Source organism: Atractosteus spatula, chromosome 3 (genome assembly GCF_055471065.1).
Source record: "Atractosteus spatula isolate fAtrSpa1 chromosome 3, fAtrSpa1.hap1, whole genome shotgun sequence".
Taxonomy (NCBI): domain Eukaryota; kingdom Metazoa; phylum Chordata; class Actinopteri; order Semionotiformes; family Lepisosteidae; genus Atractosteus; species Atractosteus spatula.
This window is the reverse complement of record NC_142708.1, coordinates 54,669,066-54,741,154: the sequence shown is the minus strand read 5'-3', so window position 1 is coordinate 54,741,154 and position 72,089 is coordinate 54,669,066. Positions and strand designations below refer to the sequence as shown.

The following is a 72,089-nucleotide window of genomic DNA, read 5'->3' as shown; positions in this document are numbered from 1 at the left end:
GACATTTTCAACTTTCTTTTTAATCGGAGGATTTATCTGGCTTGACAAGCAGGCAGACTGGGTTTTTTATTTGACTAAATTTCACTTTTGTCTTTCCATCCTACTTAACTTTTTGTATAATTCCTTAAATGGTGGCATTCTTTGAAGCAGGTGAGCAAAAAGAACAGAAAAACTGGAATACAATCAGCCTTCTGTAACAGATTTCATTTCACCTGGTATGCTACACATGAGTACAATTAATATACATCTAATGTAAATCAACTTAGCAATGCTAGGCCAAGCATTATGAGTATCTTCAAAAGACATACGAAGTCAAATTATTATTATTATTATTATTATTATTATTATTATTATTATAGGTTGGAAACATTACCAAGATGCTTTTTTAAATGGTATTGGTGGAGCAGTAAAAGGGAATCTTTCCTCTTGTCTAGAATATAGAAATCAATGCTCCTGCATGGGACCTACCTGGTATACAATACTATTGGAGGTCTTGACCTTTGGATACGATGTTATGCCATTTTCTAACCCTGGGCACAGGGGAGCCATTTTTTCCCCAGAAGCCAGTTAACCTACCCATATACCTGAATACCTGGCAATGAAAGAGAATGAGTGTTCACACCTGTGCCCTGGCAAAATTTCCTTTCTTCAGGAACAAGTTAGACTACCTCGAATTTCCATATTAATTCAGCTGGTGAAATCATGTTTAGTTTCTCCAATAGATCTACTGTGTGAAGAATCTGCTGTGCATTACCATGGTTTATTTAGCCCTTTGGGATAAGAAAGATTTATTCCCATTCTTTATTAATACCATTATTTAATTTCAATTTACTTCTCTGTGCTTTATGAATATTTTCTATGACTTTGCCCAGTCTTTAGCTGGACTCAAGAACAAGGATATTTCAAAATAAACAAGAAGTTTCATTAAACAATGGGGCTGACCCAGCAGTTTGTCCTCATTAGAAAGCAATAAATAATGTCCAAGAAAAGAAATCCAAGAGAGAAAAAGTTCTAGAGGAATAAATATCATTAGTAATAGTAATTTGAAACCATTAAATTTAATGGCTTTGTGACTCTGTTATGCATAGCAGATGAAGATCTAGTTTTTTTGTCTCTTTTTAATTGCACTTTTGACAGTTAAGTGTGATAAAGCATCTATTCTGAGATAACAGACCTCCCTGCCCTTATGGATAATGAATGACAGTAGTCATGCATTGCTGAGTGTGAGAAATGGCAAACTTTCCACTAAAAAGCATTTGAACAATTCACTTTCTTCTAGCTTGGGGCTGGATCAGATATCATAGGCTAAAGGTTGACATTTTATCACTCACTTTAAATAAATTGAATCACAATTTATAGGTTTCCTTTCTTCATGGGGTATGCCACATTTGTTTACTGTTAGTTAACTAGAAGAAATAAACTCAGCAGTCACATTATTTAACACATCATGTTTTGTTAATACTAATTTACTCGAATGTGCAAAAGCCCTGTAGATCTTGCTAACATACAGTACTGTATGTTGCAATGTTTTACTCCTCAGTGTTTTTTAATCTTTAGACAGAAAAAAAGGCAATTTGTTGTTAAATTTAGCCACTTCATTTGAAGATAACAGTTGATTCTGATCAACCTGTACTATGCATTACAAAAAGAACATGTTTAGCTCTATGGATAATGACACTTTATTGCATTTATTTAGCACTTTGTAGACCAAAATGTTTTACTGTAAACATAGGAGGTGCCCCACTTCACTGAAGTGCAGCATCTACTGTACATAGTTGATGCAAGGTAGCCATTGTCCACCAGCAGCCCCATTGCACAGCAGAGTAGATAGAGAAGTGAAAATTTGAATTAAGGGTGAACTAAACAGGCAACATAGGCCGGACTGTGCAAAAGCATAGTCATATTTAGTCAAGGAACCTTGGTTTACACCTTACTCTTACTAATCTCATTTCACCTCCTACAACACCGTCCTGCCACAATACATAAACATTGGTCCAGAGGGTAGAGTGCCACCTACTGGTCCATCAAAACCACTTACAACAGCAGCCTCTCATCATCTTCATCTGGTTTCCAATTTCAGTGCTTTCTCGGCCCAACCCTGTTTAGCTTTGGAATTCTGAGACCAGGCTACAATTTGATAACGCCTGTGGGTGTATAGTGAAAAACATCATATTAATGGTAAAAAACAGCTTATAATGCATCAACTAGATTGGATTGGTAAATGTAATGGAAAAGCTACTTTTTTCTGACTGCTCATCTGTAGTGTACTTTAAGAGTCTGGGGTGAGATTTTGCAAGATCAAAGTAAATGAAAGATTGTTCAGTGACATTCTTGGTTCTTTTTTCACCTTGCTTAGCTCTATTAATAATAAACAAAGCTATTATTATACTAGAAAACACTAACTGGGCCTTGGAAGAAATTATTGATGCCCATTACGCATATATGTTGTAACTCCTGTCTAAGATGTCTAGGTGCAAAAGAAAATTGATATTTTTCTATGTGCTTCTCTTGGCATAAGAAAAAGCAATGGGAAGATTTATGAACTTTCATTTAACCTTCAATTTCAATATTGCCATTGCAACTCCAAAACACTACTGCCATTGGTGGATATACTGGAACATGCACAAAGGAGCTCACAAATGATGACTTTTAATGATTCATTTTGCTGCTGATGTCAATAGCTGTGGTCTTCATTTCCGCTGTTTGTAGGATAAAGATTAAAGTGGGTTAAGTTACACAGTATAACTTAGACAGTAGTTTTATTGTTTGTCTCTTATACATCATCCGAGTGTTATAATCTACAGCCACTTCAATGTTGTAACAGGCGCAGTGTCTCTGTGAAACTCTATATATACTATATGATTTCAATGAAACAAGTGGATACAAAGTAAAATGTTATATGTAAACAGATTGGAGAATTATGAAGCTGACCTTTTGGTAGAGGCACAAGTTCAGCCCCATGTATTTTATATAGGCTAAGGCATCTTATTTTATGTGAAATGATTACAAAGGGCATTTAATACCACTTTGTGAACCAGAATTGCTAATTATTCAACCATTTTTGCAGCTATAATATATATTCATATCGAAATGATTACATTTCATCCACCAAAAGTAATATGAATAATAATAATTTATTGAATTTGGAGTGAATGTTTACTGTTTAAGCATCCTTTACTCACTACTGATTTGTATAGCATTCAGCTGTGAGCACATTCCATACAAGATACCATGTTAATAATAATAATAACAACAATAATAATAATAAGAAGAAGAAGTATAGTAGTAGAATGCATTATTTATTATAAAAAATAAATACTGTATTAAATTTAATACATGGTTCAGTGTCCAAAACACTGTTTATTTTTCATGCTGCACTTTCTGCTAGAAGTCTGGAAATGAATCATTTCTACTAGTAAGTATGTAAAGGAAGCTCAACAGCCAGAATATTGTTTTTAATCTTTCTACTTTCAGCATGGAATTAGAGTCTACTTGTACATGTTCATGCTGGCATTATTATAGTTTTTAATTAAATACATTTAATTAATTGCTTTTAAACCTTATATGTTCTTAATCATTCTTTGACCTGATTAAGAGGATTTGAGGATTTTGCAAACTTAAATGTTGCCTCTATACATAAATTTGTTTCTTCCACAACACTTAAAAAATTCTAAGGAGCAAATAGCCTTTTGAGGCGAAGAATTTCCAACACTGACGTCAGGTAAAGCATTAGATCATACAAAATTGCTAGGTGTGGGATCTATCCAGCTCTTTAAATCCACGAATTTCTTACAAAGGGACAAATAGGGTGTTCTATAAAACTGTAGGAAACAATGCACTTTGTTTTCTAACAAGTGTCTACATGAAAATATAGAACACTCATTTTCTGAATTATTTTACTTTCACTAGAAGTAATTTCCCAACTGCTCTGCTTCATCTATTCTCTTTTTGACAAATGAGAGAAGCAAACCTATAACCTAAGTAATTACAGGGAAGGAATATAATGTAGGTCCACATGAGTTGAAAGGGCTTATTACAATTGCTTAACTATGACCCTCCCTGGGAAACGTGAAGCAAAATAATGAAGGATTTGTCAAGACTTTGCTGGAAGGGTCAATCTGACATTTCTTTGAAAAAACCCATCGGTCATTTTATCACCAGACAACCCAACATAATCCAGTATCTTGAATGACATCATCTTGTTTTGACATGAGCATAGGTTAATGTTAGGCTATTCATCAGCAGAGATGAGAGCAGCCTTTCAAAAAACAATTGATACCTCTGTTCATATTTGATATATTCTGTAATGTTGAGAACAAGCCTGTTCAGAGTACACTGTAGACAAGATGACGTTTTTCTGAAGTGCCATTTTATCTGCACAAAACCTGTCACAGGGTGCATTATTCTTCTTTAATGGGAGACTCCTGATAAGATTAAAATCTGGCAGGTTCATATCATTTTCCAGGAAAACAATCATTCTGTATGCATGTTGCAGCCATTTGCCATTAATTAAAACTGCCTGGCAAAAAATACTTCAGCTGTTGAATTAGTATGTTTACTGTGCTCCTTTTCACTTGCAATTGACATCAGGTTTTTGAGCAGTCATTCCACAATGTAGAGACAGGAATAAATATAGATAATAAATATAGAAATAAATTGTTCTCTAGCAGGCATTTTTCAGGGGTAACAGGCAAATCAGAATTACAGATTTCATTGAACTAGAAATGTAAAAGTTCTACTTTATGTGTTATTGTGCATTACAATATAAACTCTGGCAAAATAATTTCAGAAATAATTTAATGTTATACATCAGAAAAATATGTTATAGGCCGGTGGTAGTGTTTGTTTTAGTTCTGTTCTGGAGAGATTAGATGACAGTTTTTTGTCTTTTGTCAGTCTTTTGAAAAATAGGGATTCTGAGAGAGAACAAGTTGCTGAGTTCTAAACCTAGGCTGATGACTAGTGTAACGAGTACAAAGAATTCAAAGTCTTTATTTAAATTAATACTGAAACTCATCTGGTATGTTTTAAAATCGAACAAAGACACATTTCTCACATATGGCTTCTTTCCGTCTAATGTTGACCTTTTCACATAGAACTGGAATTTTCCACCTTTAGATATTTCCCTGTAAACTAAAAAGATTAACTCAGAACCTGCTAAATATGTTGAGACAAAACGTATTGCTAAGAGTATTCTTAACAGTAGTTTTCCAAAGGATAACATAAAATATACAGTACTGTATTCTGTGAAGGTTTGCAATTATAATACAGTACGTTTAAACCAAAAAAGTAACACCTATATTTTCTTATGTACTGATGTTCCTTTTCAGTTAATGCATGTAAAATAATGCATTTAATTTTTATCATTGAACATAAAAAATAAAGACATGTTAATGGCAGCCCAAAACCTTCTTTTCCTAGAAACAGTTCTTCTACAGAAATGGCCAAGACTGATGTTCTTTGATTTAAACAAGAAGCAGATGTATGCAATGTTGTCTTCCTGTTGTAAGAGATGCGGGGAGGTGTTCAGAATAAAAATAAGATACAAGATATAAGTGTAATCCCCAAGATAGCCACAGGCTTTTGGTGAGATTTTCTCTGAACCCTGGTTTAGAAATTATTTCTTAAAATAAGAGGTTACAGCAAATATCTTTCGTCAATAACAGTGCCCTAGTCTTATTGATTTTGGTGGTAATTGCTTTCAGCATAGAGCTGTCTTGTGCTGCTGTAACGCAGAATCAGTATTTCTGTCTGCTTGTTAATTAAGGTTAATACATCGCTTGCAAATGTTGCTGTTTCCAATTAGTAATTTAGCTCCTACCCTCGTTAATAACTCTTTTGGCCTGCAGACATATCTTATTGCTGACTGAAGCACAGCAGATTAATGGTGCCTGGACCATGTTAAATTATGAGAAGTGAGTTTGTGAAGCAAACTCCCTGTGACTCTAATCTCTGGAATGCTGACTCCCTCTGAGGTCAGTAATTGGGCCCTTTTTTTGGAATCTGCAACAACAGCAGGCCTAAGCCTGCATCAGATTCTTTGAAATACATCCCCTCAGGTCAGTCAAAGAAGAAAATTGCTTTGCAACCCTTTTTTCAGAAACTTTTGAAATGTTTTTAATGGCATAAAATTGGGGAAATCAGCATTTTTTACATTTTCCTGCTTTGATAATGTTCTGGGGAAACCTAACATTTCACAGCTAGCACTGAACTTTGTGCCCATTTTTTTAATCTACAGTATCTGAATAATGTAACCATAATCAATTAATAGGAGCTGCTAAATTCATATATGTATGTGATCTTGAGTATATCAGAGCACTTATTGGTATTTGTTCAAAATCTGTATAAATGTGAATTTTCAATAATATAATACTAAGGTTCCTTCAGTTTTAAGATCTAAAAGAACAAAGAGGACTTCCTATGATTAAACTTTTTTGTGTCTATGTCTGCTTGAAGGATCTGAGATTGTGGAAGATTATTCAAATGCCACCCATAACAAAGATTCAAGAATCTTTCACGTCAGACTCACAGTCACTTGACATGCTAACTTCAGTAAACAATTATGATTTTCTTTGAGCCTGACTTCACAGGTGTTTCTTTGTATAACTACAACTTTACTCCTCTGCCCAGAGTTGTCGGCAGAACTTACAATTTATGTGGCACTATACATTTATAATAACTTTTTTTCTAAAATGATCATATGTCTAAAACAAATCAAATATAAACAGCTGAATTGTTTCTAGAGATTTTTGTCAATTCTATCTGCGCTACTATGAGACAAAATGGAAAAGAGGTGTTTGCATGCATATAATAAAATTATATATATATTATATACATAACTAATGCTGGGAATTATTAGAATTTAGAAAAGCTTGTTGAAATTGGTTTGTTTGCCATTGCCCCTTCAAAACTTCAGTGAAGAACTTGCATTTTGGTTACTTGATGATATCTTGGAAATAATTCTGTGGAAGAGCAGACATAAATATTGCCACCCTGGCTCAGCTCAGTCAGTTTCCTGGATTTTGTACTACTTCTGTTAGAATGAATCAGGAACAGCTATCATTGGTAAGCAACTTCAGTTCAACAAAAAAATAAATTAATGAATAGTATTGCTTCCAATGAAGAGCACGAATACTTCTATCTATGACTGTATATACAGTATGTAAAGGATCACCGTTTACACCCACATATTGAAATATATACAGTACTGTAAATACCACAACATGACTTGACAAGTGAAGTGAGAAAATGGAGAATGCAGTTTTGCTAAAGGGCGTACATAAGAAAATATAGGTGTTAGTAAATATAATGTTTTAGTGTACTATTGTTTCCCAATTATTTTGATCAGCCTCGCCATAACAGAATTCTGTCCCTCAGAATTAGTTATTGTGTAATGAGAGGGATTAAAATGCTACAAATGCTATTGGTTCGAATACTCAGATATTCAGTATTATATTACAAAGTTCTTATATAGAACCACTAGGTTGCAGTTTTTTTACTAAACCAAAATGTCCAAATACATACAGATGACACCATACTGTAGGAGATACAGAGGTTTCGTCTGCTTGACCTTAAAGATCCCATGGTACTGTTTATAAGAGTAAAGGTGTTAACCTTAGTGTTCTTGATAGATTCCACTTCAGATGTACACAAACTGACTTGCCTAAACTTCCTTTTTCAGTCAATTGGTAAAGTTTTTTTCACTTCTCCACCAAAAGACCTGTACTGGTCTGCTGTTATTCTCTTATGTATGGGGATACTAAATCTCTGAGTTGAAATGCAAAGATGTAACACCTTGGTTCATGGTATTTATTAAGCAAAAGCAACGGCCATGAATTATGGGACTGTGAATATGAATTTGCTTTTGTTTCACAAGTATAGAAAGTAGAAACTTCCTAAATGATATCTAATTCCTTATCTCATATTAATCCTCATCAGTGTGACATAACAAATTTTGACCAGGGAACCAGACATCCAGTACTGCATATGTAACTTATATAAGATACTCTTACAGGGTTATGGTGTCTTTCAAGAGCAATAAATGTATACAGACAATTATGGAACTGTATTTAATGTGGGAAAAACACACACACTAAGAAGATGCATTTATGAATGTTTAAAGAGAAGTTAGGCATAACAGCCGCCTGGCTGTAGCTTTTTAGGAAGTGTTGTAATGGAGGATTACAAGTTAGAGGATCTGAGGTGAAAGACACCTTTGTTGGTGTTTTGCCTCCCAAACTTTCATTAAGAATGCAATCCAACATGCAATATTCTGTATTAGTAGCAGAGTGTGGCAGAATGAAAAAAAATGTTCTAATCTTACCATTCTGAAATGGTTTGAACATTTTTGAATTTATCACTGCATGTTTCAAGAAAACAAAAGAGAAAAAAAAATAAAATGTACAGGGTGTCATTTAATTGATTGTTAATTCATGACTAACCATCATACTTGAGTGCCTTTGTTGCATAAGTACTAAATCACCTCATTAGTGAACTCAAAGAGTTGATTGGCCTCAAGTGACGAGGTGATTTAACCTTTTGAATGTCAAGCCTGATGAAAATCAGGAAAGAAAAACACAGAAAGGAACCAAAATGCCTCCCTTAAAAGACACCCCTGTAAGGGGTCCTATGTAAGATACTTTTCAAGAGAATAATGCCTTTTTGCCATTGGTGTGTAGGAGACTTTACTAAGCAAGTGCCCAATTGCTTGCTGTCTGCTGTGATCACAGCCAGACAATTTCTAAAGATGTTACAGCCAGTTTTTTCAGGAGACCACGAGTCACAACACCTTGTGAAAATCAGTGTATCATCAATCTCCATTATTATGATCACTTTTAAATTGCCAGTTTAGAAAAAAGAAAATCTAAATCACAGGTAATTAATAGTAATGTTTAGCTTTGCCCTGATCAAGTCCTGGGATCTGACTTGTTGTCCTTTATGTGGACTTATGGACTCATTATGGAATGACAACATTTTATTTGGACAGCACACATCCCTGTGCTGTTTGTGCAACAACGGCTGTGTTGTGAAACAAATGTTTCCCTGATGTTTCCAAATCAGACACCCAACATTTTAATAAAATCAATGTTAATAAATGTATTTATAAAAATGCATATACATTTCTCAAGATGACAAGTTGATTGAGTATTGATTAAGTGTTTAATTGCATGCAGCTCATTCTCATGATGGTGCAAATGATTAACTTTGCTCTGTACGTAATATTAAGGTGTCCTCCTGACAATAAAATAGCATGTTAAAGAAGTAAAGTGATATGGACACTAATTAATCTCTGACACTGAGAACAAAATGAGTTTTAGACTTGCACAGCAACTCTCTGTTGTCGATTTAGGTGGCCAAATGTACTTGGTGACAGATGCACCTTTTTCTTTACAGGCTTGCCAAAAACCAGGATGTTACACAAAAAAAGCTTTTCTAGCGTTTCTATCTTAGCAGAAGTCTTACTGTGCGGGATTGTTTTGAGAGATCTTCCAACAACACTCCCCTTCAACCACCCCCACCTACATCTTTAATCCTTTTACATTTCCCAGCTTAAAAAAAGCTGCCGTGTTAAACAGCTTACAGCAATTAAAATTTATTTAGTCTTACAAGGAATCCATTCACCACAAAATAAATCAGAGATTTAAATGACATGCTTCAGGTGGAAATGGTATTTTCAATACAACCCCAGTGTGCTGTGATCCCCTCCCCTTAATTACAGGCTCTCTGCCTTTACCCATCCCATGAATGCGAAGTTGAGGAATGCCTTACAGGAGGAGAGAAGCTTTATTCTACAGCTCCCTTATTCTACAGCATTGTGTTATTTGAGTTAGGCCCTTTAAATAACGGGTTTAATTAAATATGTGAGTGATGTAATATTTCTGTATTTTTCTGCAATTACATAACATTTAAAATATGTGCTGATGTCTGTATTTAAATATCTTAAATCTAATTTTCTAAATTTAAAATTCTAAATTTTAAGTAAGCAGAAAATTAGCATTTCAAGATTTGTATCAAATTAATTAATTGGAGTTGCTTGTTTTCCTGGAACACACCCAAAATCAATACTTCATCAGCGAACCACCACATACCCAAACCACGCTGATTAGTGGTTCACGTTTATGCACAGAGGTCTGGCTTCGTTTCAAGCGCACAAAGTTTAGAGAGGCACTTCATTTTCTTGCTTCTTAATTAAAATCAGGTTCTGGGAGTCATAACATCATAGATTCTTGTACAATGAATAGGAGCATAAGTCAGCTGGCTTGTGAGTTTCAATACTGCAGCGCTTGAGGAATTAAGAGACGGCTTTGTTTTGTCTTTTTTTCAGATCAGGTCAACCATGTTCTCCGGCTAAAACATTACATGCACTGAACAAGGGCTGGGGGAACCTTTCAAAGTTGAACGAAAAGCTGTATTGTGCTTCTTGAAGTCTATTCAATGTGAGACTCTTAATCTGAATAAGAGGGTAGAGCTCAAAGAAGAAACAGAGTTACATGAAAAACCCATCTTAAAGTAAAATATGTATTTTACAAGCCTTGAATTTGTATCTAAAATAACCGCTTTAACTTATTATGTTTTCCTCAACAAATATTATTAGTGTGAGAAAGTTTAACAGGTTTATCATGAATTGTAAGCATGCATAATGTGGATTAAAGACTCTTAAAACAATGCTTAAACCTAATTAGACATCACAGGTTGCTCAGATCACCTCATACCTGCTTACTGTTGAATGTTTGACATGTTGAATGAAACTCAGTGCTTAATAAACATCTCTTTATTGGCATACTGTCACTCCTTGGTTCAGTTTTCAATTATCTGCAAAATCAAAATGTCCACATATTTAAGCTAAACATTTCCACTTTCCACAGTGACATTAATATGATCAGCTTTTGAAAAATTGAGAATGTATTTATATTTAATAAAGAGATAGAGAATAAAGAGATATCAATACACATATCAAAAAATAATAGAGTCCAAGAGTCTTGTAAATCACAGGACTTGCTAAGACACTAGTTTAGAGTTAGGGTGGAAAACGTGTCTTAAAAAATCAAGCCAGTGTAAAATTTATTGCCAGTTATTATATGACAGCTTAAAAATGCACTTTTGGCTAAGGGTGGTTGATTTAAAATAACACAGAGAACAATAAGCTCTTTTCTCTTCCGTCCACATCTGTCAAGCTCACCTCCATAATTGTAAAGGTTACTTTTCTTAATTGGCAACATAAATATTAATGTGTCAAAACTTAGAATCAAGGGGAGCCCTTTGACATGACCTACAGAAAAAGAAAGTAAAGAAAAAAAGACTCACATATTCCTTGGAGTATTTTAATAGGAGTTTAAATAGTATAGAAAAACTTGCTTGTTATTTATTTCTTATTTACCTGTCCCAAACTGAAGTGCTTCAAAGCCCTCAAGATTACATTTCTGCTTTCAATTAATTGCTCTTGTAAATATCTTGTTTTCATAAGGCGGAGGAATTAAACTTCCTAACAATCAATATCTCATTAGGCTTTTCATTTAATAATCTAATAAAATTTGCTGACAATAAATCACAGATCATGATTTACAATACTGTATGTCAGAAAAAAAGCAAAATGCTGTGGCTTTAAGAAGGGTTTAAATAGTTTGTATCAATTTGATTTATCAACGAAGGAAAGTGAATAACAATTCTTTATACTTACTGTATATAGCACTTTTCTGGACACTCCACTCAAAGCACCTTACAGGTAATGGGAACTCCCCTCCACCACCCCTAATGTGCAGCATCCACCTGTGAAAGTGTAGAGATACTATATATGAGTCTTGTGTTTCTGCAATAAATTCTGATTCAAGGATTGTAATTTCTAAACAGTGAATATTTTTATAGTTTGATTAATGCAGAAGGATTTTCTCAATCTTCTTCATTAATGTTAGTAAGCCCAAACTAACCTTAAAGTATTGAAGACATTGATTTTGTGAAGATTTAGTGAAGATTTATTTATGTTTGACTAGAAGTGTGAAGTAATAGAGAATGAACTGTAACGGATTTTCATTTTCTTTCCTTTCAGTAAGTCTTTTATTGCTTAAGCCATGTGTTGAAACAAGAGGGCATTTGGAGCTTTTCTGTTCAACATTAATATTTTCTTTGCTATCATTCAGGAACAAAAAAAAATCCTGCCCTTAATCATTTCCACAAAACAAATAGGACCCTAGTTAGAATGTTGAACTTGCAAATCTCTCATCAATGAGATTTAAAAAGTCACAATGCCTCCCACTGAAGGAATTGTACAGTAAAGATTTGTAAAGAAGCTAAATAAGCTAGTCTGACAAGGCTGAGAGCTACACAAACAAAGGATTATGTGGAAAATGAAAAGAAGAGGAAACTGATAAAGTTGTTCACCGGTAAAGCTAGAAAAAAAAAGAAGTTTGCTGTGCTACAGTTTAACAAAAACTTCTACACTGTGGGATAGTGAGCAGAATAAGTTGTGGGTCACTTGAATGTATTTCCCAGGGAAATTTAACACAACGATTTGATTTAAGCAAGGAAAGCTTATTTGATGCAGTGGTAAAAATGAACTAGAAAACACTCCACTGGGTAGTAAAAAAAATACAAAATAATGATAGGAAAAGCTAAACAAAATGTCTTCCTTATGGCTTCCCCTGTGCTGACTCTCAGAACTGTATCTAAAGAATGTTTTTTTCTTTCATATTTGTCTTATTGGTAACTTCTCATCTACCATCATTGTGTTACAGTATAGCAGTTTAGGACGCAAACGTTTCACAGGGTAGGCTGCTAGTCAGGGGAAGCTGGCATTTTCAGGGTTTAGCCTGTTTTAGCCCCGTGGGTGTACAGTGCCCAAGGGCGCCCAGTCTCCTGTGTGCTGTGACAGTGGCTTCTGACAGCTCTGGAGACTGTGCCTAATGGTCCTAAATGAGGTCTACTGCTGTGCTGGTCATCAACACAGTTCAGCTCCCAATTGAGGGATCAGAAAGATCCACATAACAAAAAGAAAATAACAAAAGACTGTGTTAAACTGGGATTTAACAGGTGGAGGCACGCATTACAATATAGTATATATACAGTGCCTTGAAAAAGTATTTATGTCCTTTCGATATTGTCCCTTTTTGTTGAATTACTATTCAAGTAATATACTGAATATCCATTTACAGTACAATGAATATTTCTATTCTAAATTCAAACGCTCAAAACTGAAAATGAGTGAAAGACATTGAATATCCACAAAACTGCAAGAAAAAAAAATATTTGCAAATGTTTATGCTTCATTTAAAATTCAATAAAAAGGGACATCGAGGGAAGGGGTGAATATTTTTGCAAGGCACTGTGTGTGGGATTATGTAGCAAATTTACTCCCTTACTTTAACCAAAGATTAAGTCTGTTCAGTTAACAGCATGGAAGTACTAACACTAACATGTTCAAAGTTTAAATAATTTAAACAATTATTATGTATCAGCCTCAAATTACCAAGGACAAAAGTAAATCTCACTATCTGTAAGTTAAAGCTCTACAGTACACACTCTCTATACATTTTAAGATGGTTAATTGCTAATCAGAAAAACAGGATGGAGATCCATCTTTTTTCAGTCTGCTTATACAGATAAAGGTTGCAGCTGAATAAATGGGATAAATGGGAAAGGTTTGCAATAATTTAATTTTAATTCATTTTGTACATGGAATAACTTGTTTTGTTTGCTTATAGTAAACTTCTTTGGTAAATTCAAATATATATATATATTGGTTTTATTTTCCTGCTGTATGGATTTGTCTACCTCGTTTTACCAGAACAAAATAACACACGTAAACACTTGGGAAATAAATGTTAAAAAGTCACTAAGAATCTCTATGATTCACTCTGTCAGATTTTGCTTTGTCTTTGTCTGTAACTCCAGTGAAAAATAAACTTGGAATGAAACTAAAGTCCAAAACAGAATCTCCTTTTGTAATGGTTTTAACAAATTCCTCCCTGTTTTAAATTATATCTGGCAGTTTAAAATATAAGCAGGCAATCCAGACCTCTCTTGTGTAGAATGTTAAGAATTCATACTGTAGCATTCAACTTTAGTTTGTATGGGACAGCAACAAACAATAACAACAGTATTGTATGATTTATTCTGCCCTTTGATATTCTAATTTGTAAGCACGTCAGTTGTTAAGTAATAAAAAAATGATTGTACTTTAGAAAACTGAAAATTGATCTACCTGCTAATAAAAATCAGGTGTAGAAAGATAAATACCCAGCACTGTCAGTATTTTTCTGTTTGCTCATCCGTGCTCTTCCAGGTAAAACACTTGCTTACCTTCAGAAAACCCATGTACAGTATGTATTTTAATGTTCCTTTAAACTCTAGGTATCGAGAAAATAAAAAAAATCAAAGATAAGGCAATGCTGTTCGCCAGATGTATCGAACATTTGTTCTGTGAATAAAATATCATCATTAAAATAATTATGAAAAGTAATGTATGGCATACACAGTAACAGTAAAAAGAACAAAATTTAGAATGAGAAAACTGACTTCAGTCCTTGAGGGTTATTCATGTCTTTTAGCAACAGGAAAATTCTTGCAGTTACCAAAACAGTACATTAGGTAATGCTTTCCATCTTTGTTTTTATTATTAAACAATTGTCTCTCAAAGAAGGCATCTTTTGTAGCACTGCTCTGTTGCTCTTACAGTTTTGTTCAGAAGTTAATTATAAAATTAAGATAAGGTGCCTAACAGGAGTGTGATCATTACGGACTCATTTTTCTGTTGGTGTACAGTATATCACTGCATCTAGATTGCCTATTTTTCTCACCCAAACGTCCTGTTTTTCCAGAGCTGAAAGACGTTTGTAAAGCGATACATTGCCTACTTCTTGAGTGCATCTAGCACATTATGATTTTAAATTTGGAGTTTCGAAACTTAAGGAACCAATAAAGGACTTCCTAATCTATGCAACTTCCAATAAATTAATTTGCAGAATGTTAATACTAAATATGTCATTTCTTAATTAAATAAAACATGGTTTAACTACATTTCAAAGGAAGTGGTTATACACCTTAAACAACTGCATTGGAATAGATTTAAAGGTTTATTACTTACATGATGAACTAAGTCATCAGGAAATCTACAGATTGATATTGCCTGTCTAATAAATATACTGTGTGTAGAACACAGAATGTTTGTTTAAATTATTTAGTGAGGATAGGTTAAACACAGTAGCTCTGATAACACAGATTAATCTGTTAGAGGGCAAGTTTTTTTTATCATCTAACCATCTAACTCTTGAAATACAGTTTTAGCACTAATGAAAATGAACAGTATGGCCAAGTAAGTATAAAATAACTATGACTGCAATCAATAAAAACTGTTTATTTATGGAGTGGCTGCTTTCAAATTTAATAAACTCTGAAGGCAAAAATCTGGCAAACAATTGAGTCTTAAAAATAATCACTGCTCATCAAAATGCATGGGTACAAATTACTGTGATTCTCTGTAGAATTGCATAATTCCTTATTATCATGTAATCGGTTGCCAATGTGATTCACTGCATAAATATAGTTTAAATATTTATCTGTTGTAATTAAGTTAAGGATCTAACTGCAAGATGTGGATTGGAAAACAAGAAAAATCTGTATTTAATTAGAAATACAATTCATTTCAACAACCAACACTGAAAGGTTTAAACGAAAACAATGTTAAATTTACCATCAACAGAGACTTTGGACTCAAAATTAAATCCTACCAGCACTGCACACTTGGCTGTGATTCATGTAAGTTAATAGTAGCAGGAACATGACAAAAATAATAGAAAATGCCTAATATTATTTGCCAACAATAATTACTAGTACGATGGGTTTTGAGCGCTAGTAACTAACTTTTATTTTGGATTGGACCAAAGCAAAGATGAGTACAGTACAGTATATCACAAGTGATAAGGGAAACATGTTTTAAAACATGTAACTGAAAATTCTAGTAGCACATGTTGAGGTCTGGGGCATCTAGACTACTGATGGTTTTGGTAGATTGCAGTTATCTAGGAAACAAAGAAAACTAATTGCAATCATACTGTATCCAGTTACTCACCAGTTCCCCCCTGCATTCAAAAACCATGTAGGCTAGGTTACCTGATGTCTCTATATTGACCTTATACTGTACAGTATGTCTGTATTCCTGTGTATACAGTGGGTGTTGTCCCTCCTTGTGTTCTACTATATGCTCTGAGATAGGGTACACGTTTTCTTGTGATAACAGATTGAAAGAAACAGTACAAAGTCAAATCATCCTGCCGATCAAAACCCAATGCTAAATGATGCCAAAATGACCGATAAAAATATTGTCTTACTACTCCAGAATTATGTTCAGAGCAGTTAAGTCATTGCATCTTAGGTTCACCTTAATTTGGATGAGCTGAATTGTTTTCATAAACACCATATTTTATCAGTGTTGTGTGCAGCCAAAAACGTATTTCATTGTGCTTAGACATTAATGAGATATGTTCTGAAACAATTTTTAGGCCGTAAAGAAAACACTACACTTTTTGTTTTCCAAGCACCGGAGATCATGTTCAAAATGACTAAAAAAGATCTGTTATTAAAAGCCAATTGTTTTTCCCTAAAAGTAACATACCGTATACACCAGACAGAAGGGGAAGATACTTGCTTCTTTAATTTGAATAGGTATTTCAAATTAATGTCCTTTGAGACACAAATCTTCTGCTAGCAAACTGTTATATTAGTTCTGCATTCTGTGAAATATGTGCCTACTGATATATTATTATATATTACGATTGTATGTGTCAAATAATAACATAAAATGAAAAACATCTTAGAGTAATACACTGTACTGTCTTACAGAAGAAAAAGACAAAAAAAACAGCATTTTATCAGAAGATTCAAAATCCAGCACATTCCTTAAATACAACACTTATTAGATGCCATAAAAAACACAGGTGTGACAGACACAGGACTGCTGTTGAAACTCACATCTTGCAGTTATTGCAGATAGAGGACCTACCTACAGTATACAGTATATACTAATTTGAATGGTTTACCTCATACACCAAAGAATCCCAGTACAGAAAGCAGTTTTAGCCACACAAATCAATGTACAGTTTATGCACTATACATGAATTGTTCAATGTATATTCAGTTTATAATTTAATAAACACATATTATTCAGATTCAAATGTCATTTTAGACTGCTAAATTCTGGGGTGAAAAAATCCAAACATAGATCAAAGCACATCAGGTTAAAAAATATTCCACAATCGTTTGTTCTTATACAGTAGAGAGTAACCAATATTTCAGTGCTAGGAAGTGTTTACATTTTGGAATATTTTATGACACAGAGGGAGAAGTACCAGATAAGTCTGTGTCTAACCAGCTTTTAGAACTAGCTGTGCAGTCACTTAAATTCAGGGTTGTGCAGATAAACTTGAAAGGCACATTTATTTCACTGCAGTTAGATGCCTGGTACGATGAACTGTGGGAACTTGGGAAAATGAAATTAGGCTCACTACAACAACACATTACCCTAAATAAACTAATTTTTATTAAGAACATAATTATGGTTACAAATGAAAGGTGGCCATTCAGCCCATACAGTCAGTTGGTAGTTAGGAGCTAATAAATTCAAGGACTAGCCATTTCATAAAAAACAGCTTCTGCATCTACATGCCTTGTTCCATACTTCTGCAACACACATATAGATACTGTATAGACAATAACAGTGTTATCCTCAAAATATTCTGAACGTATATCAAAACCTATAAAAACTTGTACTATTGTAACCCTGCACTGTCTTGGATATTACAATCAGCTTAGCTTCATATTTCAAAGCTCCTGTCATCCACTACAGACAGATCCCCACACACAGGGTAAGCAGGTACAAATCATTTTATAATGACAATGTACTGTACACACTGACAATGCAAAAGGAATTGCCTGCAAGGTAATTAACTTTCTGTGTGTGCATAAAACACCGAGGCAGGCAAGACTGCCAAAACATTTGTCTGCTGAGCAGAGCTTTCCCAGATGTTCATGTTTATGGAAGAATAACCCACAGCATTATCATGCTTTTACCTTTGTACAGCTTCTTGAACATATACCCAGACTCACTGTCTGTACAATTAGAAACAAAAAGGATAGTAAGTACAAATCTGTACATATACATTTGCTGACAGACACATTTATGGACTACAGTGCAAATAGTGAAGGCTGAAAACATTTCACAGTTCTGTAAGCCAGGGTTAAAACAGCAGTTTGATAGTAACACAGCATATCAGTACATAGATCTCATTCTCTGTAAATAATATTTTCAAAAGATTTTTTCATTATAGTTAAAGAGATCAAACAATGCTCAATATATGTCTAGATAAAGGAGTAATAAACAAATTAGATTAGCAAGAAAAGACTAAGGAATTTGAAGTGACAAATGATTGGCATTCTGCAACTCAGTAAAACGCTTTTTTAAAATAAAATTAACCTGCACTCAAGCTGGCTCCCCTGATTGAACCTGCAGATACGCTAAATCAATGTCATTGGATGAACAAAGTGGGTTTGTTAACCAGGTCTTTAGGAGGTGAAGCTGTCGGTGTTGATCTAACTTGACGAGACCTCAGATTCACCCCTAATCAAGTATGCAGCTCCAACTGCAGGCTGTGCAATCCCAGAATGAGAAGGCCTGGGGCAGATGGTGCAGGGGTTTTTAGGTACTTCAAGGAAAGAATTTGTGCCTGTTTTGCTTGGTTTTATCTCCTACTCCACCCACTCGTTTTTAAGGTGTTTTCTGAACAAAGCATCACGAAGGAAGTAAATAACATTTTGTGGCTAGTTGCACCTGCACTCTACTGAGAGTGTTGAAAAGTACTGCTGTCTTTTTATTTCATAAACATATTCTGGTTGTAGTTTCCTTACTTTTGTAAAGGTTAATTGTTTTTTTTTCAGCATGTACCTTAGCATCAGTGTTTTGACCTTAAACTGTGTACACCATAACAGCCATACGTTACACCAAGGTAAAGAACACTTGGCAATGCATCTTGAAATCTAAAAAATGAACAGCATACATTGTGTGTAAGACATCCTGTCATACACCTGAAGCGAATGTGTGGCTAACTGTCACTAAACAATACACAGACGAATCAGAATTTAGGTGCAACATTTACGCTCAAAACTGTAAGATATTCATTTTCCATTGGAGCCTACACATTATTTCAGATTGAGAGCATACAGCCCCTGCTTTGGTCTTTCAGATTATATATTTAGAGGTTTTCTAAGCACTGAACAAATGAATTCTCACAAATGAACCAAATCCTGAAAGTTTTACACCTTACAAGGTGCCAAATATGAATCACTGCAGTTGAAATGCCAGACAGACTTTTCCTGTGTTGCTGGGAGAGCCTATTGGATTGAAACAGTCCAAGAGGCAGGGGGTTAAGTGTTTCAGATTGCTGTACAATTTTACACATAAGATATGACTCGATGGTCTTTTCTTTCAACTCCACTTGGGTGGTCCTATGCTGAATTTTATACAGCCACCTATTAGCGCCATTGCTCATTGATTTATGCAGCTGCCACCTTGACTTCATCAGCATCATAAGTATAAATGAATTGTGGGCACATTGGTTAAGGGCTATGCCTTCCACATTGTGGCTTAAATAAACTGCCCTTAGAGTGAAAAGGAAGGGGGGCAGTCAAGGGTAGTCAGTGGTAGTCTGACATACAGTACCAACCATCCATCTTCTTTGCTTTCTGTAACAAATTGCTTTCACAACCTCCTAAGTAAAAAAAAATACAGGGAAATCAGGATTTATGTTTACTCAATTTAATCTTTGTCTTCTCACTCAACGTAAAGTTTTTCTTCTCACTCAATAAAGATGTTACAGAGACAATTAGCTTAGTTTTCAAATCATTTAAAAAATCCACCAAAAAAATGGACCTATTTTGCAAAACATCAGACCCACCTCCAAAACACATAAATGTCAAATGTGTTTGCTACACGTCCTAATCATTAACATTTACATAGTTTTTCAAAAAATATGCATTGCTGCTTTAACTTTTAAATCAATGTTCAACTGAAAGGTATGCAGTCTTTTACAAAACTAAAAGGGGACAGAGAATCAACATATGCTGGACTTCTAACATTGACTTACTTATACCTTGCCCTTAAAGTAATTAAATCCATTTCTACACTATCTCTGTCATTGCAATCCATAGGCAAATCTGGAGACATAGGGATTAAGGATGGATTTAATGAGGGGATACTAGTCCATTGCATGTCAAACATACAATCACTATTTAGAGATTCTTACTAAAGAAGTGTTTTTGAAAGGTGAGAAGAAACCAGAGTACCCAGAGAAAGTTCTCACATATGGTACATGGCAAGATGAAAACTTTACACAGTTAACAGTTAAGTCAAATATCAAACCCAGAACCTAAGAGCTGTGAGACAACGGGTCCAACTACCACACCACCATGCACCATCATGCTTGTAACTACAGTAATTTGTCATGATATTTTGTCATGAGTATTTTATATTGTTAGAAGGGTATGTGTGCTTATACTATATCCTTTATTTCTTTTACTTCACCTATAATACGTTATATTTTCTGCCTTTTTTTGAATTTGCAGGATGCTTTTCAATTTTTGGGGGGGTTCATACTGGGTTTCTGCATTTGCAAACTGTTAACAAGATGAGTAAGCTTCAGAATGTGGATTTCAACATGTGGGATGTTTATGTGAAGACATCAGCCTAACTATAACTGGGCAGCATGGTGGTGCAGTAGTCATCACTGCTGCCTTGCAGCTCTGTGACCTTGGGTTCAAATCTGGACCTGGGGTGCCATCTGGGTAGAGTTTGTATGTTCTCCCCATTTTTGCCTGGTTCTCCAGCTTCCTCCCACAGTCCAAAGACATAGTGGTAAGTTAATTGGCTTCTGAGAAAATTGGCCCCTGGTGTGAGTCTGTGTGTGTCAGTGTCTTTGCGTGCCCTGTGATAGACTGGCATTGAGGAAGTATCTGTGCCCATTGCTTGGCAAGATAGGCCTGGCTCCCCCACAGCCCTGAACTGGATGACGCAGTTAGAGAATAGATTAGAATCCAAGGGCCTTAATTGTTCAGCTGACCTAACACTTTTTCTTAAAAACGGATTGTTTAGATTTTTCTTCTGGTTTTGAGAATTTTAATTCCAGTTTCAACAACTTTGCTTTAGAAGCTGAAACAAACTGTAGAACCTTAAGTCATTTGATTGCATTATATTTTTAGAACAATTATTTAATATCAGAATTATTTTTATTAGAATATCAACATTTGGGTCATGCAAGGTGCTATGATTTTTAAATGCCTTCCTTCTTAAGCTTCTTAAGGATTTTACTGGATCTATTTAAATTTGTATTTTCATATTCTGCTATACATCTGAGTTAAAATCATCTGAGAAAAAAACACAATGCACAATTTTTAGAAATATTTTAGACATACTGTATTTCAATTTTGTGTCAAAATTTCTATTAACTAATTGTACATCCTTAAGCTAACACCATTTTGGCTGACTTAAGTGAATCGAATAAATCTTTACATAATACTGGACATGTCAAAAAAGTCCTGTCTATAAGCATTTGAGGATCAGCACTGTTGTATTTACTGTCTACACACATGCAAACCAAAATATTAGAGAATGGAAGGTTCCATAGTAGCAATCCATCCTATTCCATTATCATGAATGGACCAATACTCAGTGGATCGCAAAGGAGTAGCAATCTGGCATTTTCTGCAATGTGCTGTGCTGTAGGAAAGAAGATCACTACAGGTGACCTTACAACCCTCATGATTGTTGGTGCATGTGCATTTTAAGCATTGCTGAAGGCAAAAGCAGACTTAGCTAACATACACTTAGACAACCTTAATGAAGTATTAACTTGATGTGACTGTCAGCTAAAATGATTCTTTTATATAAAGAACTGTGACAACTAACGCTTTTACAGTAAATCTAGTTTTAGAATGTTCCTACAGTTTTGTGGTTATACTAGATTTTACTGCTTCACTTGCTCACTGGATTTCATTTGCAGTTTTTAAATAAAGTTTAAAGTGGAATAACAGCAACCAAGGTCTCTGTCACCTCTGCTACTTATACTTTAAATTCTCCATGATGTGACTTCCAAAAATTGATAAATATCATAATACGTCTGTGTCTCTTTTCCTATCATTCGCCTTTCAGCATTCTTCTTCCACCCCATCTTCATCTTTGCAGCTGCACCTAGGTTATAGTACCTTCTCTCTCTGTAGGGGTATCCTAACTTCAGTGTTCTACGGCGTGGAGTTTGGCCCTCAGCCAAGAACATTAAGTCAATGTTCCTTATGCCTAACTCCTCCATAAACATTCCTTAATGCATTTTCCTACTGGGTGATGTTATTCCTTGTGAACTGCAATTCTCTGTTGTGTCTTTGTATGCACTGTCCTTTGAGCTGTTTTGACACACTTCATAAAACAAATAATTCTTAATAAAAAAACCACCAACAGGAAGCACAATTTCAGCTGCAGGAAGTTACTGACCCCAAGGGACAGACAGCTGAGTATGTTTATGAGATGACCACTGAGCAGGTCCACACCTCCACATCCATCTGAGTGGAATTGATGCTGCAAGTGTTAAATGTATTAAAAATGTGCTATATATAAGAATATTAAAGATAAAAAGTGTTGAACAATGTTAAAATAACAAACTGAAAGAGTGGTGATTCTATTTTAATTTACAGCAGCCTCATAAAGAAACTAGCAGTCAAAACGTTAATCCACTGAAGACCAGTTTTGCCCTGATTATGGCTTCTTGGGTCCATGTTACTTCAACTGTCAGAGCCAGTAACTGGTAAGAATGTAGACCCTCCCAAAAGACTGTTAAATGGGCATTTAAGGAAGAGTGTATTTCAAAGTTGTGCAAATCAGAAATACCACAACAAATCATTTAATAGTCTCATCATTATCAATAAATTATAAACTAAAAAGCTGATGTGATTGTTGAGGCACTATATTAAGTAAAATCAAGAAATTAAATAAAAACGGCTGAAATAAACAATAAAATAACACAGCTCAAATCAGAAAAAAACATTAATGAATAATTTGTTGAGTGGTTGTTTCTTCTTGAGGCACTCAAGTTTCTTTAATTACTGTATATAAATGGAGTTTACATACTGTATATATGAAGTTTGTTTGACTGAATGCACTGTATACTGTATATTTGCATTGGACAGAGTTTACAGATAAGATCTTTCTAGATAAATCCTATGCACAATAACGATTTAAGGAACAATATATATAGAATAAGAACATGGGAAGTGAATTGCATAGTCTCTGTATTTGAAAATCTGCTGTGACTTTATGTTTTCTTGATTTCTCTGAAAACGAGATTGAGCCTCGCGGGACAGAAGAACAGAGCAAATACTCTATAACAGAGCATTGTTCTGTGTCAGAATGAAGCAGTAGAACACAAGCAAGCACAAGACAAGAAAAGGTCATTCATTTCACTTCCCCAGTCCTTGTCCTGTTATTAATCTGTTTCTCTCATCAGTCTGAAGAAGAATCAAAACTAACAGGTAGAAAGGGAAAAGAAACCACAATCCATCAATTATGTTTACCTTACACTCACATTTTCATAACTTTGGGATTTCTAATTGGTATGTCCCTACATGCTAGTATACAGAATGAACAATCGAAGAAGAAAATATGTTGAATAAAGCATGAGAGACAACATTTAATTAATTTTGTATGACCCTCAGTTCAAATAAGACAAAATTATAAATAATCTTAAACTTTGAGGATAAATATTTTTTATTAACTAGCTTTTGACTAGATGGGCAAATGTCTAGCCCATGCCTAAAAATATTTTAACAGAAATCAGTTAAAGACTTTGAAGAAGATTAAATATATGATTGACTGTGACATTGGGACAAAAAAAAACATATTTGAAATTTGAAACTGTTTAAAAATAAAATATACACATATATATGCAAAAACTGTATGTAAGTGAAAGGACACAACTGTGCAACATTTTTGTGGCTTTTGTGGATCCAAAAGAATTGTGAGAGGGAAGGATTTTCAGCAGCAGACCAATGTCCTAGTATGCGTATTGCCTTTACTAAACATGTACACTGTTTCTAACGGTCTTTTGTAAACTATGCCTTGACAAATGTTTGAACCTGTAACCTTTGGTCTGCAAGTGGCTGTCTTTAACCCTTATCCGTATATTTTACTGCCATTAGTGGAGATTTATACACATTAAAAAGACAACTTCTTGTGAAGCACAGAACATACTTTCCTGCTCATTAATGGGTAGGTGGTTTCACCCAGGGGGGATTGAATAATTGGCCTACAGATGCTTATTATAACCTGATTTTTAGAACTAGGCTGCAATTAAGAAACAGCTGAATATCATCTGACAGCTTTTTTGGATGTAGTTTTCAGTGATTAACAGAGAGCAGCTTCATGTTAGGTGATTTATGTACATCATTCATTGTAATTGGTCCTTCAGACTAGAAGTCCTGAATTATAGACCCTGTGCTGGGATGGTAAAAAGCAGCAAACCATACAGTGTATTTAGATTTTGCTGTAGAGTAAACTTGCAATGTACATGCTCTCAATTTACGCTGTCGCAACTTTAGGCAGTCAGCTCCGGAAAGTAAAAAATTGAAAAAGTGCTTTATCCTCTGAAAAATTAATCATGCACACCTATGAGAGCTAGTTAGTGGGCCTAGATAGTCATAGATACTCTTATTTGCTGTTTTTACACTTATATTTAGTATCTTGAATTACTATAGGAGGTTAGTAGATAAAATTTGACAATGTGCAAATTTGGCTTTATGCGCTACTCAAAATCCCTAACCTTTGCCTAAGTTGTGAGGCGACTGAATTTAACTTTCCAGTCTAATTTTATTGTTATCATTTGGTGTGATGATGTAAGGTGCAAGGTAGAGACAGAGTTAGTTATCTAAATAATTCCAACACATTCTAAATATTTCTACAACCCATACAGGGTAATGAACAGTATTAGAATATAAAGAAATTGCTTATATTTTATTAATTTAATACATACAGTATGTCTAACAATGCCTTCAAAGTTTTTATTTCTGCATTTTCTTCCTACATAATGGGACAATTTGCTGTGTATTTATTTCAAAAGAGGGAAACATTTAATGAATTTCATAGTCTTTAAAAATTAAGGACTGTTGTATTCAGATACAATCATGCATGAAACATACAGTACAAAGGTCAAACAGGACAAGTAAAATTTAGTTCCTTTGTTGAGTAGGTTTGTTGTGAATTTGGTAAGCATTAATAACATTGTAGTATGCATTTATATGTATAGATTGAGTTTCATATGAAATCTATTTACCTACAGTACAACCAGAAATATTGTTATCAGGAATACAGTACATATGCTGTACTGTATATTACTCATCTAGCTGTATTTTGAAAATGTTGATGTGTACATGTCTAACCAAATAAACCTACACATCGGGTGGTTGTAACAAAAAGTATGCCATTTTAAATGTCCTGGGTCAAAATCTGTGGTGAAATCGTCTGACAAATTGTGCAATAAGCCAAGTAATACAAAGTTTAAAAAGCAAGAATTCTAACAGCACATCTTGAAAGACAGGTTTGGCTTTTTGAGGAAATTAATTCTTCAAAAAAAAAGTTAACTTCATATGCATATAGTATAACACCTTCCAAATACCTGGACAAATAAACAAAATGAAAGTGTAATTAATATACTGTACACTGTAGGAATATTACTGTAGCTTGAATCACACACTTGAAAATGCAAATATTCTTGCAATGTTTCCAGAATTGTTATGTTTCCATCATGCAATGCTGGTACAGAAATACTTAATTTTCATACAGTTACAAAGGGGTTAAACCCATCATAAAATCTAAATTATTTTTTTTTCTGGCACAGTCAAAGGGTGTGACAGGGAGCAACCTTTTCTTGAATGTAAAGTGGTTTGCTTAATTTATGCTGGGTCAGAAGTAAAGGTCATACTTTTCAATTCAGAAAAGGCTTCCTTGCGGTCAGAAGCTGAATTTCCAGATGCAAAAGCGTACGATCAAACAGTTCATAATTAGAACCATATAATTTGGAAACATTATGATATTAAAGATGGCAGCTCGGTTTCACTAGCAAAACTAACTTCATGAGTGGCTGACCATAATTTAGGGTTTCACTGCATCTGTGTGAAGAACAAAAGGAAATGCATTGGAAAAATTGGCCAGTAGGTATTCCAGTCTCAATTCTTAAAAGCCTGAAGCGACAGTGCTGGGAAGTCTGTCGTCTGCTTGTGTGTCAAGTTGTCTATGTCATGAAGAGGAGGTTTTGGCTGGGAATTGAAAAATGAATAAAAACAACAATATTCTTAAACCAATGGAAAATTAGATAATGAGTTCTATTGTTGCAAAATATCTGAATTGCATTGTAAAAGTACAGTTTGTGAAAGAAAAACAATTGTAACATAATAAAGAAATACGAAAACAAAGACCATTATGTTGAGTGATCAAAGTCTTGTAAACATGATTTCAGCATATACATATACTGTACACAAATACTGTACCTCTAGGCACAACGATTTTGTGGTTACTAGTAAGCAAGAGCAATAACATTCAGTTGCACTGTAGACATGGCCAGTCAGAAACCACGTATAAAACAACATTAACTACTGGCTGCGTAAGGAGATCACATAATGGTCTAAATTTAGAGAACAAAGAAGTGATTCTTAATACTTATGATCCTTACTCATTGAAACAAAAATGCCTTTTCTTAAAACTTGCAATCCTTAAAATCATATTGCAAATAATACTGCACTTCAATATGATGTTTTCAGATCAATGAAAATTACTATCTTAGGGCTTTACTTTTCTATGACATTTATTTTGCATGCACTTTTCAGCGAATTGATATGAAGTCATTGATGAAATGCTGCATTTTTGTATAGCATTTTTTCATTGGAAATTTATGAAACATGAATCTGCTTTTGGTATTTTGTGATTCTAATCTATTCATTAACATGAACGTGAACGCAAACACAACTTTTATTTTTATCGTACTAACAGATGCAAATGTAGGAACCAGAAAGAAAATGGTACTCTTAACACAAGCTAAAAAATGTACTGAAACAGAAGTTCTTTTGCACCTTTCTGTAACTGCACTATGGAATCAGTTTCTTAAGATGCAAATTGAAATGTCTTATTATTTATTGTAACTACTGTAAATTTAATAACTTTAAGACACTGAGGAGGACATTATCAAATAGTAGACTAACAAGTGAATTCATTAAACTAGAACTTATCATTACATTATGTGAATTCCTTTACAATTACTGATTAATTCAGTATTAATGCACCACCAGTATGGCCTAAACACCTTTTTGTTTAATAGAAAATAATTTTAACCAATATTGGTGATAATCCACCCAATTTTACCAAATGTGTATAAATTACTAAGAAACTATCCAATCTTATCAAATTTGTACCAATTACTAAGTCTTGTCACTGTCTATCCATAATATCTAAATACAAATTAACCTTGTAAGTCCAAGAAATATATTTCCTAGTTCCATTGTGCTTATTTAAGATTTGAAGGACATTTATCAAATCATTCATACTATAGAATGAGCAGCTTATGCATGCGCAGTATATACAATGTTTCACTGTAAACTTTCATCAATTACTATCAATTATTTTTATCAAAACATGCAATGTTTGTTCAGCCTCTGGGTACACACAGGCCACAAAGATTATCTTAGCCTTTCATATTTTTTAGATGACAACACTCTTGCTAACATGAAGCAGACAGATCTCTGAGCTACTGGAGAGGATGCCATATAGCCACATAATAGCTACTGATCTTTTGATAAGAGTCAGGATTTTAGTACTCTTATGGAAGCCAGAATAAACTGATGACTATCAAGACTGTCAGGTGATAAAAATATTTCTAACTGAGTTTAATTAATTTATTACGGGAAAATAAAGGTTCTATTCATCGGAAGTTTACGTAAGACTTGCTTTGGCTAAGAATTGTGAGAAATAACTATTACTATAATGAAAGCTTAATCTCAACTGAGGTTTTCACATTTCTTTTCTAATTTTGTTTTAAGATGTTATTTAACTCAGTTTCAGAAGAAGGTTAAATTATAGTCTTGTAGTTCCACTCTCCTATCTATAAATATGAGTCAGATGCCCACAACTCGGCACACACCTTTTCTAGCTCCCAAACTTCACCATTGCAGCTGCCTCAGAGGTTCTTTCCTCAAAAGTAAAGGGGGTTGTGACTTCCTCAGCCAGGCAACTTAATGCCAAGGTTCTTAGTATTTTTCTCTTGTATTTCATCGGCTCATTACACTGTTTTTAGAATTTTGTCAAAGTACTGTAACATCAAATGCAGTGTATCGGCTTCTTGTGATCAAGATTGTGTTCAATGAAACCATCTTAATTTCAGGCAGCATGTGAGCATGGCAGTGAATTGCTGCCTTAAAGTTCTGGGGTCCTGCATTTGATTCTGAGCGGGAGTGCTTTGCATGCTCACCCTATGTTTGAGTGGGCTCTGAATTCCTTCCACCTCCCAGAAAAATACAGGTTAGGTTTGATAGGCCACTCTAAATTATGCCCCTGGGGTTAGTTCTCTGGTTCTCATTAGCTGACCACGTATGGCTTGGAATGCTGTATATCAGTCACACATGACATATGCACTACATAGCTCACCAGTCCAACAATCGTTGCCACTTTAAAGTTGTGCGCTACTGCCATAAATGAAAAAGAAAAGAACAAAATAACAGTTGTGAAGCCATGAGGTGCCAATTCCTCGAGGGATGGTACTTTCCTCCGCAAACTCGTACTTTTTTTAAGCTTTTCCCCCTGCATAAGATGGAGACATGCAGATCACTAGTGATTTGACAGGCCCCTGCAATCATTGGAATCTTTGGTATTTCTTAGCAGGATCAGCTGCGCATCTTGCTCCACACAGTATAAATGCAGCACCAAGTGAAGAAGGAGAGATGATGCTGACAAGGAGCTGAATCCAAGGATGAACATTGTCAGATCGCCCAGCCTTCAGTCGGCATGGACTGTATCTGTTCCTCGTCTGAAGGTTTGCTACTAAACCTATTATTTGTCTCCAGCTCCAGCTGAAAGGGCAACACTGGTACTGACTATTATTTCAGTCTCCATCTGAGGCTGAGAGGCAGAGTCATATTGAACTATTTCTCCCATAGTACCGTGGAAAGAACTCTATTTTTCCCCCAGCACAGGTTGTTATTTTTTACTCTAAATCTTGGATGTGGGGTGGAGCTGTGCACAGGGCCCACATAGAACTGGTGCCCCTATTGTGCACTGCCCCATGTGGCATCACACCAAATAAAGTTTTTGTTTCTATTGATTTCATGCAGCTGCTCAAATACCTTTGCAAAGGATGCCTCTGCCAAGACCTGAAAACATCAACAAAGTAGCATGGAAATAGGTATAAACTGTATTTAAGTTGTTTGTGCCTTGGCAAGTTCCTTAAATTTATCCAAGGTCAAAAAAGTGAAAAGTCTTTTGTTGAAATGATGAAGAAGTTTCTGCATCTGTCTGGGACTTGAAGAAGAGCATGAAGTTCATAAGGTCTCTGGTCAGAGAATGTCTAGACAGCTATTGCGAAAACACAAACAGAAATAAAAAAGTATTCATTTTTTTAATAATTTAACTGCTGTTTTGTACAGATATAGGCCTATAAGGGCAACCACAAAATGACCATGCTTTCTGGAAAACTACTGTTTTGTTGAGGGCACAAGGCTCATGGATGGGTAACAGACATAAAAGGATGTGGGAAGCAGTACTAGGTCTTAAACCGCAATTCTAAGGCCGAAATAAATCTAATCTTTTGGCACATTTTTTTACTCAAGAATTTTCGTCATTAAACATTAGTTAGGGAAAATATAAATCTATGAACCCCCTTTAAATATGCATATTTATAAGGTAAGAGTGGGAAACTACATTAGTGTGCAAGCTGGTAAGGAACAAGAAAGGTTGTTTACTATCAATGTAGGAAAATACAGCTTTTCAGCAGTGGAACCTTCTTTGCATGTGTGTTATTTCATTTTCTTTTTATTACTTACAGGTTTTTATTCTAACATTTTTGCTATATGCATGACTGTTCTTTCAAGAAGATTAGTCTGCTAATAAAGTTCAGAGAACATCTCAATCGTGTAATAGCTTTGCATACTGGCACCTCTAGTACACAAATTGACCTACGCACCAATTGCAAATTGTAAAACCCTTTCCTGATGGCCTCTTTCTGTTTGCAGTAGACCTCTTCATTCTATCCAGAGGAGATCTGCTGTTATGTACTTTTTTATTGTGATGGCCAGGTGGGTTGACGTTTGATTTTCTTTGGGAAATGCATTATTTGAAATGGAAATGGGAACAGAAATGAAAAATGAAAGGACTGCAGAAAATCCCCACAGAAATAGAAACTGGACCTGTAAAACACAAAATAATGACAACAAACTGATGCCAGCAATATCATAAAAGCAATATTATAAAACCCACACCAGGACTGAAAAGGTAAACAAAGGTGAAAAGAAAAACAGCACCAACAGTGGAGATGAAAGCGGGGATGACACACGTCAGCATGCGTAGGCTGCAAAGGAACAATAGGTTTATTCCATGCTGAAAAGAGAAGAAAGAAAACACATTTCAGCTGTGGAGCCTTCTTTGGGTGAAAGCCCAGGTGTATGCTTATGCCCGAAGAAGGCTCCACGGCCAAAACGTTGTGTTTTCTTTCTTCTCTTTTCAGCATGGAATACACCTATTACTTGTTCCTTTGCAGGTAAAAGAATAACTACTGCCTATCCATCATCAGAAAGTGGCTTGTCCTGTCACAGTCAGCCAGAGTCTACAGGAGAAGCGTAGGGCACAAAGAAAGACTGAGCAGCATGACTACTCCTACCTTGGATGGGATGCTAAACAACAACCTAGGCCAGAGAGAATTAATGATTTAGAACAGTTAGTCAGACTGGGAAGTAGGGAATTAAAGCACCCAAAGGAAACTTAAGGTGACAACATGCAAACTCCATGCAGACAGATAGGAGTAACCAGACTTGAACATAAGCCATTGTGAGTTATGAGTAAGCACTATCACAACAAGCTTCTACTCCCAAAAATGTAAAATGCAAATGTAAAATATAATGAAGACATAGACTGAAACCAGACCGTTTGTGGCCTCAAGTCATATAACCAAATAGATGTGTACTGTATCATGCTCTTTCATATGTAAAATAAAAATCTTCTCTGGTATTTTAGTTTAAAAATATATGAAGAGAAAAACATGCATTTCCTTAGAAATGATTCCAACAATATTTACATTTTATCACCGAGATGTATTACTGACCGTTTTAATTATATTGTTCTTAGATAAACGATGACTATACAATGCACAACATAGTATAATACCCTACACAAATATCTAAGTGGTTTACCTTTGCTGGTGTTTCTTCTATGCACGCTTGACAATGAAGCAGACATTATTGGCTTTAGACAATATGTTTCATTGTAGGTGCACAATTCATAAAAAGTATGCATTTTTTCAAATGCATTTAGAAATACGGCTTATGACTTACATTTTAAAAATAGTACATACAGTATAGTATTGTAATGATAACTATTACAGCAATCCTGATATAAAATCCAACCCAAAAGGTTGTACTACGCATTTTTAATTTATGTAGCTCTGGCTATTAAAACATGTTTCTTTGAAAATGTTTAAATTTATAAAATACAAGAACATCAGAACATACTTCACTTACATGATTTTTACCAATGGTGATAGTGGAAACCATTCATCTAATGACATGTGCTGTAAGTTGGAACTGTAGACTTTCAGTGATTAAAACTCACAAGAACAAAAAGGATTTAACGTTCCAGTGGTGAACTGGCTCATTTTACAGGGTCCTACTAGGACATCACAAATGTCCATGTGCTGATTTTGGCCCTTAGAATCCCTGCCTGCAAGGCTCATAGACCTTTTCATTGCGTGCTTTTTTAAACACACTTGTCTCAGATGGAAAAATAGTTTGTTCAATTCAATAGAGCATTTTGACCCATAATGGCCATGGGCCCAGTGAACCATATGGTGAAGATCTACCAAGATGAAAATATCACAGTACTTAAAAAAAGACTGTGGATTCATAGAAGTCTCTTGTGCATATGGTAATGACTAAAGGTTAAATATAGAGCAGTGCTGTCTTTCTTCAGACTGTATTGCATCTGCGATACTGTCTTAAGCCACTTTTCAAATTACCCTTTACATAAATGTTATTCTTTCCCACACTCTATGAAAACCAGCTTTTCTGTTTGCCTTAAGTAGTATCTTGCCACCTAGTGGCAGTGAGTTACAACACAAGGCTGCTTCCCTGTTCATCTGTGGCCACTCTGTTTAAACTCTGGTCATGTAAAGAGTAATGTAATGTAGTAATAAAGACCATTTTTGGTGGAATTTCCACTCCAAATATATATATATTTTTTAACTTTAGTCATGATATTTTTGTACAAAAAACAGATATGGTTAAACTTAGTACTCATAAAAAATCCATTTGACTTAAAATTGCTAAACTGACTCTGTCCGGTATTTTCAGGCTCTAACCGTAATACTGCAATAAAAAACAGGACGATTTTTCTTATTTAACATAGGCCCAAGTTTCATGCTATATTTTATTTAAGCTGCCACAAGCAATTAAAAAGACCAAAAGCAACATTATTAGTGTAACAAGTATTCTCAATGTGTGAAACCCTTATCTTCAAAGGCAGTAGAACACAGTGCTTCTAGCATATTTAGCACTATTAAAGTACTGATAAGAAAAAGGTACAATAATACAGCTAACTGTAAGTTTCTCAAATAAAGTCTGTGAAAGGGATCAATTTGACTAAATAATGAAACCAAAAATATGAACATGGTTCAGTTCAGAAAGTGTTTAATTCAGCAATACAGCGTTTTGAAAGCAATTGGCTGGTCATCTGTGTGTTTACATCACCTAACAAGAGAAATGTAATAGCAACATTAACTGGAATTACATGAGAATAATAAATGACTATGTTCACTGGTTTGACACTCATTTAAGAATTGACATTAATAAATTCTTTTAGAACTAATCTATGAGTGGTCTTGTGAAAAAAGAACAAGTCCTACTGTCTATAGCAGTGTGTAGTTTTCTCACATTTCACAGGTGGGTTCAACAATAATAGTTTTTCCTATATGGGTAAGTATCCATGTAGTGTGGTAACAATTTTAATAACAAAAAACAGTTTTTGAGGGTTTAAAAATGAGTCCTAGTTACAGTTATTTCAGGCTAGATTTCACAGTATGCTAAACAGAAAAAAACATACATGAAAGGGGATTAACACTGCATTTTAATTGTAAAGCAAACCAACTCTGGAACACAGTTGGTACACAGGAGCTGTGATATATGCCTTTAGGGTTGTCTCTTTATGTGTGAAATCAACACAATGCATACATTACCTGGTCTGTGTGAACAGATGTGTGATTGCTCAGCAGTGTGAAGTGTTGCCTTTTATCCAGAAGGGGGATCCTCCATAATTAATCCCATGTGCTGAAAGCAATGCCTTTTTCAAACTACGGTACCTACTCAGCATTATATTTTTTATAGTTTGTATTATGTCCTGTCCTTTAATCTTGATTTAGGAAATGTCTGTTCTTTTTAATAAGGTATCAAAGTTTTTCTTATTTATTTGATTTTTTTATGTTTCTTTTTCTTTGCAGTTTGACAACACTGTATTTTCAACTATTCCTACCCTGAGCACTTTCACTTTTCTGTCTTTTTGCAGTTTTCTGGAGAATAGTTTTTTATATTTTACAATGAAATTTGTTAAATGTATTGGAAAAAGCTCTTAACATTTATGGGCAGATGAACACATTTGAGATGCTTCTCCCTGTCGTTTTGCTATTCATAGTGTGTGCCACTATTAAAGGAAAAAAGACTACAGGAAAATGTGTTGCATTTTAAATGAACAAACAATTTGTATTTTTATAAAAATACTTCTTTTGAATTGGAATATAAATCAGGACTGTGTATTCATTTGAACAAGACTGAAAATTATTTAGATTATTGACACAAGAAACAATATTCTGAAGTGCATTTTTTTTGTAAAAGCAGTGTTGGCAGTATTTAGTTTTTATTTTACCTTTTATTGTTAAATTACATATTAAGATATTGATCTTGGTTTAATGCAATAATTTACTAAATCATATCTGCTATGAATCCAGCGTAAGCAGAAAAAATATTTAATTTAATGAACTGCAATCAGGGATATGGTGAGGTGAATTAAATATTATCCCAGTGCAATTACTTTATTGGGTGGGTTTCACAGATGCCAATTAGCACTAAGCCTGGACTTACAGTACTCACTAAAATTAAGTGCAAGATTGCGAATTAGGGTTTCTGAAACTACTGTTTTATAGGACAAATCAAATTTGAAGACTGATTAAATTGTATCATGTTGGTGCAGTGGTTGTCCAGCACTGGAGCCCTGGGTTACATTCTGAACCTGGGGTGCTATCTGTGTGGAGTTTGTATGTTGTTCCCCTTTTTGCAAGGGTTTCTCCTGTGATCTCTGGTTTCCTCTCACACTTCAAAAACATACTGGTAGCTTAATTGGAAAATTGGCCCTGGTATGAGTATGATTGTGTCTGTGTCAGTGTGTACCCTGCAATGGACTGGCATCCCTTCCAAGGTATATCCTGTCTTGCATCCTGTGATGCTGAATTGGATGAAGGAAAAAAGGGTGGATGGACCGAAATTGAGCCAGAGAGAACATTTTATGAACAAAGCTTCCTTTTGAATGTAAGAACCCCATCTAGTGTTCACAATGTAGCATGTTGTTTAAAAGATTCTTCAAAGCCACATAAACTGCTAAGAGTAGACCGCTCATAAAGCACGCTTATAAATTAGATAGAAGAATATGCCTCTTGAGTTTTTAACTTTTTTTCTTAGAGCATTAGAAGGGCTGCATGCTGTTAGCATGCATATACAGGAAACATGACTCTATTTTTAATTAGTACAAAAAAAATCACTTCTACCGAATAACTGATGGCTTCTCATTCTCTTTAATTATGCAGGACCTATAGCTGAGCCAAAAGTAAAGTTTTTATTGGCTAGCTTTCAGTTTCTGGGCAGACGGCCCATTAAACAACTTGGAAGCAGAAATGTACCCAGCTAATTGTCTTCACTTAGTCAAGCAAATTGCATCTTCTTTGAGAAAACAAAGAGCTTTTATTATAACATATATCTAAAACTCCAGTGGGGATACAGGACATTTTTTATTTTCTTTCTGTTTTAACTAACTTCAGTTGGGGTCTTTTTTACAAATAACAGTTCCAATGACCAACTTTTTTTTTCAATCAACAGCAATTCATTCCTTTATTTCTTCACAGCAGTAAACTGTTGGTATTACTGTAAGTTTTTATTTCTCTGTAACCATCTCTGATATCCATAAAGAAATAGCGCACATTACTAATCCATCCATCCATTCGTTTGGGGTCTATCCCAGCAAGCAAAAGGGACAAGGCAGGATGTATCCTGAACATAAAATATATACTGTAGGGTGGACAAATGAGCAGGCCAGTGAAAAATGCAGTTTTCTGAATGTGACGCATAGATGTTTAAATACAACACCTGTCACTTAGCCCTTACAGTTAATTTATTCTAATTCTGCTGTTTGTGCCCAAAGGGCATGTTACAACCAACACTTGTTTAGGCAAGGTTTGCAATATGCCAGGTCCTAATTAAATAACTGCATGCACATTATTTCAGGTTTATAGTTCTACAAGATTTTGTTGGAAAACTTAATAATTTAATAACCTCAAAGATTAGCTGAAATCAATTGGAAAATACACAGGAAAGCTGTAACAACGATTGTGAAGCAGGTGAAGCTTTTTACTATTGCCCGACACCAGCTAGGGTCTATTCCATCCATTTTATGACACATTTGGCTGTCAGGTTATTGACATTATAGGCTAAAAATAATAAAATGAACATTCAAAAAGCCAGTTAATGTGTTGTGCAGTGTTTCAAAAAGGCAAATGTCTGCTAACCAGAAAAAATATCAGACACCAATGAAACACTCCTTTGGCCCCAAAGCTGTAACTTTAGTCTGGATATTTGAAGAGCAAAAGGGCATTTGTAGCTGTCTTACCAATCACAGATCCCTAAGGTGTCACTTAATGACGACTTCTCTTTGCCAGAGGCGTGATGCACCTACCTGAGTTTTCAGTTTATATTTCGTGAATTGGTTAAAGTTTGGCTATAGTTTGTATTGAAGTGTCATTGGCAAACAAGCCAAAAAAAAAAACATTTTAACATCAACCAGTTTAGCCACAGATCATTTATGTTTGTCTGTTCTAGGGCAATATTTCATACAGAAAGTTAAAAGGGACTGTGGTTTAATATACTGCTCGAATTTAACCTCTGTGATGACGTTGTTACTCAGGGTTTAATGGGATCAGTTGAGTACTTAGATTGGTGGTTACATCAAGGGCTGCCATCTCACTCCATACCTAATCAAACCTTGAAATCAAACAGCAGAGATCAAACTATATACAGTGCTGTATGAAAACATCAGTTTTAATAGAAAGTTCTCTGTTCCCCTTCTCTTGCTGTTATTTAAGAACGACTTAAAAAGGCAGAGAAGGGGCCCCAAACACTGTCTGCCAGAACACCCCACCCCTTCCAATTGTGCAAAGCACGGAAAAGGGCTCCTCCAAGCTAAATGATGCCAGAGGGACTGATCACAACTTATCGCTCCCTCCAGAATAAATGACTTTCATGGTCTTTGGCACATTTCAATGCTGCATGATCAGGCCAAACACATTAAGAACAAGTTCAGTGTATTTGGGTTTGTTTTTGTCTCCAAAAAATTCAAAGAAACCAAACAAATCTGTAAATTCAACAAATGTAACAGGAAAACCAACTATATACAGTATTTCACTTAGCCAATGTGAAACTCGCAAATGATTTCAGTGTTAGTGATTCAGATATATTAATATTTCACTAGGGACAACAACATTCAAGAATTGAATGCTTTGTGAATGTTTTGGAAACTTGGTGAGATAAGTTTGGCTTAATCCGCTTGGTTAACAGAGTGATGGCGTAGCTGCAAGGCGGTAATGGGGTGGAGGAGGGATGTCTGAAATGAATGTGAAGGGAGGTATTTGAATTCTGTATATACTGCATACTGTAGATAATTTCATAATGGTGGTGACTAGGTACAGTTGTGTGAGATTGACTTCTCATTGTTATCCTCACGAATTTCAGTTAATAACTTCCATATAATACAATATTATCAGAAAATAAAACATGACATTCTTAAAAGCACTTAGAATTCTTCAAGAGACTCTTTTACATAAAATAATTTAGAACACTTACTAGAAAAAAGAGGACTATTCACAGAATTAAATGTGAAATGTCCAGTACGAAGACAATTATGTAAATTACATTTAACTGTTATACTTACAATCAGACTGTGTAAAAAAAGATGTACTGCACAATAGGCACTATTCACTATTGTGAATATATAAAATTATCTCTATCATTTTAGCTCATTTTAAAGAAGTAATGAAAACAATATATTTTTATATATTATTATGTTAAGTTTTGAGGCCTTAACTATAATGATTATTCCAAACTCCACACACTGATGCTAATCATTTCAATAGACTTAATATGGAGTAAACAAAGTGGTAATTACATACTGTACATGCTATTTTCCTATACCTTTTATTAAGAATGGTCCACTATACTAAAAATGTGCAGGAACTTCCTCTGCATGAATCTTAACTACAACATTAAAATAAAGTTTTGGTGATTTAGATTACAAAGAGTATGATGCCAGCAAAGTACTGTACATTCTCTTCAGAATTGATAACTTAAACTAAATTTTTATCGTATTTTTCAATCCATGCAACACAAAAAAAGATGGCTGTGAAAATAAAAAGCATATATTTTTCATCTAAGCATTCTGGGCCATTTATGAAACACTCAAAATTCACTCTGGTGTTTTATACTGGTTCAGAGCTTCTGAATGAATGGGATGGGGAATATCTGCAAAACAATATGCTTTGAGGTGTTGCTGCATTAAAATAACTAAACACTAAACTCCCTTCCTGCAAAATATCCTAGTTGTTCTAGTTTTATCTTTACTAAGGTTTAATTTCCTTAGTAATTTCCTTTCCTTTAGAAGAAAAGACACTTTTAATGTACTGTGTTTTTTAAAAAGCTTAGCCTTTTCCATGATTATTCATTTGGACTTTAAAGGATCATATTGGCCAAACTTAAAATCTTCCTGCATTTTTTTAAACATAAATTCAATAAAACGCTGAGTGAAAAATGATCAAAGCAAAAACCAGGAATCAATAGCACCTCTTCTGCATTTCCAGTTTATGACAAAACAAAAAGCGCAGGGAAAATTAACACTAAACAACAGGGCGACAAAAGTTGAGAGTTGAAAAGAGAATTGAAAGCAGACAAATGAGAAATGATTTACAACTGGCATGGACAGAGTCACCCAGAGGTCCTGGCCAAATAAGGCAGGAACACCCTCTGGCCAGGACACCACTCCATCACAGGGCACACACACACAAGCACACAGGGACAATATAGGGATGCCAATTAACCTAATCAGTGCATCTTTTGAAGGTGCGAGAAAAGCACCTGTCAAAAACCTCTCTGAATATTGGGAGAACCTGCCAGCTCAAGATTTGCTTCAGGCCAGATCTGAGCCCTGAACTCCAGTGCAATGAGTTAGTAGTATTAACTGTAATGCCACTGGGCTGCCTGCTGTATACATCATCCTGTGAGAAATCTTAGCAATGTATTTAGGTCTCAGCATGTTACTATGAGTTTGTATTTTTTCCTAAATGAGTTGGCAGGCACATATTAGACATAATCCCTTCCAAGATTCTTATTTAAAACAGAAGTACATAGCAACATGTTTTCTGTAAGAACCTGACCAAACTGTTGACAATCGTCATGTCATTAACATGTATTATTGTAATCTAGTAGAAAAGTGTCCTGCCAGCTGTGGCTTGCATTACTGTCCTTTGCCAACAGTTCTCAGCCACCTTGGGTTTATTCTCCCACAGTAAGCATTCTGTCACTTCTTATTGCATACATAAAGTGGTGGAAGCTGGTACTAATTTCATAAAACAAAGCTTATGAAACTCCTTATGAACAACATTCCCAAATTAAAAATTGAACTGAAATCAACCACTTCCTTGCAATAACAGAAAGAAAGAAACACATTTGCAGGCAACAAAGACGTTAAGGAAATATCAATATTTTCATATGTCTTGCTTGCAACATTTTGCGACAATTTTTGTCACAGTCATTTATAAACTTAAAACTAAAAGGCCCATCTTAGGCCCTTACTTTGAAAATATTAGTTGATGTGCTTGGAAGTCAAACACCTGATCCAGTTTGTGTGTTTCAGATCAAGTGGAAGAACGCCCTCTATTGCAGATTATAAACAGCATGGGTGTGACATTGTAAATAAAAGTGTCTGACAAACTTTTGTTCCACTGTAAAATACTGTAACTGTTATTACAGTAAATATTAAAGAAATAAATATTATAACTTGATATTGTTGTTCATAACTGTACCACAAAAGCCCTATAATAGATCTGAGTCTGTATTTATAAATATCATAACAACTGTCATCTTTATTCTGGAAAAAACATTATAGGAAAACCAAAATGATGAAACAGATCTGTACAGAAAATACTAGTGGCACTGTTCTCACATGCATTTTCGGATATATACAACTTTATAAATCATTCAAATCTGAAAAAATAAGCTGCACATTAGAAGACAAGTGTCCTGTTGAATGTACCATTATAGTTATAGCATTATAACAGTTTTTGAACTGTTTTTGATCAAGTACAATTCAAGGGAAGACTATTCATTTACACAAAATCAAATACAAAAGGAATAGCAGAGAGTCACAGCAAGTTGGGTACCACTGAATCCACAGCAGTACAGGCACTTACAGTACAATGCTGGTATTAACACCTGTGTCAAGGCTCCATTTTGCATGTCCAGAAAAAGAATAGACAGACGTGGCAGAACGACAGGTCTTCTTGTAATGGAGTTTATAATGAAAGTTCGGGAGGGACGACAACAACCAAGCTCAAACGTACTCAGCTGTCCGTAATTAGCAATTGCTCCCATCATCTTTCTTCTACAAAATGCTATAAATACCCATGTGATTCCCATCTCTCCCTCACGTATATCTTTTGCATCCCACCTCCACTGCAGCTGCCCTGCATGGGGGTCCTGGCCACCTACGGCTAGGAGGTCGGCCCTCAGCCAAGCGGGTTAAGCCAATTTCCACTCCATAATACTTTCATCACGCTTTAATCTTGGGCGTTGTCGTTCTTAGTGAATCCAACTTCTGTAGGTCAGCTGTAGGATTTGCTATCTGCTGTTAACCCAGTTTGAAAAAATCTCCTCATACTTTAGTTAGTTTGAAACTGAGCTTGAAGTGAAACAAACTCCTAACACAGTAGTGGTAAACATGGGCTTAGCAAAACAACCTGTTTTAGGCCTCAGTTTCTCAATGATGTTGTAAACAGTAGGACCATATGTAAACGGATATTTTATATTTATCTATCTTTCTTCCCACATAAATAACATTTTTTAAATGACCCTTTATCATTTTACACATATTAATATGATAAAATACCATTTTGTAAAATATATTTTTTTTTCTTTCGAGCTTTCGTCATTCAAAATGAAGAAATACTGCAAAAAAAATTTTCATGTTCCTTTATGAGTGCAGCGGTGGTTATTGTTGTGAAAACTAGATACCAGCATTCCAAATCTGAGGCGGGCCATGAACTCAAACATCCATTCTTCAAGCACACTTTGTGGCTTTGCAAGGTCACAAAGACATTTTTCCAGTGGTGTAAGCGTTCCATCATCTGTGACCTAGAAAAGTGCAAACAGTATATACATGAAATTTTTTGCACAGTAACTAATTTCATCCTCATAAAATGTGGTAGTCATTTACTACAAAAGATTACATTTTGTATTTTCAAGCATGATGGTAACTAACTTTGTGGGACTGTTTCACTCACAACATTAACAATTAACTAACTTCTCTTTATATAATCTTTTTGTCTGACTGGAAAGTATGCTGTATGCAGATAAAGAAAACATCTTTCATGCTTGTTGTGTTTGACCCTTAAGTTCAATCAAAATCTTTATTGATGGATTCTGCATGAAAATATCAAGAAAAAGATATAGATTAAGAAGATGCATTACCGTAGATAAAATTAGTTCCAGCCATATTTTCTCCTCTTCGCTGAAATCCATTATAAACCAGGTGTTTTACTGAAAACACAGTAAGTACAGTTATTTAATCTCATTTTAACTGCTTTAAGACGTGTTCTAAAAAGGCACAAATTAATTCACATACTGTAGTCAATACAAACATTAAAACTAATGTTCTTGTTTTGTAGAATGTTAGTTGTTCTGATCTGTCTGTCACTTCTATGCAATATTTAGTGTACAGCAAATATCCCACCTTGCCCTTCTATGAAGGAAATTATATCAATGCTTGTATAGCAATGATAGTATTTTTCCAACCTTTCTTTATGCTCTTCAAAAATATATATGATATGCCAGCAGCCACATCACTCTGCAACTCACAGCTGGCAGCCCACTGAAGCTCAGCAGGTGTGAGCCTGGCCAGTACCTGGATGTGAGACCTCCTGGGAAAAACTAAGGTTGCTGCTGGAAGAGGTGTTAGTGGGGCCAGCAGGGGCCGCTCACCCTGCGGTCCATGTGGGTTCTATTGCCCCAGTATAGTGACGGGGACACCGTACTGTAAACAGGCGCTGTCTTTCAGATGAGACGTAAAACTGAGGTCCTGACTCTCTGTGGTCATTAAAAATCCCAGGGTGTTTCTCAAATAGAGTAGGGGTGTAACCCCGGCATCCTGGTCAAATTTCCCATTGGCCCTTACCAATTGTGGCCCCCTAATAATCCCCATCTATGAATTGGCTTCATTACTCTGCTCTCCTCCCCACTGATAGCTGATATGTGGTGAGCGTTTTGGCACACTATGTCTGCCGTCGCATCATCCAGGTGGATGCTGCACATTGGTGGTGGTGGAGGGCAGTCCCCATTACCCGTAAAGAGCTTTGAGTGGAGTGTGCAGAAAAGCACTACAGTATATAAGTATAAGCAATTATTACTATATATATTTTCATATTGTAAGTTCCCTAAGCTTGTTGTATAGTACAGACATTATTTTAAATGATAAAATTATTTATGTCTAATTGAGAGAACTAATATTTCATTTAAGTGTTCAATTAAGTATCAGTGCGATGTTACACATAAAACAGGAGCAAGGATGTTCTGGAATCAGGTTTATAAAGCCTTGTGGATTTTGTTTTGCCTCTAATTACTAAGCCCCAGCTATCAGCACTAGATGGTGCAGTTTTCTAGTTAACCGTCAGGTTACAACATTAAAAATGTCTTCAAAATAGCTGATACGAATTGCGTCATAAACTTTAAAAGGTACACAAACTCAAGACTAACTAAGAAATAAACAGCTAATAAAATTCAGTAAAAAATACTTATTTTACTTCAGAACACACAGATACATACATACAGTACGCAAACTAGAGTGTATGCTGGCAACTGAGGTGTTACTGAATTGTTTTTTTCCCCCGATTTTCTAACCATTCCTTAACAGAAATCCTAAAAACATGAATTCTGCGGAGTTAGCAATTACCGTATGTTCAATCAACACCTACTCCTCAGTGCTACACCAATTTTATATAGCGACGGCCGCTGGGGTGGCATTAATTACATTACAGTAACTATTATCTTTTACAAATGGTTATTAGCAATGGGTAGATCCTATGATCAGTTAAATTGCAAATGTGTCAATTGCAAATGGTATGGTCTTAAAGAATATCTAAAATCAATGCAATAATAACCATAAAACACTGACTTGGTTCCACATGGAAAATATTATTTTTCTATGTCTGTCAGGTATCGAAAATTGTATGCTCAACTACCTAGCGGTGCTTAGAAAATAGACGTTTATAGAAAATAGTTGTTACCATATAGAACTGAGTACATAGTCTTGCAAGCATACATTTAGAAGCATTATTTTGACATTATACACAGTAGTTGCATTGCAATATGATGACCTCTAAACTTGTCCAAAATACTTCAACACCATTTTTAAGTTAGGTTGATACTTATAAGTATAAAACGTATAGCTTTTGGTGCATAAAACAAATAGCTGCATTTGTTTCCCACACGAGAAATAAAAAAAAAAATAAGTAAGGTATAACTATGGTTTACCTTTCAACATCAGATGTCCAGAAAAGTGCGGTTAAAAATATCCGATTCACATGAAGAAAAGACAGAGCTAACCCTTTCCAAGAAATAATGTGACTGTTTCACAGTTAAAAGCGAAAGAGAAAGTGAACATAAACATGTCCGTAAACAAAAGCAAAACAAAATCGAAACTACAGTATGTCAAAATCTATGTTGTTAAACCCGTGTGTGAGAAAAGAACGCAGAACCTTATACTGTACATAAATAAACTGGCCGAACGATTAGTCATCTGGTATAAACATGCAGTACAGCATTATCACAAAATGATATTTCCTGTCGTGTGGTGTTTCACTGTTGGAATTCATTCTACAATTATACATGGTCATTTTGAGGTACACAATAGTACGTTACTATAACCTATCACAATTCAACACATATTAGGTGACTAACGCCATCACTTCTCAGTAACAGCCCAAAAGACTAGACATGCAGCTGTGCCAAATTCATTTCTAAAACAATCAGAAATCTCACATTCCTCCCATCTCCTAGGACTTTGGACTAATACAGTACCTTGCATCTTCACCTGATGCTCCCCAAGTACCAACAAACACCAGCCAGGTGCCAATGTGGCTAAAAGCACTTGTATTAGTTGGGATACTTTTTCTTTCGTGCCACAGCAGTTTCAGTGTTTTGTCAGCTGTACATTTGTCAAATGTACACAATGGAGTTCCTAGAGCAAAGTCTATTTAGTATAGTTTTATAGTATTGCATTAAGTAGGGGTCACAGTGTCAAAGTGAAGGTTTTGTTTGTATGCAGCCGAACAGCTGTATGATGACATCTTAAAGTATTCCAATGTCCCTTTTTGTTGAATTACAGATGTATAAATTTTTGGTGAATAGTAAAAAACCTGTGCTCAAATTGTGGGGGAAAGAATTCAGTAGTTTTTATGACATTTAAAGAAAAAACACAAACTAAAGTGTTAATGGCAAAAGTATTCACCCAAATGATGTGACAAACTCAAATTAGTTCAGATGCACAAAATTACTTTGACAAGTCACAATTAGTTGATTGGCCTCAGTCTACATGCAATAACAGTGGTTCACATAATATCAGAAGAAATTCATACGTACCTCTATTCCTATGCATAACAATGCATATTTAATCTAACAAAAAACATTAATTTTACTGAAGTGTAAGAAATCTTAGGACACATGCCATGCAAACATATGTTCACATTATCACTTCTAAAATAATACACAACACAAAAATGCAAGAATAATCCTTTACTTTTATTTTCCTAGGATGTGAACTGTAAAATCTGATATCTTAATGACGAAGCAAATCCTCGTTAGAGGGAATAAAAAAATGTTCTCTAACCTTACTCCTATTTAAAGGTCCCTTATTTCCATCCCATCCAGATCCCATGACAATAAATTATGTCTCCAGATACAAAAAACACTGTAAATACCTGTTAAAAAATGTACTGCATCTACTTTGCAGAAAATAAAAAATTACGTTGAAGTCATTGACATGGAATAAGTCACTGAATTTTACCAAGCATATCTTAAGATGTAATTTTAGAAAACCTTTTTGTACACTACCACTCAGATTTCCAGTGTATTCCCAATGACAGTGCATTGAAAAGTAAAATAGTTCCAGCATTTAACTGCACGAGAAAGATGAAAGCTACAAGCACTGGTAATCCAAGTTAATTACTGAAACTCTGCCATTGTGGCCAGACAGAGATCCCACATTTTAACACAAAATCAGTCAAGAGGATTAGATCATCACTTCACAACTCTGATTCTGTCCTTCCAGCTGGAGTCTTGGTTGCATAACGGAACCCTGGACTGAATTAACATGTTTGATTTTAATCAGTTTTATTTTCTGCTCCTGAAGTTTCTGATTTAATGTTCCTTATAAATATTTAAAATCCCACATTTGATGGACATGAAACAATTCAAAAGTGTCTAATCAGTAAATCAAGTATGGATTTAAATTAAATAATCAAGAATTCATCTGGAATACATTTGAAAATTGAAAGCCATGGATAAGAAAAAGAATTGAGTGTTGACAGGACTCAGGACCAAAGTAACCCTAATAAACCACCCTAACATTGGGAACCCAACACATTTTTAAAGGCTGCAAGGAAAAAGTAAATGTTGTCTTGCACAATGTAAGTGATGCAAAAATGATCTGTTGCAAAAACAAATTGGCTGCCTGCACATTTTCCTTCTATGCAACTGCATTGCAGCAAACGTTTAAGGCAGTCTGTTCAGAACTCCTCTTCTGCGTTTCTGGTGCGGATGGCCTTGAGGTGCTGCAGGCGCTCGACACACTCCTGCAGGCTGCGCTCCCCATGAACCTTGTTGTCTCTAGTGCGCACATTCACAGTGTCGCTGCTCTTCTCCTTCTCACCCACAACTGACAAAGAAAAACACAACATCTCGCTAAAATCCTTGCGTGTTTGATGCCTCAGACCCTATTCACAATGTACAATTACACTGTGCGTCAATGAAGCCACAAAAATACTTGATCATATTTTAGAAGGCTCATCGGACTCGATGTCTTTAATTTTATTTATTATACAGCTCATTAATACAGTGCAAGGCCACATGCCTTATTCATGTTATCCATGAAAATCTTTTTTAAGGTAAAGCAAATATTGTCTGCTACAAAAGGGAGCCATATAAGCCTTCGATTAATACTGAAATCCACTCACAGTTTTAATGTCCTGTATCAATATTTGTATTATCTACAGTTGTAAAATCTACTGTTTCACCTATCAGTTTTCCACCATTACTGCAAATGTGAGGAGGTACGGTGTTAATCTATGAATACAGCTGTATGCATCAGACTTATCTGCATTTTCTACTGTACATCATGTCAACACGAAGTGTCATTTTAATAAAATGAATGAAATTACTCAGTTTTCCTGATACCTAGGTTTTTCAAAAACTAAATGTAAATGTGCTGTTTGACAGTATCACTGAGGTCAAGCAGCCCCAGTGCACTCACCCAGGATGAAGTTGTACTGTGCCAACTGTGCATTTCGGATCTTTTTATTAAGAGTACAGCTTGGATCCAAGTCCACATCACACATCAAACCACCACTATAGAATTGGTGCCGCACCTAAATTTTGAGGAGAAAAACAAATAGGCGTTTATGAGTAAAAAAAACAATGTTTTTAATGCTACTTAATACCTGGCACTAAAGTCTACTAACTAATGTTAAAGTGAGTAATCAATCATGACGTAGCCAAGTTGCAGCCCTATTACAGTCGTTTCTCTTTAGGAAATATCATCAATACTGATATCTGGACCTTTATTACTGAAGCAAAATTTAATTTAGGATGGACGTCAAAGCACTACACCTTAAAGCCATAATCCAACTCTATTGACAAATGTGAGGGAAAAAAGTTAGGTAGGAATATCCCTGTATAAAATTCCCTTTAGTTTGTTCGGACTACATCTACTATCTTTGCCTTACAATGATGGGGTATTTCTTAAAAATCATCCTAAACTGCTGAAATCATTTGAAGGCACAGACTGCAGAACTGAGAAAGACAAGCTATTTGTTCTTGTGTTTCCTGTTCACACAACCTATGCAGTTAAACACTGCAAAATATGTTGATCTATAAAATAATGGCTACACAAGCTCGAGGTCATATTTAAAAAACAGGCAAATAAAGCATTTGATGCCAGATGTTCATTTGAACTTTATTTAAACGTTAATTTGAACATTAACCAGAGTACGAGGACTATTGTTTAGATTCTACCTTTTGCGCATACTCTTCACAAGTGGGTCCAACTGGTACAACCATCACCTGACGTGGAGATAGCCAGAGTGGCCTGTTCACAGAGCACACAGTTCATCATTTCAACAGATACAGTACTAATAACAGGTGACATTAGCAAAACCAGCACTGAAATGTACATACTGTAGATGCAAACATTTGATTGTATTGTATGAAATAGTGGGACAGAATAAGATGTCTGAATCTGGAGTAATATCAAGGTTAATTTTCAAACGTGACTTGTCTATGAAGCTGCATAGCATGGATATAAGTAAAAATGGGTTTAGCCTGTGATTGCGGCTGCTTTGTTTCTCATTTCCCATTTAAGGAGACTTCAAACAGCTCAACTTAAAGAAAACGTCAAAAACAGGTGAAGAATAATTTAGGGGATCTTTAATCAGACAGATTAAATTTGAGTTGGTCAGGTATTTAAGTTTCAGGTATGTAAGCTGCCAAATAGGAAATGTAAACTGCTGGCATAGACTTTTATACATTTGATACAGTAAAAACGTTTTTTTTTTTTACCATTTTCCACCGTAATTTTCAGTCAGAATAGCAATCATTCTTTCGACAGAGCCCAGGATAGCACGATGAATGATAACTGGTCTTTTCTTGTCATCACCTTCATGGCTACACGGAAAATAAAAGAATATCTAAATTGCTGATCTGCAAGTGGAAATTAAAAACTATTTATCTAGTTCACATAGGTAGCTGTGTCAGCATGCACAGACTACAAAGGAACAGGTTAGGGTTTATTCCATGCTGAAAGAATAAGAGACAACATTTTGGCTGTGAAGCCTTCTTCAGATGTGAAAAATCCATTCCTGCACTGTTTTTTTTTCTGTTGTTTATTTAGGCATTTATCAGTTCCAGTTTCTACCCTCAAACCAAATATTTGAAGAAAGCTCCATAGACGAAACTTTGTCTATCTTTTTGTTTTCTTTCTGCACGAAACATACTGTAACCTGTGGCTTTGCAGCCTATTTATCTAGTTACAGCTCTTTACTTTAACTTGCTTTTCAATAACCCAAGACATTCAGTTAAAGTTCAAGTACAAGCAAGAGAGTACTGAGAAAGCACCCCAATAAAGTCATTCAATGAACCTGTATAATACTGGACAAAGCAGAACAGTTATACATTCTCAACGTGGAAAAATATGTCAAGACTAATATGTATGTTTATTATTATAAACCTGCTTAATGCTATTAAGAAAAATAAAAATACTTACCTCCTAAAAATGCTGTTGCAACGTGTAATTAAAGACTTAAATGTAAATGTATTTACTTTTAAAAAATGCAGTTTTTTAAAATAAATACAAACTATGTTTGAGAAATTAACAAAATATCATTTTTAACAAAAAATTATTTCCCATACATATACAAGTAATTAGTACATGGTACATCTGTTTCATTAGAGTGTTCCATACCTCACATAGGTGAGATTAAACCTGATTGGAAGCTGAAAGTCCAGCTGGATTGTTGCACACTGATGGTACCTTCCAATGGCATCCTTAATCTGAATATCAATCTGCAGAAAAACATGTTTGATTCAATATTATTTTTTATATTAAAGAGATTTACTTAAAAATGTGAAGTCTTCCAAAATGTAAACTATGTGTTTTTTTTAGTAGCTCAACAGATTGACTTTGATTTTCCAGATGTCATTGATGCTGGGTGGGATATTAGTCAGCAGGACTCTGGTTGTATATTAATAGCCCAGGGTATCCTCAGCCTGCTACACTACAGAGGACATTGTCCCTAATTAAATGCCTGTAATTTTGCCATGTGCTCCCCTTTTTACAGTACTACAGAATCTACTTGATTACTTAAACCTTCAGGAAAGCATACAAAACCAATCTCCCCTAATAAGAAGTAAGACTCAACTAATTTAATAAAGTGTTAAAAATTAAAACTGTGAAAGCGATTTGACAATCAAGTGATTTTTTGTTTGTTTTTGGTGAAAGGTGCCTGCAGCAAAATGCCTACTTCACCTTTGGTCCATAAAATGCTCCATCACCAGGGTTAAGTACCCACTTCTCTCCAAATTCATTCAAGCTGTTCTCAAGTTGCTAAAATCAAAGAAGTAAAAACACAACTGTAATTACTTATACATCTATTTTCTGTAACTGATTTATATAAAGAAGCATCTCTCTCTCTCTCTATATATATATATGCTCTCCATACTTTCTCTGCCTGGTTCCACACTTCGGGTTCACCAAGGAACTTCTCTGGACGAGTGGAGAGATTCAGCTTGAATGTGAATCCAAACACATCATAAACAGCTCGAAGGAAATTCAGGCAACCCTTGATCTCCTCTTCAATCTTGTAGATAGAATAAGAACAAAAAAAGAATAGAGATGTTTTTAAACAACTACAGGGACAGAGGTATCCAAAATCCATTCCTGTGCTGTTTATTTTTCTTCTGTTGTTTATTTATTCACTGATCAGTTCCAATTTCTACCCTAAGCCCTAATATCCTTAGCAAATAAAAGATAAACATGACATTACAAAACCTATGGTGTCCAGCCCTCCAAGGAGCTGATTTGCAGTACTTTTCAATAACTGGATTTCAATAACTGGAAACCAGGACAGTCAAACTAAAAATGGTATGATATTTATTTTGGCATACTTGCTAATTTTATTAGGCCACATCTTCAAAGATAATAAAGAGTTTTCTACAGTTTCTGTAAAGTTAGGTCTTGTGTCAGCAAAATAACTGAGAGAAAAATTGACTGTTTTGTGGTCCAGGTTCCAAAATAGCAGATTAATCAAAATGGATATGATCATTTACAAAACAATCAAAAATGTAAAAAAAAAACATTCCCACAGACTGCAAAATGCCTGCAAGAACTGGTGGGTAGCCTTTTTCTTTAAGTAACTTTTTAAAGATTGAGAACTTGGAAGTTCTATGTCATACTTTTTTTTTAGTGATTTACAACCTTTTGCTAATAACTCCTCTTCCTGTGACCCTTCTCTTGTTTTTAGGTGGTGGGAAAAAGAACAAAATCTGCACTATTCCCTTTGTCATACAAAGCTTCCAGTAAGGATATGTTTTCATAGACGGCAAGCAACACAATGTGATGATATATTAGGGCATCAGAAATGATATCTAGGAAATTAAGGCAGGATGTGGTGATGGGCTTACTTTCTAGTACCTCTTCTTTACCTTAAAAACAATTACAAAACCCTGCTCAGAAGTATTTAACCCAATAAATCGTAGCTTTGAAAGACGCAGCTCTAGCAATAAGGCACTGGTGTGTGCTGCAACCACACCTGGTCCATTGAGCAGAAGATGTGAGCGTCGTCCTGCTGAAAGCGCCGGACACGGGTGAGCCCAGTCAACGCCCCGGACAGCTCGTTGCGGTGGAGCACTCCAAAGTCCGCCAGGCGCAGGGGGAGCTCTCTCCAAGAACGTGGACGGTGGTCAAACATCAGGCTGAGAAGAGGAAACATCTGGTTACCATGGTTTAACACACAAGGTTACCACAGTTTTACACTGAAATGTAACAGAACTTCTCCAATAAAGACCCACGCAAGGGGTCTTTACATTAACAAAAAAGATCCAATTTCAGTTATTTGGAGTAAAAAAAAGTTGTCACAAAAAATTCAGGCTTTTTACACAGGAGAAAAAGAAAGAGAATTTGCTTGTTGTTTTTACAAAGTAATGGTTTATGCTTTAACCATTCAAAAATCCAAAATACAGGACCACAAATTCTGTAGTATCAGTCCAGTTAACCAGGAAAGGCCCAGTGAAGTGTGTGTGAAAGGCCACATTGAGTGTGTGAAAAGAACAGTAAAAGTCTAATCTAATTACTGTCAGATCTCTATAACTAAGAGGGTTCTGGTCATTAAAGAAAATCAAGTAGTATTGGTGGACCAATGTTTGGAACTCTTTTCCCTGGACCAGAGCTTCTTAACTACTTACATTTAAATAATGCATCTGGTGAAAGTACTTCTACTGCATCTTCTGAGCAGATCACATTTGACAAAATCTTGTATCTCTGCCTAACTAATTTACTAGAGTTCTTTGATTACTCAAAAGCCTGTTTCATGGTCTATCACTATATTCTGGTAGACATCTAAGTTCTTTAACCTAATTCATCTACTTATTGGTTTATATGGAGATGGTGTTGAATGATCCAAGTTGTTTAGATGATGCTGATATAAAAAAAACCTAGAGCCAACCTGCTGGTTTGCCTCCCCACAGTCTATATGCTTTTTAAATGCACAGACGTTACCCTGACAAAACGTTTCACTAAACCAAATCCTTCAGTAATGCTGAAACTAATCTGCTTTCAAAGTACTTTATTTTTATACTCGTCCCTTATTTTTCTTATACAGTTTAAAAATCATGGCTTTTTGACACTGGTATCCTGTTGATAACACCAACACACTCTGCTTAATGACGGAGATGGTTTCAACATTACACTGAATTGTTTGCAGTTGGGTTACCAGTGGCCTGGGCAGTTCATGGGCTTGAGGGCAAAGATCTCCTTCTCCACCTCAAAGGAGAACATGTTGTCGCTGTAATGGTCCCAGTGGCCGGAAGTCTGCCACAGTTTGCTGTTGTAAATATTTGGGGTCACCACCTCCTGGAAGCCTCTCTTTCGGTACTCACTCTGCAATGAGAGAAAAGGGAGGGCAAAATTAAGAAATATTGTAAATTGAAGGAATTTGTTCTATTCAGCATTTCTCAAGGAATATCTTGTTTTGGTCCAATTTCCTCTCGACACTAACACAAAGCTTAAATTTCTTAAAGCCTGTTATTTCTATTAAAAAGATGTCCAACTGGGTTAGTGAAATTCTAATAAAAAAGCCTATCATGAAACAGGGTTCCAAACAGATAAGAAGAAAAACAAGACAGGAAAAATAACCATCACCACTTATAACATGCCCTACGTTTACAATGCCATTTATTAAAATGCACAAGTCTGAAAGTACTGAGAATATAAAATTAATGAATTAATTTGTTTTCAAATGCAAGGCAGTAGAGAAATAACTTTTAGACCTTTACAATCTGTGATTTACCTTTTAATGTCAAATCTTTTTATTTTTTGTATAATTTTCAATCATCAAATAAAACAAGAATAACATAAGCTCTCCCTTATACTCCCTCACCCTTAGAGATAAAACCCTCCAAATCCCTCCTGGACAGGCAGAGATTTGAGTCATCTTCCGTTAAGAACACCAAGCGAAAAAGGAATATCCTGACACAGAATAATGGTAAAAGAAGATAAAACCTGTTTTCAGAACTTAACTAGACTTATGCCTTACTGGAACATTCTTAGTATTACTTTTGCATCACCTACTGTGAACTTGGGGCAGACAATCTTGCTCTTGGAGAAAATCTTCTGTTTTTTTATCCAGCTCTTTGTTAAAATACCTGAACCCCAACCTGATCTGATAACAGGATTAATATGAACTCTGTAATCGGCTCTTAAACCTATATTGAATGTTGCCTTTCTTACCCTTCTATTTAATCTATACATCCAGTTTAAGAAACCACTGTATTCCTAGGCTATTCCTAGAGTCGATCTCTGCGGTCACAGGACACAAGTTAAAATGTCAATCCATCACAAAGCACACACATGAATTCACGCATACAGGGGGCAATTTATGGACATTAATTAAACCTTTGACCTGGACAGTACCTCTCTGGAATATGGGAGGAAACTGAAGTGCCTAGAGAAAGCTCATGTGAACTTGGGAAAAACATACAAACTTGTCCCAGAGTCAAATTTGAAAACAGGACCCAGGAGCTCTGAAGTACTGACACTGCACTGCAACATCATGCTACCTCTATTGTGCTACATATACACTTTAAAATCAACATAACTCTTAAGGAAACAATGCAAATTTAAAAGTCCCAATCAATAACTCTGAGAGCTTAATTAAGAGTTAAATTTAAAATAAATTTAGAACTCAAAGTAAAGAGCTCAAATAAAACACAAATCAAATGTGTGGACTTTCAGGACCAAGACTCGCAATCCTAGCTGTAGACTGTAGTTATGTATCATGAACTGGTCACTGTATTTTGTGGCATTTGTACTGTATCAATTCTTTCCAAGTTGTGTTTTGCGCTATTGAAATTTCACACTTTCTGGGTTTACCTTGATTTGAAGGAGTTGTTGAATAAATAATGCTTGCAATGTGTGTAGCTGAAAAGTGCACATTTTCTTTGAACTTTCAGATGTGAAATTACAGTTAAGAGCATGTTAAAAACATTTAGATCTAAATCAGTAACATATTTTGGGGAAGATACTTTATAAAGCAATCCTCTTACTTCTTAAAATTAAGAAGGTAAGGGAAAATTACTTTAATAAGTCCCAAAATACAGTGGTCTTCATGGTGTGTGTACAGTTCCTATGTAAACTAATACATTCCATCCTAAAAGTAATTTCCCTTTTCTTCTTAGTAGCTTAATAAGTAACCCCTTACATACTGTAGGTAACTTCCCCACTCATAATACACAAACAAAAAGCAAACTATCTTGCACACTCCAGTGGTTATTAAAAATAAAAGTTGTAAAACAGGCTCTTCTTCCAAGGCATAGTAAAGCTTGCTAATCTTTTGTCTTCTCTCATGTGCAGCAGCAATGCAGCTTGATTGGTGAATGTACAGCCAAAGGGCACCAGACCTCATAAACTACTGTACTGTTAAACCTGGGGAGCACCCAGAATTCACTCCCCTCCTTCCAAGCAATTAATTGTGACCAACTGAAAACTGCTACTTACCCTGATAAATTCAATTAGAGTATTATAGATATAGGCTCCTTTTGGCAAGAAGAAACAGCTCCCAGGGCTTAGGTCATGGAAGAAAAAGAGCTCTTGTTCCTGTGAGAAGAACACATGGCCTCATTTATGAAGCTATTCCTATTATAGAAAGCATAGCGCCTTTCAACAAGCAGTAGCAGATAGTATCATTAATGATGTCAAATTTAAACAGGTTGATTAATCATTCTGCTTACATTATGGGCATTGATCCTCATGAATTTGTAACCATCCTCATGCACATTATGTCAAAAGATGAAGGAAGACCCGATCTGGTTTAGCATAGAAAATTATTAGAGCACCACAGAGTTCCTGCTCTAACTTTTTTTCCAAAACCAATCACTTTTGTTTCAAGGATTTGCTGATAACATTAGTGCATACTGTACATACATTTAACTTGAAACTGTAAAGAAAAATAACTTGAGTGGTGAAATGCATGTGACTTTCTAGAAGACTGATGCTGGCTAGCTTTAAAAATACAGGAATTCATGAATCACCATTAGTCCCCCCCATTAAGAAGAATTTAAATTTTCCAAGTCAAGTGACACAAGTAAGATAAAGCTGTCTTTAGTCCTGATTTAGGCCTAGATTAAACTCCAAATCTTAACCTACCAGTCAGTTAAGCTTTGTACTTTAAAACAGCTTTCTCTATGAAAAAAAGGATTCTGGTTTCTACCTACTAGAAAAAAGCTATCAAAGGAAGGCTTAATCTGAACATTAATTTAATAAAATTCCTGTAGCAAGTAAATAAATCGAAGTTCAGTTAGTGTAGTTAGTGATTAAAGCAAGCTGTTTTTAATTTTGCAGAACAGCAGTCAATAACAAGTCTCCAATTAACACTTGGCAAAAGTATTTCCATTGGTTAAGAATATAGAAAAGTTACAAACAAGAATATGCCATTTGGCCTGTTTTGCCTATATGGTACTTAGTTGTTAATCAATCCAAGGGCCTCATCCAGCCATTTCTTGAAAGAAGCCAGGAAATTTACTTCAACAACACAGCTAAATTGCTTCTTTCTACAACCCTCTGGGTGATGTATCTGAATAAACCCCTTGATTATTATACTATCTGCTTTTAACTATATATCCTAGGATTTTGTTTGTGGTTCCCATGTAATTGGGCTTTTATTACAAGAGTGTCCTCTCACCTACCCTGCCCAATTTCCTGTGATCTCGATTTTTAGCCTCCTCTTGAAACCTCTCCCATTCCTTCAGCATCTTGGGGTCTGGAAAGGAAATCCCATAAATCCTCTGCAGAGTTTCCATATCTGCTTTTCCTTCCCAGTACGTAGAGGAGTTCTGAAACAAGGTGGAAGAGAAATTAATTACATACTTGAATACATCTCTCCCCCGTGCATATACAGTGGTGTGAAAAAGTGTTTGCCCCCTTCCTGATTTCTTATTTTTTTGCATGTTTGTCACACTGAAATGTTTCAGATCATCAAACAAATTGAAATATTAGACAAAGATAACACAAGTAAACACAAAATGCAGTTTTTAAATGAAGGTTTTTATTATGAAGGGAAAAAAAAATCCAAACCTACATGGTCCTGTGTGAAAAAGTGATTGCCCCCCCTGTTAAAACATAAATCAACTGTGGTTTATCACATCTTTGGAAAGCTGAGTTCAATTTCTCTATCCACACCCAGGCCTGATTACTGCCACACCTGTTCTCAATCAAGAAATCACTTAAATAGGACCCGCCTGACAAAGTGAAGAAGACCAAAAGATCCTCAAAAGCTAGACATCATGCTGCGATCCAAAGAAATTCAGGAACAAATGAGAAACAGAGTAATTGAGATTTATCAGTCTGGAAAAGGTTATAAAGCCATTTCTAAAGCTTTGGGACTCCAGCGAACCACAGCGAGAGCCATTATCCACAAATGGCGAAAACATGGAACAGTGCTGAACCTTCCCAGGAGTGGCCGGCCAACCAAAATTACCCCAAGAGCGCAGCGACGACTCATCCAGGAGGTCACAAAAAACCCCACAACAACATCCAAAGAACTGCAGGCTTCACTTGCCTCAGTTAAGGTCAGTGTTCATGACTCCACCATAAGAAAGAGACTGGGCAAAAATTGCCTGCATGGCAGAGTTCCAAGACGAAAACCACTGCTGAGCAAAAAGAACATAAAGGCTCGTCTCAGTTTTGCCAGAAAACATCTTGATGATCCCCAAGACTTTTGGGAAAATACTCTGTGGACTGACGAGACAAAAGTTGAACTTTTTGGAAGGTGTGTGTCCCATTACATCTGGCGTAAAAGTAACACAGCATTTCAGAAAAGGAACATCATACCAACAGTAAAATATGGTGGTGGTAGTGTGATGGTCTGGGGCTGTTTTGCTGCTTCAGGACCTGGAAGACTTGCTGTGGTAAATGGAACCATGAATTCTGCTGTCTACCAAAAAATCCTGAAGGAGAATGTCCGGCCATCTGTTCGTGACCTCAAGCTGAAGCGCACTTGGGTTCTGCAGCAGGACAATGATCCAAAACACACCAGCAAGTCCACCTTTGAATGGCTTAAGAAAAACAAAATGAAGACTTTGGAGTGGCCTAGTCAAAGTCCTGACCTGAATCCGATTGAGATGTTGTGGCATGACCTTAAAAAAGCAGTTAAGGCTCAAAAACCCTCCAATGTGGCTGAATTACAACAATTCTGCAAAGATGAGTGGGCCAAAATTCCTCCACAGCGCTGTAAAAGACTCATTGCCAGTTATCGCAAACGCTTGATTGCAGTTGTTGCTGCTAAGGGTGGCCCAACCAGTTATTAGGTTTAGGGGGCAATCACTTTTTCACACAGGGCCATGTAGGTTTGGATTTTTTTTTCCCTTAATAATAAAAACCTTCATTTAAAAACTGCATTTTGTGTTTACTTGTGTTATCTTTGTCTAATATTTCAATTTGTTTGATGATCTGAAACATTTCAGTGTGACAAACATGCAAAAAAATAAGAAATCAGGAAGGGGGCAAACACTTTTTCACACCACTGTAAGTCCACAAATTTTAAGAAAAAAAACATTTTAAGGATTTTTTGTGTTTAAAAGCTTTCTAGTCAGAGGGCTAAAAACAGGTGCAGAAGCTTATGCTCAAGGTAACAAGCTTTTTATAATGCAAGAGCCATTATAACAACGTGTGTAACAAAGTTCGCTGTGGCTTGATCCCTGTGACTCCTCACTGTGGTTTGTGCTCGAGCCATTTGTTTCTTTGCCTCCAGTGCTTTTCAGAGATCAATTAGATGGTTTAGGAGTTCAATTACGTAGAATTCACACTGGGAGAGAAGGTTCTTTTAGCTGCTGTATCCTGCTGGAATCAACATGGGAGTCTCATATTGACCTCTGCAGGCTTGAAACACAAAGTACCTGACAGATTGGATCCCACTGGCCCAGCATAACAGAATTCTTACATTCGCACTTTCCAGACCTAAAAAGCGATGTGAGTGGGCTGATTTTTTTCGTACTAAAGCACTGCATGATATCATTAAATCCTGAAATATATAAATTGGGAAAAAAATCCATGTCTGTGTCATTGGTTTTTGGCAATTTTTTCACAGGATACAAAAAGATTTCAGCGATCCATATTTGGTTGCTCAGAATAGGTGTTTCATTGTCCTGAAGCCTAAACCAATTCTAAAGTCCACTGAGAAAGGCAGGTCAGTCAATGTTAACGGGACACGGTCAGCATCAAAGAGTATTCCCAAGATTTTGTAATACAAACTGGAACCTATGCTTCTGGCTGCTTGAGGCTGGTTGTTCCAGTGTCAGCACTGGTTTTCAACTTGTTGCAAGGCCCTTATAGGACTATGCCATATGCCTGCTGTCTGGCTGGCACTATTCTGCTTCATTTAGTTTCACAATAGCAACAGGGCAAGTGGTTCATATACTGTAGCAGCTCATCAGGGACTGCTATATATGTATATATGTGGTTTCCCCAAAAGTACTGGAGTGTAACGAATGGAAGCTGAGAACACAGATGTGGAAGTGAAGAGAGCAAAGCTGCTTTCAATTCTAAATTAAAAAAAAATCATAAGTAAAACTTACCTTGTGTATCTTCAAGGTTTTAATTTTTCCAGTGTGTCTCACATGAGGGCCCCTACAGAGGTCTATTAATGGCCCACACCTGGGAAAACAAAAGTATTTGTTAATCAGAAAAAAAACATTTAGGGGTTTTTACAAATTATTCTCTTATAATTTATTACTTAAACTTTCAATCCATTACTCAACTTTTATTCAATTAGCAAACAAAGAATTTAAATCTTTGTGATCGGTGTACAGTATTTTAATGTATAATACATGTTTAGGGATGCATTTAACTGTGACTAAGTTTTACAGTATCTTAACATGCATGACAAAAGTCTAGTAAAGCCTATATTGTCTTTCAAGGACTGAATAAAAAATAAATATATTTCTGTAGCTAGATACGTATTCTACTCCCTTGTCTGACTCAACAGTGCTTAGGGCAAGAGGTAAAAGAAAAGTCTTTCTTCAATTTCAAACACAGACTTCACCAGCAATTTATCATGACTGCTTGTTAAACTGATACATCTAGTCAGCTTCATAATTCGGTGGCAAAAGGTCTTTATCCTCTTTGGGTTTTAGATGGAGTTCCTGATATAAGAAATACAAAATAAATTCATAAATCTTGTTCAATTTGTAAAATTAAGGCACAAATTAAACATTTGGCCAATTGACCAATTCATCCAACAAATCAAATTTGCATATAGAAAAATAATTGTCATTATTCATAAGCTTAAGAAGCTTGATTAAATACTAGAGAAATCCAGGAAAAAACTCACAGAAGGAAGCCAAAATGATTCTTCTTGTTCTTTTATCACCAAAAACAGTGTGAATGCACATAGTCAGATGCAGAAACAAATAGCCTTACAAAGCATCATTCATATAGTGTAGCCATACTGTGGCGGACTTGGCTAAACAAACTCCAGTGTCACTGGGAAGATAAACTGGAACTGAAATCACATTCCTCCCAGATTTTTAATTCTGCCGTTTGCAACTGGATGAAATAACAGTTATTCTGTTATATTATAATATTCTGCTATCTGCAATGTGTAGCAAACCAGGTGTTACAGTATATATGTGCATAAAATAAAAAATGCAAACAGGTTAAAATAAAAAGAAGCTGTTCTGCAACCTACCTGTACACAGTAGTAGTTGGAGTCTGTACCTTCTCATTTAAAATCCTGCGCTTAAACTCGTTATACTACAAAATAAAGTAAACAAAAACATGAGGTATAAATGAAAAGGTCCCCTTCTATGGCAAATTCAGTGACAAGTGTAAGCAGGACACGCAAAACATCGAATTTACCTTAAACATTTCAAGCAGCGTTTCCTTCTTGACCTCCAGCCTTTCAAATGGCTGCTTTTCCTTTATGATCTTCTTGCACAGGTTCTCCAGGCAGGGAAAGTCATTACTAGACACACCTCTGTAAAGAAGCACTTCTTTAATAATGTGCTATGTTATCAAACAAACTCTTCTGCTACCCAGGTTCCGTACAACAACCTGGGTAGCATGACCTTGTACAAAATCCACATTGAGAGACTGCCATAAAGGATGAGAGTCTAATTTGGTAAACAACAAATAAAAACCTTTGGATGATTTACAACAACACATCTTCCTCACTTAATGCTACCTTGAAAAATTATAACCAGGCAATGCTTCTCATAACAATTTGTTGTGTCCATGCAATCAAATTGATTAGTTAATATAAAATATATCAATATTCACATTAAACAAACATTTCATGTAACACAGAAACATATGCCAACACTTACTCATTACTCTCAAGAAACATGTCATAATAAAAACCATTTTCTATGGGAGGACCATAACACAGGCAGCCTCCATAGACCCTCTCCATAGCTTCACCCATGATGTGAGCGCTTGAGTGCCAGTAAACCTGAAGAAAATGACAGACCACTGAAGAACAGTAAACAGAACAAAAGCGCTTGGCTAAATAATGTAATCAATTTCCACTTTCTCTTTAAAGCAGGACTGTTATGGTTAATGCCATAGAAACAAATTCCGAGTTAAGTAATAGGTCCCCTATACAAGCTAAAGAAGCACACAAAGCACAAATTAAGATTCACAACAGAGCTTTCAGGACCAGTGACTTAAGGGTGTTAATGGAATGCTCTCTTACATTTTATCCAATAAAAATAACATTTTAGAAATTCTCAAAATTAGGGTAATCTCAAACTTAGGGCAGTGGTTCTGTTAAAAGAACCAATTATTAATAACAGTAAGTGCTTGAACTCAAAGTACAAAGCGTGTATTAGGTGATGTTATTTTCTACTTTCTCACACAGATGCTGTAGTTAACTGTAAGCAGAGGTACTGGAAATACTTACAGCTTGTGCTTCTTCATCGTCAAACTTGAGCAGCTGCAAGCTACAATCACTCTCCAGAGGCCTGTCCAGGTCCCAGACCTCATTGTTAACTTTCGCTATCACAGTGTTGTCAGCTAGGCCTTGGCTGTTAAAAAAAAAAAAAACTTCCTGAAAACCAACCTTTTGAGAAGGTCAAATGTAAGTAATGCACAACAATTGAGCACTGCTATAATTACTGAACCTCTTTGTTTATTTGTTTATAATTGCTTGTATGCAGCACACAGAAAATACTAGAGAAATTAATGGCAACTCAAAACCAATCTTGTTTCTCCACAGCTCACAGATAAGTTGTCAATCCTATTAGGAAAAGATGGAGCACTTACACAAAAGGATTTAGAGCTCTAGTAAATCTAAATCTAGAACATTCCATTGTCTTTTTGTAATAAAGACTTACAAAAGAAACTGGTTTGGAGCACTGGAAAACTTAAGCAACTTGGTACTCCCCACACTGATTTCCTTGTGTGAAATAAGGTATAGCAGACAAACTCAGACTAAACTTACAAAAATCAATGATCATTAAGGTACAGTATTGGCAAAATACCAATCTTGTATTATACTGTCCTGGAATACAATTTATATGAGATACTCCTGGAAGATGGTTTGCTTGGATACTGACTTCATCCACGCAATGGTTATGTGAAGAACACTGGCCAAGAACAACCTTTGCAAAAGCCCTACAACACAAAATATTACATCTTTTCCAACTTCTGTCTGAACTATGCATGGCCAATTAAAGTCATTAAAAGAGATTTTTCAAAAGAGAGGCATTAAACTTGGTATTTGGGAATAGCTAATTTTCCTTTCGTTGATTATGTACAAAATTACATTGCAGATAGATGAAGCTCATATTCACAAGATGAAGTGGTCTGACCATTTTTTTTCTAAAAAAGCTAATCTGTTACAGACACTCAGGTGTCTGATGCGTGCTCACATTTTCTGGACTTTTTGTGCACCAGTAATTGGTATAATTTCCGATGCAATGAACAAATAATATTTTTCAGACTGCAGAGCATTTTTACTTACCAGGAAAGGCTTTTCATTTGACTAATAATCACCTTTAGCCATCATCCACGAGCAAGCTTTCTTAAAATTTAATCATGGTACTTACAGACTGATACAGAAGCACGTTGCTGCCATCAAGGAAGAAAAACATTCCCGAACCTCATTATTACAAGATAGCGATGATCATTTCAGTGTATGAACAACCTGTTACGATGGGACAATGGGCAACACTACGGAATGCTGACGAAAGTACTTTTCACTGTGGTTTATTAAAATGAAATGTTACACTTTGTAACATGAACATGAACCTACATGAACACAGTTCTAACTATGAGGACACTCACACATATCTTTAAACAAGGACAAGTGTTCCGTGGAACTGTTTCAACTGCTTAAAACCAAAAGTCAGCTAATGATAATGTCGGTAAAGTGTGACAATTCCATAATGTCGGTATAGTATGACAATTCCACTATCGAGTGATGATCACATAAATTACACAAGAATGTACTATCTTGTAATTACAAAGAACTTTCTCACAATTATGAGATAACACAGGATTTTTTTCATTGGTAGCAGCAATGCACTTCCGTAGACTGAAGGAAGTATAGTAAAGGCAAATTTAACATCCGTCTTGCTGAGAAACACTGCAAAGACTGTCCCTCCACTCAAAAGTTTTATTAGGACCACAGATCTGATAGTGATAAAGTGTCCATTTACTTTATCAGAGCTGATGACCGATACGGGAAGCTTTAAATTGGAAGGCAGGCTGTACAAAGTTCAGAAATTTCATTCTAAAAAGCCAGAGAACTGTCTGGCAGTGCTGGTTTCGAACCTTTCTGATATCTGTGAGGAACTTTTGGTTGCGAGAGATCTCCACACATCCATGCAGGCCTACCTGATGCCACAAGCAATTTGATAAGGCGTGGTTTTCCATGACTCGGCCTCAACCACCTTTCCGTCAGGAAGGGTCACTTTAATGGGCTTACTTTCTTGCGCTGCTTTTTCCACCATTAGGGCATCGTGCTCCTCTTTCAGCTTATTGTAGAGCGCCAAACGCTCCTCAATATATTTAGGCCAAGGATGTAACTACAAAGCCAAAGAGAAAAAGAGGTGCAAATATATTTTAGAAAAAACATCTTCAGTTAATATCCCAACTAATAATAATGGAGTTAGTATTACAAAAAAATGGGAATTTTAAAATGAAAGTCAAATTAAAAAAAATGTCAACATTAATTCCATACTGAAAAACAGAAAAGAGAAAGTGTTTTGGCTGTACAGCCTTCTACAGGGGACTCTGCAGGCTCCACAGATGAAATGTTGTTTCTTTTCTGTTTTTCCAGTGTTGAATTGACCTTTACTTGCTCCTTTGCAGCCAACGTACACAGCTGCAGAGCTGTACAAAGCTGCTCCCCATTTGAACATGAATAAAAATGAAAATAGGAGGTAATTCTCTGATCGATAAACTAACACTCAAAAGCCTAATATTTTATGAAAGAGCCTCTTATTAGTAAGCTTTTACGCTCTGAAGTGCATTTAAAGGTAGGTCTGCACTAGACCTTACCTGCATCCGTTGTCAGAGCACAAATTCAATTTTACCTTTTCTTTTTGCTCCTTGTACGCACACTCTGCAACCCACAACTGAGTTAGCCTAATTTTGGAATTGAAATAAGCTTGATCTAAGGGTGCATCACATTTGACAGCCCTAATTTGTAGTGCTTTTTTAAAAATGAATTATACTCTTATAGCCTGGTGACAGGCTAAGAGACTAGGCTGGGTTCTGAGCTTGTACAGCTGATAATTTTGAATGCCTTTAAATTATGGAAATTTGCATGCACTAGGGTGTGCCAAAATTAGTTTTGCAACCATTTACTTCCTGTAGTGTGTTTTCTGATCTACTTTTTAGTAGGAAATATGTTTTCCTTAAAGGGCACGACACAATAAACAATTGCTAATACTACCAGTAGCTTTGTTAAAAAGGTTTGTATACTGTATGTGGTTCAGCTAGTTGCTAAAACTGAATTACTCACGCCCTTAAATACCCAATATCTTTATGCCGTTTATGCTTCTGTTTTCATTTCTCAAGTAGACACTACTAATGTCACGTTTTGATCTTTTAGCAACAATGATTTCATATTCCTCACTGTTAGAACAACCAGAACAAGCAATTCTGAACATAAACAGAATTTCGATACAGCATGCTTGATACACAAATCTTGTAATGAATACCAAGTGACAAATTAGAACCAGTGTGTGAAGACCTCAAGCCTGCTGAGTCGAAGCAACAATTCATGCTCTTTTCCCACACAGATGACTTTATTAGAACAATTAAGCACACAGACGGAAAGCTGATTTTAAGACTCCTGTGAAGGATATGATTTGAGGTGGCCTAACTCAAGGTGAAGCAGTTTTTTTTTTTGGAAACGACTTTGTCTTTCAGAATTCACCTTTAAGAAACCTGCAGGTTGCTGTTTATTCTCCAAAACCAGTTCTAGGAATACTAAACAGAGGCTTATCTAATAATTGGCCACTTATTTCACTGGAGTTTGCCAGCTCAAAAACAGAAATTCGGCCACACAGACGTCATTATTACTCACCTCAGCCCTGCCATTAGAGTCACCACCTCCTTTAGTCTTTTTCTTTCCTCCTTCTTTGTTGCATTTTCCCTCTTCACCACCCTGAAATGGCATGTCATGCTTTAGTAACAGTAAATAAGGATGCACTGCAACATTCTTTGTATTTAAGCTACCTCAGCTAAAAAGGGACAATATAAGGCAAACACCCATTGCAATTCAGGATTCCTCCCAGCCCAAACAGACAGCAAGTGCATTCAGCTACAGAGTTACTGGGAAGAAAATGCTTGCATTTTACAATTTTATATTTCCTATGTCCTTTTTCTGCTAGTAAATATTTTTACCATCAGTTCTCGCGCCCCTGAATTCCAAGAGAAACGTTTGGGATTTTTCTACATGTATATTCTTATTGATTGTATTGATATTACAGGATTGAGGGGATATAATTCAAACAGGCTATTGTATCTTTTACAAAAAGAGAAATGGTGTCTTCCTGATTCCCACAACAGAGAGATCGTACAATATAAAAATAAAACCAGACACCCAGTAGCCGCTCTCTTAAGATTAATTGACCACTGGAGCGATTTTATGATTTCTCGTGAATATTCTTTCCTGGAAATACAAACTTTATAAAGCTTTACCCGAAGAAGGGAAAACATGAAAATGACTCCTAAAATCTCTCGATCTGGGTCTTTTTTTTTGATGCTGTAAAGCGCCCTGGGATATATAATGCATCCTGAAAGACATGGTTATTTATATAAAAGATTACTGTTACTTTTGTTGTCGATTGTTAGGTGAGGTTAAGGCCCCTGGTTGCACACAAATAGCACAAATATTATAACTTTAAGACAAATGTGTATACATATTTAATAACTATGTTTTAAACGATTTGTTACAATGTTCTCTATTCAAGCTCTAATTTGAGTACCTTCTGCATGAAAAATAAAGTCATAATTACTGACAACTTTTAATTTTCATAAACCAAAGCATTAAAGAGAAGCATCTTTCGTCATCTGATTTACATTTTCCTTCCAACTGTAATAATTCTGCAGGTTTCGAATGAACTATGTATACAGTATTTGACAATTTCACATATACAACTGCGAGACCCCATGGAGTTGTAAGAGTGTCACACTATCTGTATCTCACTGTTTACCTTCTTTCCCTCGTCTACATGCAATTCCTTCATCTGCTGAGTCACGTTTTCTTCAGCCATGTTCTGAATTATCTTCGTAACGGGGAAATTCTCCTGTTTTATGCACTAAATGTATAAATGTCTCTTAAAAGGACCAGAATATGTTCCTGCTTGTCGGCACAACTTACGTCTCCCGGATGTTGGAAACTGATGCAACACTGCCGTAATAGGTGACCATGACGGTCACCCAGTTGATTGACACTTGTATACGCCTACCAGCAATCACAATGTACTGTTATGGCTGAACTTTGACTAAAGTAGGCGGAGTTGTAGTCAGTATTAAATCCACGCTAGCACTTCCTATTCGCGCACGTGCTGCAGTTTCAAGACTGTTGCAGGGGGGCTGTTACGGATGTCTGGTAGCAGATATCTGTGAAAACGATGTAATATTTTTTAAACAGCCTTTTTGTTTTAAAAAAGTTTGAGATTACTGGTTTTCTGGTGTAGTAAAACGTTGTTTTTTTTACCTTACTTACCTTAAATTACGAGGAACAGAACTATTTGATTAATAATGTGAATTATTTTTTTCAACTTTGGAGAGTTACTCAAAAATAATGTCAGGAATACTTCTCACAAAAATAATTCAGTCACTTTTTCATCCGTGAAAGAAAATGTTAGTTGGGGTTTAAATCATAGTTATTATAGGGTGTTTGTTTATTGTGAGATTTCCAAGCCAGTTTAACCTAGATTTAAAACAAATTGCAAACTTAAATCACACTACCTCCAAACTTCACCCCAGTTTTATACATTTGTTTGGACAAGTGCAAATCCATTATTAAATCCTGGACTAAAGTAAGGGTGGGAAGTTGAGTTATTGTAGGTATTTTAGGGTGAGGGTCTTATTCAAAAGGGAGAGATTAGGGATGGTGTCATGGTGTTAAACTCAGGTGAGAGGAAGTGGATTGATGCTTGATAAAAATCCCTTTTGTCGACACCTCTGAACCTGTGGAATTAGCAGTAAAGGTTTAGTCTGTCGTTCAAAGTGAAAGAAAAATCCTTCAGATTACTGCAAAAAGAAGAAAAAGGATGCTTAAAGGTGCATGCTGCAGAGGGTTTTCTTTTTTTTTTCCAAGGACTGGTGAATAGGATTTTGATCAATTGTAAGTATGGGGTTGTTAGAAATTAAAATATCATAATAGGCCTCATGGGATCATCATTGTCACAGTACAGTGTGAGTGTTCTTATGGGCTATGAAATGAATGGTGCAATCCCGAACCATAATGTGTAAACCCGCACACTTTAGAGGTAAATCAAAGTGGCAGATTTATTTCACCTCAGTCTGAGAATCCATTCAGCAGAATAAACAAACAACACAATAAACATACCGCACAACATAATTCCAGTCAGGTCCTGCAGTGTTTCTAACTCCCTCAGCAGTCTGAGGTAAATCTTGTAAAAAGCAATTGAACTATAAACACGCTTGTTCAGTTTTGTGCTTTCCTTGCACTTTTAAAAATGCATGTGTCGAGCCACATTTTTTTCTTTAAAAGTCATAACTAACTTTAATGTTATAGAAATTTTATTGAAAGCAAAACTTGTTTTCTAGCTATATGATAATGACAGAGAATGTTAAGTTTAATTCATGGTAGTTGATTGGTAAGTTATTAAATCAAGTTTAATTGCATTTTAGTGATTCATGTTTTTTTGTTCCGCAGAACAAATGGGTTTGTATGTACACGTTTAATGTTTTTTTTTTAGATGCAATGGTTTATGAAGTAGAAAAAATGAATAATTGTTAATAATTTAACAGAGGGTTTAGCAGCAAAGGTGGAGATGTGGTGGAGGAGGAATGCGTAAGACGAAATCCAAAAAGAGGGGTTTGCTTATGATACATATAACTTTAGAAAAATTAAACTAGAAATGATTATGATTTAGAACAGCTTTTGGATCAGATAGGTGTTGTTTTAAATGAGATAAGCTCTGGTGAATCTTAAAGCTACCTCTCATCCTTAATGTCTCTGAATCCCTGTGACCAGTCCAGAAGGAACCAAAAAGCTCTACAATCCTCTTATATGATTTAAGAGGCTTTTACAATGATGTATGGCCATTTTGATCCACCCCGATGTACGTGAGCTACATTAATTGCACTACTTTATCAGGAAACTTCCAGTGCTGCAATGAAACGACATAAAGTGTGACTGTACTGTTATCTTACTAGCAGACCACAGAACAATCCCAGCAGTATTGTTTGTTTTAGCAATGTAAGGAACACAGGTTGACATACTTAAATAATGTCGGTTGTGCTCCTAAATATGTACCAACCAAAAACTTGTATGTTACATTAAATTCTGCTTGATAATGTAAAACCCACAGACTTCCAAGCGACTTTGCCAAGTCGAATACCTTTGTGTCAAGAATCTCATGTTTGAACCTGTACTGTGTCACTAACCTGGTGTAGTCAGTAAGGGATGCGTTTTGCAGTCTCCTTAAAGGTACTGTTGACCTTGCAAGCAGGTTAAAAGTGCCAGAGCAGGTGCACTGGAGGAGAGCAGTCACCTTCTTCTCCCTGTTCTGATGTCAAGATCATGGTGGGTGGCCGAGGTGATCAAGAATTGGCGATTCTAAAGGGCATAGAAATAAAATTAATTGGTGATTCCAAATTTAAAAATAGAAATGTTCACACATTCAGTACATAAAATATGGCAAAACTAAAGATGGTTAAAAATCAGATTCTGCAACATAGTAGTAGGAGAATATTTTACATTTTGGCTAGCCAAATCTCGTGTCTTCAACTTAACATTAAAGTATGAATCTGCAGAAATTGTTTAGGGGGGATTCTTACTTATTCATTTTTATTATTCTTGCTTTATTCATTCGTATTGGTGTGTAGTGTCATTCATTTCAGTTTTGTATTCGTTTGAAATGCTAATTCGAGGGCCCTTTACATTTAGTTTATATGAATACAGAGCAAGATCAGAAGACCTTTAGATACTCTAGGTTACCCATGAAATAGTAAGAAGTACCAAAAAAGAGCAAAATAGGCTTAAGGTGAAAAGACCTTTTTTTTCAAATATGTTATACTGTTTCAAAATATGTTCAGATGAATCAGCAATGTTTCCTCAAGGATCTGGAAACATTGTATTGTCACTCCTGGCCAGCTTCATTAATATTGACATGTTATGGCTTGTATGCTCTGAGGTCATTCCAAATACAGAAACTTACAAATCTATGGACAAAAGTAAAGGAAACAGCTCATTATTGAAATACAGTATAACATGACCACTTGACTTTGCAGTATTTACTTTGCTGACATGTATTGTTCTTACATACAGTATATGGGTCTCACTTCAACAGCCTTCCTCCTTTTCTTCTATTCTGATCATTTCATCTATTTATTTTCAGTATCTTTGCTGAACCCTGTCATCTATCCCTCTTCATTTTAAATGAAGCTCTTTATTTCAGGAAGGTCATGGCTAGCTGAGCTATTAAAGTCAATAACCACATCTGGAAGAATAAGCCTGTAACTGAAGTGGTTGCCTCTAACCAGGCTATTGGCATTGTCTTAGTAGCTTTGGGATGAGTTTCTCAAGAGTAAAGCCACCTGCACTGAGGTATGTCGAAAACCCATTACATACCAGAAGCAATGTTAAGAGCACACAATATACTGTATGTGTAGCAATGTAATAAGTTCAATATACTCTGTATATTTCATCACTAGCTTTCACACTGCAGGCAAGATAAAGTGATATTAAGGAGATACTGGGTCAAGGTTGAAAAAAAATAGAACCAACACTTCTTTTCTGTGAAATTCCTAAGATGACAAAACAAACTGAAAAGCCAGAGATCGGTTTCGCTGTACTTGGTGTCAAGCTAAAGCACTATCTACAAGAGAGTGAATAACCATACATTGTCTGCCTAAATAACTAGAGCTTTATGACAAAATGTCCATCAGTTATGAAAAAAATACAAAAATCTAAAGTAATATAATTTTAACATGTATTAAATGTCAATATAGATAGTTGAAGAAGTTGACTACATGGAGTTTGTATGTTATCCCCGTGTTTGAGTGGGTTTCCTCCAGATGCTCTGGTTTCCTCCTTCAATCCAAAGACATACTGTTAGATTCATTGGCCCAGGGTATGAGTGTGTGTTCCCCCATGGCCTCCACTTCCCCTATGGCTCTGAATTGTAAGAAGCAGTTAAAAAATGGATGGATGGAATGCAGCAGTGATCTATAAGTACAGTATGCTGCCGTGTCTCTATTGTTTTGCAGACCAGACTTTTTTTTTCTAGACTAACCAAACATTCCAGCTGTGTTCATGAAAGGCAAGCCTCTTAGAGGTTGTCAGACAGTCTAAGTGGAAGAAGCCAGAGGCATGATCCTACAGACCACTGACTTTCACTCTCAACTACAAATCACAACAATTATTAGACTTTCTATTATAATTAGTAGTACTACAGTATTATTTTCTAGAGTGACACAACACACATGGGATATTCAATATATAATATGCCTAAATTAATTTGTTACATAATGCTCCTATAAAATATCCATCCAATAGACCAGTTTCAGTTGTGACAGTAAGTTCTCTCAAACATCTGACAACTTCTCTATTGTTATTCTTTATAGGTATTGCCACAAGTATGTGTGATTAAGCTCCTGGCAGTGTATTATATCACCCAACTGAAAATTGTGTTCCATATACAGTGTACAGGAGTCTATCAGAATCTACAATGTAATAGAGCAGTAAGAGTGAATAAATTGGAAAATGTTGAAAAAAGTTCAGTACCAGTGCCATCCACTAGAGGCTTGAGGTGGTGTATGATTAATGTGAACTAAAAAAACATGATATAATTTTTTACTCAAATCGTGTGAATAGAAAATATAGTTAGATTCAAGACCACCTCTGATAGAGAACAAGCAAGCTCTTAATACATTTTACAATCTGTTTAACCAAGACTGTTACCATTTTGTTGTGTATTTCTCCAATTCATGAACAACATTTACTGGCATAGTTGTTGCATTATCGTAATGAAAGGTAAAACTGTTAAAATGCCCCTTTCCCTCATTTGCATAGACTGAAATTAATTCACAGAATCACTATGGTAACCGAGTGTATAGGTTGCATTTCAGTGGCTGAGATGGTTACCCAAAGTGTATGACCATCCCCCTTGTTTTCCTCCAAATGTGGCTCTAATATGATGCATGCAGCTACTGTATGCAGTATGTTTGTGTAACTCTTACCATTTTTTTAAAAAATTGAAAAACAAATCTATGGATTTAATTGTGGGACTCTGGAAGGAATGAGTGAATTATGTACTGTATGAGCTTCAGAAACCTTCTCTTCTGTCAAGAAAAATCTGGGTGAGATCCTTGGATCAATTATCTACTAGTAGCCAAATGAGCAATACAGACTGCATTTCCCTCTCATATCGATGACCCTTCTTACATACTCATTGAAATATGGTATCAGTTGGAGAAAATTCCCCTGGCCTTTTTTTCCAGTCTGTGGTACAAATGCAAACAAATTCCATTTTGGTGGGGATAATCAAACAATGACATAGTTACTGTAGATGCATTACTACAGTACTTCATCATTCTGAAATCTTTAACAGTCAGGATGTACCCCCAGATTACTGGAATGTATCTAAGCCTTTTTCGTTTTTAACAAGTGTATGAAATACAGTATATACTGTAACACGTTTACATAGCTGTAAACTGGAGCCTTGATGTTAATTCCTTTACAAATTTACAAATCATGTGAAGGCAAATGTGTGTGACCATGTCTGCTCTGATATTGTCAAATGTGTTCTTCCTCTCTTACAGATGCAATTTTACTTCTGATATATTGTCTGTATTTGCCACTTAAAGGCTACTCCCTAAGAATATGTTTAATAGTGGAGAAGTTTAAGATATTTTTACAGGATTTCTACATCAGCCATTTAATCAGGGCAATGTTTTCTAAAAATCCCTACAAGAAAGAGGTGCATATATGTATCTTTCAAAGAACACCTTTCACAGTTATGTTGCCTTTAAAGAGCAAGCTGGCATTATGGCTGCCAAGATGGACTTTAAAGACATGTAGCAGAAATACAAGTCTGTTTAGATGGTTCCTTTTACCTACACTTAATGTGAATTTGCTGTTTTAAAGTGCATGGATAAAGGCATCTGCTAAGCAAATTAATAAAAAATAACTATACTTAATTTGAAATAATGAAGTACTCTTGCTTGTTCAGTGTGTATTAATTATAAATGAGATGTCAGCCAGAGTAATCAATTATACATACAACCATGTAGTCATTTTATTATAATTATTTTACTACAGTATGGCTTATTTGCTCTTTCTATTTTATATATCTCTTTGGACCGGTGATATAATTCATCGTGTCTTGTATGAATTATAAAGATATCCAAAGAGCAACATGAGATATAATTGCACTCTACTATGCCGAGTTATAAATGGCAGATAATTCTATGGTTTGTTAAATACTCATCCTTTCTTTAAGTTCTAGAACATTTACATAAGCAATTTAGATATACATTTTTTTGTCTAACGTGCATTCCCTGCAGCTAGAGTTGTCACTTATAAATGACACTTCTTTTACAGTGCAACAGTAAAGGACAAACTATTCTGGCATCTGGTGACTTACACTGTATAGCCCTGATAGAAGGTGTGGGCAGTTCCATCTACTGAATTAAAATCAGGCTGCAAGAAACCATTGGTTTGGAACTGGACTTATGGACTGGGTTTACAGATTCTGTTTGAGGAGTTACAGCTCTGTGCCGTTGAGGTTATATTGTCTGTTTCACTTCTCTCTGTCACTGAGAGATTCTGTATTGCATAGGAAAAAGTAGTGTTTCTTTGCTGAATTAATGATTTTTAATAGTTATTTGAGCTTTGAGTTGAGAAACATTGTGTATTTCTAAAAAGCACAGATTTTATCCTGATTTGCACTTGTAAGATGATTACCACTGGCAGGCAGTTCAACTATAATACAGTATGTTAGATCACCTTGGCGTACAGTACATACAGTAGGTGAGGTAAAAGCAGATATCTAAAAGC

The 72,089-nt window shown here is 35.6% G+C and overlaps 1 protein-coding gene and 1 long non-coding RNA gene across 2 annotated transcripts; both read right to left on the bottom strand.

Moving 5' to 3' along the window:
- Nucleotides 1-36,367: 36,367 nt before the first annotated feature.
- Nucleotides 36,368-43,498, bottom strand: LOC148837957 (uncharacterized). The gene is made up of 3 exons (XR_016090813.1): nt 43,375-43,498; nt 41,317-41,385; nt 36,368-40,980 (listed from the first exon to the last, which is right to left on the bottom strand). It is a non-coding gene; the product is annotated as an uncharacterized LOC148837957 (long non-coding RNA).
- Nucleotides 43,499-44,619: 1,121 nt separating this feature from the next.
- On the bottom strand, nt 44,620-65,240 carry tars1 (threonyl-tRNA synthetase 1). The gene is made up of 19 exons (XM_088910656.1): nt 65,047-65,240; nt 63,915-63,995; nt 62,216-62,406; nt 60,279-60,402; nt 59,704-59,828; nt 59,237-59,354; nt 59,067-59,131; nt 57,955-58,033; nt 55,069-55,215; nt 53,882-53,980; nt 51,600-51,766; nt 50,421-50,583; nt 49,332-49,469; nt 49,139-49,216; nt 48,575-48,675; nt 47,674-47,778; nt 47,131-47,203; nt 46,370-46,484; nt 44,620-45,775 (listed from the first exon to the last, which is right to left on the bottom strand). Exons 1-19 carry the CDS (start codon nt 65,104-65,106, stop codon nt 45,627-45,629), a joined length of 2,178 nt encoding a protein of 725 aa, XP_088766782.1. The 5' UTR covers nt 65,107-65,240; the 3' UTR covers nt 44,620-45,626.
- Between the last annotated feature and the right edge of the window lie 6,849 nt (nt 65,241-72,089).

What these genes read in the sequence shown, in the direction of transcription:
- tars1 (XM_088910656.1), bottom strand. Translation starts at nt 65,106, where the DNA reads ATGGCTGAAGAAAACGTGACTCAGCAGATGAAGGAATTGCATGTAGAC. An exon ending in CCAACTACTACTGTGTACAG is followed by an intron (nt 58,034 to 59,066) that starts GTAGGTTGCAGA and finishes TTGTTTTCCCAG; the next exon opens with GTGTGGGCCATTAATAGACC. An exon ending in CTCTAATTGAATTTATCAGG is followed by an intron (nt 51,767 to 53,881) that starts GTAAGTAGCAGT and finishes CTCTCATTGCAG; the next exon opens with AGTGAGTACCGAAAGAGAGG.